We start from the raw sequence: 72,089 nt of genomic DNA, 5'->3' as shown, positions 1-72,089 counted from the left end.
GCATAGTTCTCGGATATAAATGAATGAGAGGCTCCTGTATCGAAAAGAACAGATGCCGGGTGGCAATTAACAAGGAGCATACCGAGAACGACGTTGGGATCCTCTTGAGCTTCTTCGGCAGAGATACAGTTGACATGGCCACGTGAAGCGGTGACCGGCTTGGCGTGGAATATTTTTCCTGTCGGCTTGCCACGGCCAACAGCTTTAGCAGACTGGTTGGGGTTGGTCTGGGGACACTCACGCATATAGTGACCAGATTCCCCGCACTTGAAACAAGTCACGGAACTGGTACGTGGAGGAGCATTGTTGGTTGGACCCCCATAGGGCTTGGCCGGTGCAGACTGTTGAACAGGGCGAGGCGCCTGGAAGGATGGCCTCGGTGTGAACCTGGGTGGCAGGGCGGTGTTGGGTACCCACACGCGGCGCTTCTGAGGACCAGCACCGGATGAGGAACCCATATCACGGCCGTGCTTGCGTGTTGCGTCATAGTCAGTCTGACCAGTTTCAGCACTGATGGCTTTGTTGACAAGTTTCTGAAAGGATGTGCACTCATGCAGACGGAGGTCGCGGCGAAGCTCAGGACTAAGCCCCTTACAGAACCTTGCTTGCTTCTTGGCATCAGTAGACACTTCCTCAGTGGCATATCGTGCGAGGTTACCAAACTCCCTGCTGTAAGCATCCACAGAGAGTCGGCCCTGAGTGAAACTGCAAAATTCCTCACGTTTACGGTCCATGAGACCCTCCGGAATGTGATGTTCACGGAAAGCCTCGCTGAATTCAGCCCAAGTAGTGACATGGCCCGCTGGGCGCATAGCTCCATAATTCTCCCACCATAGACTGGCGGGGCCTTCAAGATGATATGCAGCAAAGGTGACCTTGTCAGCCTCAGCTACTAGCGCAGAACGCAGCTTGTGAGAGATACTGCGAAGCCAGTCATCAACGTCGAGAGGCTCGGCGGAGTGGTGGAACGTGGGTGGATGTAATTTGATAAAATCACTGAGTGACACCACGTTAGTCCTCTGATGGTGTGCTGTGTTCTGTTCAATACGCTCCAACAAACGGTTGGTCTCCCGCTTGTTTCTTTCGGCTTCCATCATAACCTCGGCTAGGGAAGGAGGATGAGGCAGATTTGCATTCCTGCCTTCACTGCCTTCGGCCTGCTCTTGAGGAGTAGGGTTAGTGCGCGTGTTGACCATCCTAGGTAAACAAGACAATGATTTAGTCAGAATGATAAAATTTCGACATAGGATACAGAATGTAAGGAATAACTCAAAATGCAAGATGATCATCCGTATGACATGGTAGATACAGAAACTGCTTCTTTATTCCATCGTCATACACACCATACAGGGTTTAGTACAAGACCAAACAAAGTACTATTACGGTGAAAGAGGATTACATCTTATCGGAGGCATCCCAAGCTCCTATACATTATTTTTCTACACCTCCGGAAAGAGTACAAACTAGGTCATATCCCACGAGTCACGCGGGACGATAGACGACACAGCTAGTGCGAACTAGTGATACTACCACTAACTCAGACCGATCCGTAGTAGTCCTCGTAGAAGTCACCTCCATAGCCTGGAAGCTCAACATGATCATCCGGAAACAGACGATCTCGCGGAGCTTGTGGACCATAGGGGCTAGGATGAGGTCTTGGACCAACAGACGGTGGCCTGCGGGGACCACGAGGTGGGGTGATGCCTCCTACATCACGCCAACCCATCACGTCTGGCAGAGCAGATCTCACAGGATAGAGATCGCGCATATCTGAATATCCAGCTTGCACCGCCGGTGCAAACCGAGTCAAAGTGGCCCAGTGGTCAGCACGGGTATTGAAGAGCTCTAACCTCAAGGCCCGATTTTCACGGTCCTTATCCTCGAGCATCTCAGCAGTAGTGCGAGTCCGTGAATCCTCCTGGGTGGGGTCAGCATAGATAGCCTGGAGATACCCTTGTGCTCCCGGAAGTGATCCTGGCATATACCGGAAATCAGAGTCCCGAAATAGACCAGATCTGACTCGCATAATGGTCATCATAGAGTAGGCGGCGTCCTGCACAGCCATCTCAATAGTAACCCCGAGTCCATAGGAGCAGTGAAGGGGCTCGGTGGACCCAGGATAAGATGGAAATATCCTGACAGTGCAGAGATACTGGCTTTGATTAAAGTCTCGGAATTGCTCTTCGACCGTGTACTCAGGATACCAACGGTATCCAGCCTCAGTCATTACCCTGACCAACATGGCAGTATGGCCGGGTACATCTAGGCATCGAGTCAGGCGAACCACTTGATTGAGGTCGCGAGTGGCCATCTGAAGCACAATCATAATGCAAAGGCATTAGAATTTCTAGCAAAATTTCGGCAGCATAACAGCTGTAAATGCTCAAGAAGGATTTTGAGACATTTGACAAAGGATTTCATACACACTCAACATCATCATATCAAAGTTCTGAATCCATTCTAACAACATAATGTGGTAGTAGAACTGAACTAGGCTTGTATCCATCAAACTTATAAGGTACTACTGATTAGTAACACGTGATCCTGATAGAGAGAATAGATTCTAATTCCTTAACCCCCGGTGGAAGAATAGACTGACTCAGATCAGAATGTCATAAGATAAAGGAGTAAAAGAGCCTTACGTTCCAACCCATAAACAATTCCCCTACATATAACTAAAGAATTTCTAGACTCAACATCGACCAGTTTGGCTTGGAGAACCTACAGGCAGTCCAGCTCTGATGCCAACGCTGTCAGGACCCCGACTCGATGTCACATCGATCTAGCCGGTAACACCTCATATCATTTTGCGGCCTCACGCATGGTATCCCCACGGGTGTCGCCTTACCTTTGCCCGGGACCGTTTGCGCATTTTGGCTCACGTATATGATAGTGTCGCTAGCATCCACATGATAAAGAGCCCGGGCTGACATGACTAGTCGTAAACCCAAAGTGGCACAGACTTACAGGGACAGGCATCCATGACCCAGCTTCGAACGTGTCGGTCATCAGCAAGTGGGTCCGGGCTGTAGCACTGGGCTAGCAGGACTCCGGTAAACCGGGCTGTAGCGGGCTAACAGGACTCCGGTACTCAAAGCGTGACATTTCCCCGAAGGGACAGACACAGGAACGAAGAAGGACACATGCCGGCCAGCCTAAGTGTTCCAGAGCAGTAGCAAGCTACCATGGCTCAGCGGTAACACTAGGAGACATTTCCCGGTAAGAGAGGCTACTAAAGATAAACAACTAGATAGTCAGATCCCACACATACCAAGCATTTCAATCATACACACAATATGCTCGATATGTGCAAATACAACGAAGCATCACAACATGACTCTACGACACAAGTACTTTATTTAAGGCTCAGGGAGCCATACATAACATACACAAAGGTACGGGTCTCACGACCCAACATACAAGTCATACAGTCATACAAACCAGCAGCGGAAGTAACTTGTCTGAGTACAGACAACTAGTAAAATAAAAGAGGCTTGGAAAGCCTAGCTATACTACAAGGTCCTTCACAAGCTCAGGGTCACCACCTGGGTCTTTAGCCTACTCGTTGATGTCAACGTCTACATAGAACCCATCAGAAGGGGTTGCAGCGTCTTCTGTAAAAATGTAGATTATAGCAACATGAGTACAAAGGTACTCAGCAAGACTTACATCAGATCCTACATACATGCATATTATCAAGAAGGGTTGGTGGAGTTATTGCAGCAAGCCAGCTTTGACTCTTGGCTAGACTATCCTACGATACTTCAACTTGAAATGGTTTTGCGCACACGAGTCCACTACTCACCACTTCAATACACTACCGAGGATCCACCTCCGTCTTCCTACGGAAGAGCCATCCTCGGCACTCACACTTATCTTGAGGCTTTTAGCAGTTTCCATTTACTTGTCTATGAACTGTATAGGCAACCAAGTAGTCCTTTACCGCGGACGCGGCTATTCGAATAGATTATGATAACCCTGCAGGGGTGTACTTCTTCATACATGTTTCCACTACTTAGCGTCTGCACACGACATGTGCTCGGCAGACTTCAAGCGAAAGCCGGCGTGGGTGTAGACCACGACCTACCTAAACACTTAAGCCTCTAGTCCAGGTTTATCGCCTATTCAGGTTCCATCCGCAGGGAGTCCGGCCGAGGTTTCCCATACGGCCCCGAACGATGTGAACAGGGTTCCCGAGATACCTAACGGGTATTCGGTACACCCGGCCACGTACCTACCGCATCACAGCCCACCCCTACGGTCAGCGCTGTCCACAGCCTCCAGTAGGCTACAAACACCAAAAACTACTTGCAACTCCTGGACAGAGAGCTAGGGTGAATAAGAAGTCGAGCGGGGTCATATTTCAGGGCCCAATGCATGGTAGTAGCTGTATCTTAAATCACACATACAGATCTCAGTGCTTAAGGTCGGCTTCAATGAAACAACCCACCATGTACTCCTACATGGCCTCTCATCGATACCTTTACCAAATCGTGTTCACCACACCACTCTCATTTCCGACATAATCATTTCACTCTAGCCATCACCCAGATGAACCAGACCTGACACAACTCTAAGCATAGCAGGCATAGCAAGGTAGGAACATCACATACATATGGCTCAATCAACTCCTACACATGCTAGTGGGTTTCATCTAGTTACTGTGGCAATGACAGGTCATGCAGAGGAAATGGGTTCAACTACCGTAGCACACAGCAGTTTGAAACGCGTTGTCTTAATGCAGTAAAAGAGAGCAGGAGCGAGAACATGGGATTGTATCGATATGATCAAATGGTTGGTTGCTTGCCTGATGGTTCGATGCACTGATACGGTTCTTCGTTAGGGTAATCACGGTACTCCTCGGAGGCAGAACCTGCCGCAAAGAACACCGATACACAACCATCACCAAACAATGTGCAACAATATGATGCATGCATGAAACATAGCAATATGAGTGTGTTGGGCTAATGCAACTAAGACCAGAGGGTTTGAACCAATTTGAATCAAAGATTCAAATTTCAAACTCAAAACATGGCCTTTTAAAGTGCTTTTCCTTGTTCTGCATTAAACATCAAGTTAACTTGCTTAGTCATGCATGAAAATAGTACAGATGGATAGATTGGATTTTTCTGATCATTTTTCATATATAATTTGTCTGATTTGGAGTTACAGAATAAAAGTTATGAATTTTTGAAGTTTAAATTATATTCTGGAATTTCCTATATTAGATTAATTCCAGAAAATCAATTATTGCGTCAGCCTGACGTCAGTGTGACGTCAGCAGGTCAACGGAACTGGTCCAGGTCAAACCTGACAGTGGGTCCCACGTGTCAGGGTGATTAATTTAATTAAAGTTAATTAAAACTAAACCTGTTTAATTAACAGGGCTGGGCCCCACCTGTCATTGACTCAGGGGAGTCAACCAGGGCCCACCCGTGGTCAAACCCGGGTCGGCTGCACCGGCGTTTAGCCGCCGGCGAGCCCAACGCGGCGGCGGAAGTGGTTTTGGTCGTTCCGGCCACCAAATGGGTCGCCGAGACCACCGGAGTGGAGCTGGGGACGAGCCGCGGCTCTTGGTGGAGTCCGTTGGGGTCGGGGTGGCCGGAGTCGACGGCGGCGAGCTCGGCTGCGGCCGCCGGGGTTCGGTCGTGCGTGGAAACGGGGTTGGAGCTCGAAGGCGAGCTAAGCGAGGCGCTAGGGATGCTCTACGGGGCCTTACGAACTTGTTGGACTCGCCGGGGTGACCAAATGGTCACCGGAGCTGCGTCGACGGCGAGCTCGGCGACGGCGGAGGTTCGGCCGTGGTGGGAACGAGGTTACGGCGCGGGAACGAGGGGAAAAAGAGGGGGAAACGGTGGCGGAGCTCACCGCGGTTGCAGTGGGCGTCGAAGCGGGCTCGGGGACGCGCTGGAGACGGCGAATCGACGGCGATGATCTCCGGTGGCCGAGGAGGGGAACGGCGACGTAGGCGGCGATGCAGGGCTTCCGGAGGGCCGTGGAGCGGTGGGGAGGAAGAGGGGGTCGAGGCGGAGCTCCTGAGCTAGTCGGGGGAGCGAGGGGTGGCCGGTGACGGCTGCTATGGCGAACGGCGGCGACGGTGGTGTTCGGCCGTGAGAGAGAGAGAGGGAGCAGCACGGGGGAGAGGGGGGATAAGGCCAGGGGATCGGGGCGGCACCGAGAAGAAGCGTCGCGGCGTCGCGCTGGCGGGGGAGGCAGGCAGACGAGCTGGTGGCGTGGCGCTCCGGCCGTGCGCGCGCGCCGGCCACACGCCTGGCCGACTGGCGCCAGGAGGACGACGGCGGTGGTGGGCTGGGCTGGCTTGCTGGGCCGGCCAGCTGGCTGGGCCGCACAGGGAGGAGCCCAGGTAAGCTCCTCCTGTTATTTATTTTTCTGTTTTCTAATTTCTGACATTTGTTTTGATTTAAATAATATATTAAATCATTTATTTAACTTATGCCAATTTTTGCAGGAGCTAGATATATTATTCCAGAGCTCCTTTATAATTGGCATAATATTTGGACATATATTAATATATATAATTAATATATTTCCAATGCAAATATTTATGCTTTAATTCCAAATGCCCAAAGTAAATACCTATGAGCTCTTAAAAATATTGGTTTGATTTTTATCTCTGTCCAATATTTTCAGAGAGCAACATGAGCATTTTCTTGGACCCTTTTGGAGAAATTTTTATTTGGGTCATTTTCAAAATGATTCTGAGGGTTTCACAGATCCCCATTTCAAGTTTCTGATGAAAGAGTAAACATGATGCAACACTCTAATGCATGACTAGCTAGGGTGTGACATTTGTGTTTAATTAGTGTTTGAGCCAAGTAGAACCGTTGGGAAGACTTGGGGAAAGTCTTGTTAATCTTGCTGTAAAAAACAGAAACTTTAGCGCTCACAAGAACTTCTGCCATTTTTATTTGGAAAGTGATATTTAGTTAATTATTTTTTCAGATGATTAATAGGTAAATTACTCACGTACATAAATTTATTTTAGAATTTTTGGGGTTCCATATCTTGCGTTAGCTACAGATTACTACAGACTGTTCTGTTTTTGACAGATTCTGTTTTTCATGTGTTGTTTGCTTATTTTGATGAATCTATGGCTAGTAAAATAGTTTATAAACCATAGAGAAGTTGTAATACAGTAGGTTTAACACCAATATAAATAAAGAATGAGTTCATTACAGTACCTTTAAGTGGTGTTTTGTTTTCTTTCGCTAACGGAGCTCACGAGATTTTCTACTTTAAGTTTTGTGTTGTGAAGTTTTCAAGTTTTGGGTAAAGATTTGATGGATTATGGAACAAAGAGTGGCAAGAGACTAAGCTTGGGGATGCCCATGGCACCCCAAGATAATCTAAGGACACCCAAAAGCCAAAGCTTGGGGATGCCCCGGAAGGCATCCCTTCTTTCGTCTACTTCTATCGGTAACTTTACTTGGAGCTATATTTTTATTTACCACATGATATGTGTTTTGCTTGGAGAGTCTTGTATTATTTGAGTCTTTATTTGTTAGATTTCCACAATCATCCTTGCTGCACACACCTTTATGAAAGAGACACACATGCTTCAGAAATTATTAGAATACTCTATGTGCTTCACTTATATCTTTTGAGTTATATAGTTTTTGCTCTAGTGCTTCACTTATATCTTTTAGAGCATGGTGGTAGATTTGTTTTATAGAAACCATTGTTCTCTCATGCTTCACTTAGATTATTTAAGAGTCCTGCAAAACAGCATGGTAATTTGCTTTAATTATTTGAGGCATTCAAGATTACTAAATAAAATTTTCTTATGAGTGTGTTGAATACTATGAGAAGTTTGAAACTTGATAATTGTTTTGAGATACGGAGATGGTGATATTAGAGTCATGCTAGTTGAGTAGTTGTGAATTTGAGAAATGCTTGTGTTGAAGTTTGTGATTCCCGTAGCATGCACGTATGGTGAACCGTTATGTTAAGAAGTCGGAGCATGATGTATTTATTGATTGTCCTCCTTATGAGTGGCGGTCGGGGACGAGCGATGGTATTTCCTACCAATCTATCCCCCTAGGAGAATGCGTGTAGTACTTTGCTTTGATAACTAAGAGATTTTTGCAATAAGTATGTGAGTTCTTTATGACTAATGTTGAGTCCATGGATTATACGCACTCTCACCCTTCCACCATTGCTAGCCTCTCTAATACCGTGCACCTTTCGCCGGTATCATACACCCACCATATACCTTCCTCAAAACAGCCACCATACCTACCTATCATGGCATTTCCATAGCCATTCCGAGATATATTGCCATGCAACTTTCCACCGTTCCATTTATCATGACACGCTCCATCATTGTCATATTGCTTTGCATGATCATGTAGTTGACATTTTAGTTGTGGCAAAGCCACCGTTCATAATTCTTTCATATAAGTCACTCGTGCGTCATTGCTATCCCGGTACACCGCCGGAGGCATTCATATAGAGTCATAGTTTGTTCCAGTATCGAGTTGTAATCATTGAGTTGTAAATAAATAGAAGTTTGATGATCATCATTTATAGAGTATTGTCCCAAATAAAAAAAGGCCAAAGAAAAAAGGCCCAAAAAAGGGGCAATACTACTATCCTTTTTCCACACTTGTGCTTCAAAGTAGCACCATGATCTTCATGATAGAGAGTCTCCTATGTTATCACTTTCATATACTAGTGGGAATTTTTCATTATAGAACTTGGCTTGTATATTCCAACGATGGGCTTCCTCAAAATGCCCTAGGTCTTCCTGAGAAAGCAAGTTGGATGCACACCCACTTAGTTTCTTTTTGTTGAGCTTTCATATACTTATAGCTCTAGTGCATCTGTTGCATCGCAATCCCTACTCACTCACATTGATATCCATTGATGGGCATCTCCATAGCCCGTTGATACGCCTAGTTGATGTGAGAATATCTTCCCCCTTTTTTGTCTTCTCCACAACCACCATTCTATTCCACCTATAGTGCTATGTCCATGGCTCACGCTCATGTATTGCGTGAAGATTGAAAAAGTTTGAGAACATTAAAAGTATGAAACAATTGCTTGGCTTGTCATCGGGGTTGTGCATGATTTGAATACTTTGTGTGGTGAAGATGGAGCATAACCAGACTATATGATTTTGTAGGGATAACTTTCTTTGGCCATGTTATTTTGAAGAGACATAATTGCTTAGTTAGTATCCTTGAAGTATTATTATTTCTATGTCAATATTAAACTTTTGTCTTGAATCTTTCGGATCTGAATATTCTACCACAATTAAGAGAATTACATTGAAATTATGCCAAGTAGCATTCCACATCAAAAATTCTGTTTTTATCATTATCCACTCGAGGATGAGCAGGAATTAAGCTTGGGGATGCTTGATACGTCTCCAACGTATCTATAATTTTTTATTGTTCCATGCTATATTATATTCTGTTTTGGACATTATTGGGCTTTATTATACACTTTTATATTATTTTTGGGACTAACCAATTAACTGGAGGCCCAGCCCAGAATTGTTGTTTTTTTGCCTATTTTAGGGTTTCGCGGAAAAAGAATATCAAACGGAGTCCAAACGGAATGAAACCTTCGGGAACGTGATTTTCGGAACGAACATGATCCAGAGGACTTGGACCCTACATCAAGACATCAACCAGGAGGCCATAAGGTACGGGCGTGCCTACCCCCCTGGGCGCGCCCTCCACCCTCGTGGGCCCCCTGTTGCTCCACCGACGTACTCCTTCCTCCTATATATACCTACGTACCCCCAAACTACCACATACGGAGCCAAAACCCTAATTCCACCATCGTAACTTTCTGTATCCACGAGATCCCATCTTGGGGCCTGTTCCGGAGCTCCGCCGGAGGGGGAATCGATCACGGAGGGCTTCTACATCAACACCATAGCCCTTTCGATGAAGTGTGAGCAGTTTACCTCAGACCTACGGGTCCATAGTTATTAGCTAGATGGCTTCTTCTCTATTTTTGGATCTCAATATAAAGTTCTCCCCCTCTCTTGTGGAGATCTATTCGATGTAATCTTCTTTTGCGGTGTGTTTGTTGAGACCTATGAATTGTGGGTTTATGATCAAGTATATCTATGAAAAATATTTGAATCTTCTCTGAATTCTTTTATGTATGATTGGTTATCTTTGCAAGTCTCTTAGAATTATCAGTTTGGTTTGGCCTACTAGATTGATCTTTCTTGCAATGGGAGAGGCGCTTAGCTTTGGGTTCAATCTTGCGGTGTCCTTTCCCAGTGACAGTAGGGCAACAAGGCACGTATTGTATTGTTGCCATCGAGGATAACAAGATGGGGTTTATTTCATATTGCATGAGTTTATCCCTCTACATCGTGTCATTTTGCTTAAAGCGTTACTCTGTTCTCTTGAACTTAATACTCTAGATGCATGCTGGATAGCGGTCGATGTGTGGAGTAATAGTAGTAGATGCAGGCAGGAGTCGGTCTACTTGTCTTGGACGTGATGCCTATATACATGATCATACCTATATATTCTCATAACTATGCTCAATTCTGTCAATTGCTCAATAGTAATTTGTTTACCCACCGTGAATACTTATGCTCTCGAGAGAAGCCACTAGTGAAACCTATGGCCCCCGGGTCTATCTTCCATCATATTAATCTTCCAATACTTAGTTATTTTTTATTGCCTTTTATTTTACTTTGCATCTTTATCATAAAAATACCAAAAATATTATCTTATCATATCTATCAGATCTCACTCTCGTAAGTGACCGTGTAGGGATTGACAACCCCTTATCGTGTTGGTTGAGAGGATTTATTTGTTTGTGTAGGTGCGAGGGACTCGTGCGTGACCTCCTACTGGATTGATACCTTGGTTCTCAAAAAACTGAGGGAAATACTTACGCTACTTTGCTGCACCACCCTTTCCTCTTCAAGGGAAAACCAACGCAAGTGCTCAAGAGGTAGCACACAACGACGATAACGAAAACGGTGCCACGACGACGTTCTGGTTCCGGTAACTCGATTGAGATGCCGGTGAAAAAGAACCAAGTGTGCGGAACATGCAAGAGTGACAGGGAGTGATCCTGGTAACCAGGTTCCCACGGGTCAACGGCATGGCAAACGAGGAGGAACGTGCAAGGACATCTCAGACACGATGCAAACACGAGCATATCATACAACACACATGCATACGGTCCACGGGCGGTCGTCTCGGTGGTTATACCTTCAAAGCGTGCAAGCGGGACGGTTCGGGTTCGTAGAGGGAAGTAGTGGTACACGGGTCTTCGGCGATGGAAGTCGTACACGTTTCAAAGAGGAAGTAGAGGTTCTCGCGATCTCGACGACGGTAGTGGTATATGTCATCGGTAGTCAAACTTGGCGATCCGGAGAGGGTACTTGCCGGATCCACAACATTGTAACCGTTCATGGCAGAGAGCTTGATGTTCACGGGTCTTCCAAAAACGGTGTGGTTCTTGGCAAAGTGCACGTCGACGGTAGTCAAACTTGACATTTTTGGTTCATGGGTCTTCGCCTTCGGTAGTCGTTCTAGGCACCGGATGTCGAGGTACTTGGCGTTCTTGGGATTCCGAAGACGGCGGTAGAGGTACTTGGCGAAAAATCCTGGAGACGGATGCGTCCGTGTACGGTTCCTTGCTACCTCTTGAGCACTGCGTTGGTTTTCCCTTGAAGAGGAAAGGGTGATGCATCAAAGTAGCGTAAGTATTTCCCTCAGTATTTTAGAACCAAGGTATCAATCCAGTAGGAGATCACGCTCGAGTCCCACGCACCTACACAAACAAATAAGAACCTCGCAACCAACGCGATAAAGGGGTTGCCAATCCCTTCACGGTCACTTACGAGAGTGACATCTGATAGATATGATAAGATAATATTTTTGGTATTTTTACCATAAAGATAAATAAAGATGCAAAGTAAAATAAACGAAAATAGAAATAACTGTAAGTGCATCTAGTGCCAACCCTAGTTGGTTTTGGAGTATTGACGACAAACCTAGTTGAGGGACTAATGTGTTTGTGAGAATTGCAGGAAAACACAGGTAGAAGTCCCTCATTGATTCGGTTTTACTACCAGAGATGACCCCTAAAAATGTATGAAGACATTGAAGACAAAGGTGGTATATGAAGATATTCACATTGAAGACTATGACAAAAGAAGACACGTTATGAAGCCTATGGAGCTCGAAGACTTAGATCTTTTGTGGTTCCTTTTCTTTTATGTTGAGTCATAGGAACCACCGTACTATTAAGTGGGGTCCAGGAGAACCAGTCAGAATGACTGAAGTGATGCCTAAATCAAAAACCTATGTCTTGAGCAAAGACAATGAGAGCGAATCTTGTCCAGAGTCGGACAAGTCAGCTTTGCTTGTAGCCCAAGTAAAGTTGCCATGAGAGTTCGAAATCTGAACGTTGAGACACGTGTCAGTTCCTTAGTGACCCAGGGTCATTTCGGACAAATCAGGTCGGGTTGCCAAGTGGCTATAAATAGCCCACCCCCACAACCATAAACGGTTGGCTGCTCAGATTTCAGTGCACGGCTTTTGTCGTTTGAGAGCAACCCACCTCGAAGCCTTTGAGAGAAAATTCCTAGTGAGGAGAAAAGCCCTAACCACCCAGAGCCAGAGCAAATTGGGCATCACTTAGGTCTTCTTGTCTGTGTGATCTGAAGACTTATTACACTTGAGGACTGTGAATCCTCCAGACGGTTAGGCGTCGCGTTCAGAGCATCCAAGAGACATTGTGGATTGCCAGTGAACGAAGTTTGTGAAGGTTTGGGAGTCTACCTTGAAGACTTACCAGAGTGATTGGGCGAGGACTAAGTGACCTTAGCTCAAGGAGAATACGGTGAGGACTTGGTGTCCTGAACTGTGTGTTCAGGACTGGGTGTCCGGGACTGTGTGTCCTAAGGTTTAAATACCTAGCCGCTCCAACCAGACGTACAGTTGTCACAGCAACTGGAACTGGTCCAACATATCATTGTCTTCAACGAGTCACTGGTTTCATCTTCACTTCCTTTTCTTACTGTTACACATTGTGAAGCCATTGCATGCTTGCTTTATCTTTTGTCTTCACAACGTGAATGTATGATCTGTTTGGCTTCATAACTTCTTCCTACCTGATCCTTATTACACTGCAGTTGTTTGTCATTGTGCTTTCACTCTATTGAACACATGACCATGGCTGGCCTAGTGTAATCTAACTTCCGCTGCATAGTAATAGGCATAATCTTCGTTGTTTGTCTTCATAACTCCCACGTTTTGAAGACTTTCATAAAAATCGCCTATTCACCCCCCCTCTAGTCGATATAACGCACTTTCAATTGGTATCAGAGCAAGGTGCTCCCTTGTTCTGTGTGATTCGGTTTAACCACCTGGAGTTTTAGCTATGTCGACTGCAGGGATAATCAAAGTCTCCGCTGCGTGCCCCGTCTTCGATGGAACTGAATATCCCTACTGGAAGAATAAGATGCGCATGCATCTTGAAGCCATTGACGTCGACCTATGGTATGTCGTCGAGAACAGCGTTCCCAAGGCTGGAGAACGTGTCACTGCTGCTGATGTCAAGAAGTTCACTCAACTGGACTCTACTGCCAAAAATATCATCTGTGGTCATCTGACAAAAGGACAGTATGGCCGTGTGAGTGCTTTGAAGACATCCAAGCTGGTCTGGGACTGGCTCTCCAAGGTCAATGAAGGCGTCTCAACCCAGAGAGATCAAAGAATCAGTGTTCTTCGCAACCTCTTCAACCGCTTCAAGCGAAATGACAATGAGAATGTCCAGCACACATTTGACCGGCTCACTGACATCACAAATGAGCTTCAAGCCCTCGGCGCCACTGAGATCACCAAACATGAAATCGTCAAGACGCTGCTGAGATCACTTGATAGTTCGTTTGACATCCTAGCCCTGATGATTCAAGAACGTCCTGATTTCAAGACACTCGATCCGTCTGACATACTTGAGAGGCTCAACACACATGAGTTTCAGCTTTCTGAGAAAAGAGATATCTACGGTCCAAACTATGGGCGAACTCGTGCCTTGAAGGCAAAAGCTGTTTCCTCATCTGAAGAAGAATCTGACAGCAGTTCTGATGATCCTGAAGACATTGGAAGAGAACTTGCAATGCTAGTGAAGAAGTTCCAAAAATTCACCAAGAAGAAAGGCTTCAGAAAATCTTCACGATCAAGCTCAAGGAATGATGAAGCTTCTGCTCATGACTACAAGAAGAAAACATGTCACAAGTGCAAGAAAACTGGACACTTCATCTCTGAGTGTCCACAGTGGGACAATGAGAACAGAAGGAAGAAGAAGAGCAAGGAATATGATTCTGACGACAAGAAGAAGAAGAAATACTCAAAGTCTTCTTCCAAGTCTTCCTCAAAGTCTTCATCACACAAGAAGAGCTCATCTGGCAAGGCACGTGCGTTTGTTGGCAAGGAAATGGATTCAGAGGAGGAGTCCGCTTCTGAGGAGGCAGAGGTGGAGTCTGAGGAGGAGTCTGATTCTGGCATTGCGAGTCTGGCTACAGCATACGTCGCCAAGTCCATCTTCAACACTGAAGACAATGACTTCATCACCGACACCGATGCAAATGACAAGAACGACTCCACTCCTACCTACTGCTTCATGGCACGCGGTGCCAAGGTAAACACACGCACTACTCGCTATCAAACATCTAGTGACGATGACTCTGACTGTGATTCAAAACCCAGCTACAAAACACTTGCTAAAATTGCAACTGAACAACAGAAAGCTATGGAACATATTCAAAAACTGTTAGACAGAAGCGATGATCTGTTGGGTGCTGAAATGACTCGATCTGAATCCTTAATTGAAGACATAAAAAATCTTCACGTTAAGTATCAGGAACTTGAAGATCGTCTTGATACTCTCTCAACAACTCATGAAAAGCTTTCCTATGATTATCTTCAAAGGAAGCAAGAACTTGAGAAATTGAGAGCGGCTCATGAAGATCTTCAAAAGGAAAACGAGTCACTTCGCGCCGAACAGATCAGTTCCGCTCAGGAAGGATTTGAACCACCATGTCTTAAATGCATTGAGCGTGATAATGCTACTTCTGTTGCTGAATGTTCCACTGCTACTGCTGTTGCAATATCTTCAACTGTTGATGTGGTAACTAACCCCTCTGCTGAGGATACCACTGCTATTGCTGATGAGAATGCTAGGTTGAAGACATTGCTTGAAACAGGGATGTACAAAAGTCTTAAAGGACATCAGACATTATGTGATGTCCTCAAGAAGCAGATTCTGAACCGAAACCCTAGGAAAGAGGGTGTTGGGTTCGTAAGGAAAATAAATGCAGATGGCTCTTACTGGAAACCTGAGCAGTACCCCAAAACCACATGGGTTGCTGCAAAGGAACTTTCAGCAGATCCATCCAATTTATCTGGCTTCACTTGTGCTAACCCCATTATCATTGATGAATCCTTTGATGCAAACTATAAACTGTTTAAGAATCAGAATGGTGAAGTGTTTGCCAGGTACATTGGTACTAACTGCAGGAATGGACCGCCTATGAAGAAGATCTGGGTTCCGAAAAAGTGTCTGGAAAATCTTCCTGTGAATGTCTTCATGACACCTCACTTGAAGAAGACAAACCTCAGACCAAAGGCTTCATACGGTCCAAAGGCTTCATACAAACAGAGGACTCACCTGAGTCACACTAACGCAAATGTTTTGCAGGGAAACCATACTCAGGCATATGAATATGAGAGCGGTTCATCGAACCGTCATGTTCATATGACCAAAAATTATTCTGCTTATTCCTATGAGTATTATTGTCCACCTGCTAGACTGTTTGCTAAGGCTTCAAAGCCAAAATTCTCAGATGCTGCACTTAGACTTATTGCTTCTAAGCCACCCTTGAAGATGTGGGTGGTTAAGAAAGCTTAACTCTCTTTTGCAGGGAAAGGTCTCCAGCAGAAAAACAAAATCTTCTGACGCTATTGCTGGGGACCTTAAAAATCTTGTAGGGCGCAAGATAAAATGCCCGAATGGCATCATTATGTACTTCGTTCCTGAATCGCATGCTACTCTCCCTATTAGTCCTAATCTGGATCTAAGTTTTCATAACCCACTGGTTCGTCAAATGTTTTTGCTTCACAATTCTCTTCGTGAAGCCTATCCCCCTAACTGCACTGTAGGGTACGACACCAGCGACTTCAAAGTCTTCAGAATGGATTATTGACAGTGGGTGTACAAATCACATGACTGGCAAAAGAAGCCTTCTTATGGACTCAACCTTACGTCCATCCGACAAGAGCCACATCACATTTGCTGACACTGGTAAAAGTAAGGTATTGGGTCTAGGTAGAGTTGCAATCTCAAAGGATCAACACATGGATAAAGTCATGCTTGTTGAATCCCTTGGCTTCAACTTAATGTCTGTCTCAATGCTTTGCGATTTGAACATGATCGTAATGTTTGGAAAATATCGTTGCCTGGTACTAATGGAATCTGACAAGTCTCTAGTGTTTGAAGGGTATCGGAAAGATGATTTGTACGTGGTAGATTTCTCAGCAGGGCCACAACTTGCAGTATGTCTTCTTGCAAAAGCTTCAGAATGCTGGCTTTGGCATCGGAGGCTTGGGCATGCTGGCATGAGGAACCTCCACACCCTTGCGAAGAAGAAGCATGTCATAGGCATCGAGGGCGTCAAGTTCAAGAAAGATCACTTATGCGGTGCCTGTGAAGCAGGGAAGATGACAAGGGCAAAACATCCTTCGAAGACAATCATGACTACTACATCAACCCTTCGAACTGCTCCACATGGATCTTTTCGGTCCCACTCACTACTCAACTTTTACTACTACTGCTTGCCTCTATGGCTTCGTCATTGTTGATGATTACTCTAGATATACTTGGGTGCACATAATCCTTTACAAGACTGAAGTGCAGGATGTCTTCAGACGCTTCGCCAATCGTAGCTATGAACAATTTTGGCGCCAAGATAAAGCACATCAGAAGTGACAATGGCACTGAATTCAAGAACACTGGCCTTGATACATATCTTGATACCTTGGGCATCACACATGAATTCTCAGCTCCGTACACGCCACAGCAGAATGGCGTCGTCGAACGCAAGAACAGAACACTCATTGAGATGGCCAGAACGATGCTAGATGAATACAAGACTCCAAGAAAATTCTGGACTGAAGCCATTGATACTGCATGCCATACAATCAATCGTGTTTATCTTCACAAGCTTCTGAACAAGACATCTTATGAACTCCTAACTGGCAAGAAGCCAAATGTCAGTTACTTCAGAGTATTTGGCGCAAGGTGCTGGATCAAGGACCCACATCACACCTCAAAATTTGCACCAAAAGCACATGAGGGCTTTATGCTTGGATATGGAAAGGATTCGCACTCCTACAGAGTCTTCAATCTCTTTCATTACAAAGTGGTTGAAACAGTGGATGTGCGGTTCGATGAGACAAATGGTTCACAAAGAGAGCAACTGCCAAATGTGCTAGATGAAGTTCCAGCTAGTGAATCAATCAAGCTTATGGGAACTGGAGAGATTATACCTTCTGAAGCTCATCCTGAAGAAGAACTTATCATCTCAGCACCTGATCAACATGAAGACAATGCTCAGCCTGAAGACATTCCTCCCAACAACAACGCAGATCAGCAAGAGCAAAGTCTTCGCCCTGTACATCCTCGTGTTGCCAATGAAGTGCAGATTGACAGAATAATTGACAGCATCAATGCACCTGGTCCACTCACTCGTTCAAGGGCAACTCAGCTAGCAAATTTCTGTGGGCACTTCGCATTCGTCTCAATATCAGAACCCAAGAAAGTTGAAGAAGCCTTCATGGAACCTGAATGGATTCAAGCTATGCAAGAAGAGCTTCAACAGTTTGAGCTGAATAATGTATGGGAACTGGTTAAGCGTCCTGATCCACGGAAGCACAACATAATAGGCACCAAATGGATATACCGCAACAAGCAAGATGAGCATGGTCAAGTTGTCAGAAACAAAGCTCGTCTCGTTGCTCAAGGATATACTCAAGTGGAGGGCATTGACTTCGATGAAACATTTGCTCCTGTGGCTAGGCTTGAAGCCATACGCATACTGCTGGCCTATGCAAATCATCATAACATACTTCTATATCAAATGGATGTGAAAAGTGCCTTTCTCAATGGCAAGATTGAAGAAGAAGTGTATGTTGCACAACCGCCTGGCTTTGAAAATCCAAAACATCCTGACATGGTATACAAGCTCAACAAGGCACTGTATGGCCTCAAACAAGCCCCTAGGGCCTGGTATGACACACTCAAATACTTCCTGAAGAGCAAAGGCTTCATACCTGGTTCCCTGGATCCCACTCTTTTCACGAAGACATATGATGGTGAACTGTTTGTGTGCCAAATATATGTGGATGACATTATCTTCGGCTGCACCAATCAGAAGTACAGTGAAGAGTTTGGATATATGATGCAAGAGCAATATCAGATGTCCATGATGGGGGAGCTGAAGTTCTTCCTTGGTCTTCAAATACGACAACAACGCAATGGCATCTTCATATCTCAAGAGAAGTATCTCAAAGATTGCCTGAAGAAGTTCGGTATGCAAGACTGCAAAGGCTTCACAACACCAATGCCAGCCAAACATCATCTAGGTCCTGACGACAATGGTAAAGAGTTCGATCAAAAGGTATACCGCTCCATGATTGGTTCTTTGCTTTATTTATGTGCATCTAGGCCAGATATTATGCTTAGTGTTTGCATGTGTGCTCGATTTCAAGCGGCACCAAAGGAGTCGCATCACTTAGCTGTGAAGCGAATTCTTCGATATTTGGCTCACACCCCAACTCTAGGATTATGGTATCCAAAGGGCTCAGAGTTTGATTTGGTTGGATTTTCGGATGCTGATTATGCTGGTGACAAAGTTGATCGCAAGTCTACATCAGGCACATGTCACTTTCTGGGACGATCACTTGTATGTTGGTCTTCAAAGAAGCAGAACTGTGTATCTCTCTCCACTGCTGAATCTGAATACATTGCTGCTGGATCTTGCTGCGCTCAGCTTCTGTGGATGAAGCAAACACTCAAGGACTATGGCATTCATCTGAAGCAAGTGCCACTTTACTGCGACAACGAAAGCGCCATCAAGATTGCCAACAACCCAGTTCAGCACTCGAAGACAAAGCACATTGAAATTCGTCATCACTTTCTCAGAGATCATGTTGTGAAGGAAGACATTGATATCATACACGTCAACACTGAAGAGCAATTGGCAGATATCTTCACCAAGCCCTTGGATGAGAAGAGATTTTGCAAGTTACGGTGTGAGCTAAATATCCTGGAATCCTCAAATGTCCTGTGATCAGGCACACATCCTAACACTTATGCATATTGATGACTTAGATGTGCAACACACAAAGTAAAGTATATCTTCAATCAATGAAGACATACATTCTAAGTGTGAATACATTAATGTGGAATTTGACTTCGGAGCGCCACGATAATTGTGCGCCGTGTCTGGGTCTAATACTTCCTATACGGTGGGTAACGCCACCACCAAACGTTCTATTTTGAAGTGTTTCACTCATGGCGTTACCTTGCAATATCTTCACATTTGGTTTGGCTTCGAACTCAACATGTCTTCATGATTATCTTCACTATGTTGATTATATAGATATATACATACTAGTGTTCTGTCCTCTACAGCATTCACTTATAGCTATGTCTTCTTGGTTGAATCTTTTGAACTAAGTGAATGTGATCGGACCCTAATCTCTCTATGCTTTCTATATCAAATTCTATCTCTCCAAGTCATATGCATTCTATTGAAACTGTCGAATGTCTTCACTGCGTCCTTGTCAGCTGAAGATATAGAGACAACCATAAAGTCCGTTTTAATGCTCATTCCTCCACATAAAATCCGGAGAAGCAGGAACGACCGCCCGACAATCCAGGCGTGCGTGGGACGTGGAACAAACCCCAAACTTCCGCAAACTGGCCACGCGTTCCTCAGATGCGAATCGCCAGGGGCACCTGTGTAATAGCACAGTGCCGCCCCTGTGCCTATAAATTCACACTTACCGCGGTCATTATCTCCTTCTTCCACCCTCGCACGAACCCTAGCGCCACCGCTAGCTCTCGACGACGCCGGCGACGAAGCGCTTCGCTGCCGCAACCTCTCCGACGCCGTCCTCACGCCGACCGCGGACATCGTCCTCTCCGCCGTCGCCGTAGGTGTCTTCCATCGCCAAGTTAGGGCACGGAGGACTGAACTGCTCGGCATCCACTCCACTTCCGTCTAGCAGTTCCAAGTGTGGTAAATAAAACTTCTTTTTACATCCTCTTTTGATCTCATGGTTCTGTCACTTTCTACCATAAGAAGTTTCTCTTCACACAAGTTAGATCTCTCATCTGCATCTCATAACATGCCTAGTATATTCACTTGTGCTTCATGAAGTAGTTAGATTCCTCACTTGTACTGATCTGTGGGTTCGTACAAATCTGGAACCAACTTCTTATCTATGAGTGAATGTCTTCGCACGATGAGGTCAATGTCTTCTAAACTGATTAATCTTCAAAACCTTCTGAGAATGCATATGACCTCTTCCCCTTCCCTCGCACCTTAATGCTGTCACAGGTACATGTCCGTGGGAGAATCCTTCGGTTCTCATAGTTTGCATTCATTTGCAGAATTCCTACAGCATCACATAAACTCTCCTGAAGCCAGTTCCTGTTGGTCCAGAAAAAGAAAGCCTTTGAAGCCTTTGAAAGTTTTGAAGCCTTTCAAGTTAAAGTTTATGGCTTCAGAAGCAGCAGCAAGGAAGGGGGGCAGACAGAGACGTGAGGGAACTTCCAAAGATCTGCCTGAAGACTTGGCAGAAATGTACAAAACAGATCCAGAAGAGAGCTATGGGCAGCACAAGACCCGAATCCAATGGATTCGACGCTATTGGGCAGAACAGTGGTTCAAATACCGCTTCGTCACTCAGGAGTATGCAGAGAAATATGCCATCAAGAGGCCATGGGGGGATATCCGTTTCAAGAACCTCTTACCCAGAACCAAAGATGAAGCCATTGCGCAAGGCTTCTACCCATGCATGGTCCGAGGACCACAGCCTGATGATGTGCATCCGTCGTCACTCCTCTGGTGTCGTGACGACAATCTCTTCAAGCGCAACTTTCAATTTGCCCAAAAGTCAGCGAAGCTAAACAAGAAGAAATTCGGGTTAGACTTCAAACCTGGTCCCTCCTCACCAAGGGCAGATGGCACACGCGACGTCGAACCCAATATCATTGGTCCTTTTGCCAATCTTGAGGGCCTGATCACTCACATCTTAGTACAAGGGGCTGCCGTGAATGACCCTCCAGCTGACTCTGAGTCTGATGAAGCTCCTGCTGTGCCGAAGCCAAAGCAGACGAAGAAACCAAAAGCTTCAAAGCCGTCCCCTGCCTCAAAAATCTCAAGGGCAAAGCCATTGAAAACTGCACCTCCTAAAGTCAGTGTGCAGTCTGAAGACGTATCCCGCGTCTCCAAGCCCCAGAAGGAAAAGGAGCCCCAGCAACACACAGGCAAAGAGCTCACCGCTACTGCCATTCTGCGCAGCGAAGCCATTGATCTATCAAGCGATGAAGATCTGGGAGATGACGCTCTAGAGCAGCTTATCAAAAGCAAAGAAGAAGCTGAAATCTTCAACAATCTGCCTCTCTTTGATGTCGCCATCATCCACAGCTTCATCGATGAATGGTTTGACTCACCAGACATAAGCTTCAATGATCTGCAGCTGCCAGTTGGCCTCAGTGTCGCCTTCCAAGGCGCAATTGCTTCAGAACTAGCCATTGCTTAGCGCATTGTTGAGCTGAAGCAGAAAATTGATCACGAAAAGGCTCAGTTCAAGAAGCACATGGCCAGCCTCAGCGTGCAGGAAGTGAGGAGCTTCAAAATCATGCTGCATGAGCTCAAAGAAAACTTTCTGAAGAAGCGGGCTGAAGCTCAGGGCTCGCGTGAAAGGATGAAGTCTTTGGCAGAAAAATGTGTTCAAGCCTACAACGAGGCTGAAAAGCGCAAGGCACTTGGGCGTCCTGGCATCGACCCCAAGATGGCCGCGAAGAAGAAGAAGAAGTCTGTTGTGAATGAACCAGAGGCACCTCGGCAAGAAGCGGTTCAAATTGTCTTCCCCACTGCAATGACTGGCTCAAAGCCAAAGAGCCGGTCAACAGCTTTAGAGCTAAAGAAGACAAGAACTGCAGAGGCTGAAGCCAGAAAAAGGAAGAGCTCTGAAGCCTCTCCTACTGCCCCCAGCAAAAAGAAGCGCAAGACCAAGAAATCTAGGGCTGCTCCCACAAAGCCCTTGATGGTTGAACCCCTTTCTGTCATTCACCCCAATGCAGAAAGACGACTGACAGTTCATGAGCCTGCTCCCACAGAGGCTCCTGAAGCTGAAGATATTCCAGCAGCCGACCCCATAGCTGCTGAAGACATTGATCGTCAAGACAATGCACAAGATGATGCAGCCCTTCCTCAGCCTGAAACAAGCGAACTCATCAGTATTGGTCGTCCTCTGATGCCAATGGCACATGATGAGTCATGGGCGGATCGCCCTCGGGAGGAAGAAGACTTTGAGGTCCAGCCCACTCCGACCCCACAAGCGTCGTCTGCGTTCCGTAGGCTTCGCAAAGGTCCACGGCCTCAAGTCCATACTGCAGAAATTCCGGCTGCATCAGCCGAAGACAATGAAGAAGCACCACCAGAACCCACTTCCCCGCTCCATCAAGATGCAGTTCTCCATGAGAACGTGCCTGAGGTTGTCCCTCCCACTACACAAGCGGAGGAAGAAAATGTTGCGGCTCCCACCACAAACACTGAAGCCAATGTGGAGCCCGCCCCACCAAATGCTTCAGCGGACAGCGAAGCTACCGAGCCAGACACTTCTGTTCCTGAGTCTGCTGCAGGTCCTCAATTCGATTATTATATTGAGCACGGGCCTCATGTTCAGAAGCTAGTCCCAAGGCTGCCAAGGTTCCCAGGTCCTGCATCAGCACCTGGTTCCTTTAACATCAACAGCTTCAAGGCAGACAATATATTTTTCAATAGCTCCAAGAACCCCTATTCAAAGGAAAGGATTGTATCAGACAGGTTCTGGAGCTATTCTCAGCGCAGCTATTATTCATGCATCTTATACAACCAAGGCCGCATCTTTCCGCACAAGTGCCTTGAGGTTGAAGCCATTGCTGGTCTGCCATGTCTTGAGGAAGCCTTGGATTGCTTCAGGCAAGTGGGTCTGCTGCCGTTTGTGACTGATGAAGAGCACTGGAATGAAGAGCTTCTACTTCAGTTCTATGCCACTCTGCATATCAAAGGATACAACAGAGATCCGAAGACTTGGGTACTGGAGTGGATGACCGGAAATGTCCATCATGAAGCCAATGCATTTGATATCATTGAGCTCACCGGCCTGCCCACTCCTGGCGAATACTACGAGTAAGGCTGTCAACTACATTTTGAAGCCATTGAAAGCTTATTCCAGAGGCCTGAACCCAATATGAGTCAGATGCTCTCAATGATGAAGCCATTGCCTCAGGATGCACCCTATCCAACTGAGTTCTTCGTTGAAGACCTAGAGTACCTGCCCAGGACCATATATCACATCATCCAGCGGACTCTCTGGCCCATTAAGGGACACTCACCACATGCCAAGATCGAGGGTGCAATGAAGACTATGATATTCTGTATCCTTCATGGCAAATGGTTCAATGCACATGATATCTTCATACGCCAACTTGCAGTGTCAGGCTCAGAATTATTTGGTTTGAAGTTCTATGCTCCTTGGGTGATGAGGCTGATCAAACTGCACTCTGCGATCTCGTATCAGCCCTCTGCCCGAAACCATCGGATCTTCTTGCCAGATGTGAATACCTCTACTGAAGCAATATACCCTGAGCCTGCCAAGCAACCAATAAGTCTTCAGAATGCAGAACACCAGAGCTTCACGCAGAATGTTGAAGGTGTTGAAGCCATATCCAGGGTATATCCGTTGGCTGGCACTACACGTGCACCAGCATCTACTGAAGCCACAGACAGCACAGATGCTCCAAGACCCAAGAAGCGTGCTCATGTCCTCACTGACCGAGAGCTTCTTGCGGCCCTTCACCAAAAGCAAGATAGGCATCACGACTGGCTAAAGCGTCAGATGAAGAGCCTCTTGGTGGATGTCAATCGTCTTCGAAACCTAGCCACCAAGAATGTGTTTGTCACTCATGAGACGTGCCGTCGTACATGGAAAGGGCTCTCAATGATATGCACTGAAGCTGAACTTGAAGAGGATGGCTTCACAGAGCACTTCAAATTTGACACCACACCTCCGAGAAGGGTTGTGATGCGCAACACACCGTCACTTGAAGACTCTGAGTTTTCTTCATCTGCTGCCACAGTTACTGCAAGGATCATTGATGAAGACGACGATGCTACATCACCACCATCTGCTTCAGCACATCCAAGTTCTGCACCGCCAAACAACTCCATCGACCCTGTTGCGCCTGGGAACGCGTAGAAAACTCTATGTCTTCAAACCTTTTTGGTCATTACTGACAAAAGGGGGAGAAGCATATGATGTTTATAGTCTTCAAGCGGGTCAATATGGGCGGGTGCTTTATGTTTTGTTTTGCTTCGTGTTTACAACTCTTGTTTTTTTTGCTTCATTTGGTTCTTTGAGTTGTAAACACTAAAACTCGATGGTCGTCTGCTACTTATTTGCCACTCTGTTTGCAAAGATAAATTCCGCATGTGCGACGATAAATTCCGCACTTATCTCATTCTGCAGACGTCCATTTTCCATTATGCATGTCATTATCTTCATATACTTTCACATGCATAGTGGATTGTCATCATAAGCTGAAGTGGATACAACCTGCCATGTGCATTTGCATTCCAAAAGCAAATTAACTTATATGCACATCTTCAGGGGGAGCCCTTGCAACTTATGAAGACAATTCCTTATCCTTTACAATTTCACAGACTATATTCCCCGTTGAAAACTTCAACTAGTTTGTCATCAATCACCAAAAAGGGGGAGATTGTAAGTGCATCTAGTGCCATCCCTAGTTGGTTTTGGAGTATTGACGACAAACCTAGTTGAGGGACTAATGTGTTTGTGAGAATTGTAGGATAACACAAGTAGAAGTCCCTCATTGATTCGGTTTCACTACCAGAGATGACCCCTAAAAATGTATGAAGACATTGAAGCCAAAGGTGGTATATGAAGATATTCACATTGAAGACTATGACAAAAAAAGACACGTTATGAAGCCTATGGAGCTCGAAGACTTAGATCTTCCGTAGTTCTTTTTCTTTTTGTGTTGAGTCATAGGAACCACCATACTATTAAGTGGGGTCCAGGAGAACCAGTTAATGTCTTCTTGGTTGAATCTTTTGAACTAAGTGAATGTGATCAGACCCCCAATCTCTCTATGCTTTCTATCTCAAACTCTATCTCTCCAAGTCATATGCATTCTATTGAAACTGTCAAATGTCTTCACTGCGTCCTTGTCAGCAGAAGATATAGAGACAACCATAAAGTCCATTTTCAATGCTCATTCCTCCACATAAAATCCGGAGAAGCAGGAATGACTGCCCGACAATCCAGGCGTGCGTGGGAAGTGGAACAAACCCCAAACTTCCGCAAACTGGCCACGCGTTCCTCAGATGCGAATCGCCAGGGGCACCTGTGTAATAGCACAGTGCCGCCCCTGAGCCTATAAATTCACACTTACCTCGGTCATTATCTCCTTCTTCCACCCTCGCACGAACCCTAGCGCCACCGCTAGCTCTCGACGACGTCGGCGACGAAGCGCTTCGCTGCCGCAACCTCTCCGACACCGTCTTCACGCCGACCGCGGACATCGTCCTCTCCGCCGTCGCCGTAGGTGTCTTCCGTCGCCAAGTTAGGGCACGGAGGATTGAACTGCTCGGCATCATCTCCCACTCCGTCTAGCAGTTCCAAGTGTGGTAAATAAAACTTCTTTTTATAGCCCCGGTTGATCTCATGGTTCTGTCACTTTCTACCATAAGAAGTTTCTCTTCACACAAGTTGGATCTCTCTATCTGCATCTCATAACATGCCTAGTATATTCACTTGTGCTTCATGAAGTAGTTAGATTCCTCACTTGTACTGATCTGTGGGTTCGTACAAATCTGGAACCAACTTCTTATCTATGAGTGAATGTCTTCGCACGATGAGGTCAATGTCTTCTAAAACTGATTAATCTTCAAAACCTTCTGAGAATGCATATGACCTCTTCCCCTTCCCTCGTACCTTAATGCTGTCACAGGTACATGTCCGTGGGAGAATCCTTCGGTTCTCATAGTCTGCATTCATTTGCAGAATTCCTACAGCATCACATAAATTCTCCTGAAGCCAGTTCCTGTTGGTCCAGCAAAGAAAGCCTTTGAAGCCTTTGAAAGTTTTGAAGCCTTTCAAGTTAAAGTTTATGGCTTCAGAAGCAGCAGCAAGGAAGGGGGGCAGACAGAGACGTGGAGGAACTTCCAAAGATCTGCCTGAAGACCTGGCAGAAACGTATAAAACAGATCCCGAAGAGAATTATGGGCAGCGCAAGTCCCGAATCCAATGGATTCGACGCTATTGGGCTGAACAATGGTTCAAATACCGCTTCACAACCCAAGAGTATGCTGAGAAAAGTGCCATCAAAAGTCCGTGGGGAGACATCTTATACAAGAACCTTGTACCCAGGACTAGAGATGAAGCTATTGCCCAAAGCTTCTATCCATGCATGGTTCGTGGGCCATAGCCTGATGATGCACATCCGTCGTCACTACTCTGGTGTCGTGACGACAATCTGTTCAAGCACAACTTCCAGTTTCCCAACAATCAGCGAAGCTCAACAAGAAGAAATTTGGGTTAGACTTCAACCCTGGTCCCTCAGCACCAAGGGCAGATGGCACACGCGACGCAGAACCCAATATCATCGGTTCGTATGCCAACCTTGAGGACCTCATCACCCGCATCTTAGTCCAAGGGACTGCCGTGAATGACCCCCCAGCTGACTCTGAGTCTGATGAAGCTCCTGCTGTACCGAAGCCAAAGCAGTCGAAGAAGCCAAAAGCTTCAAAGCCAGCCCCTTCATCAAAAATCTCAAGGGCGAAGCCATTGGCAACTGCACCTCCTGAAGACAGTGTGCAGTCTGAAGACGTATCCCACGTCTCCAAGCCCCAGAAGGCCAAGGTGCCTCAGCCACACACCGGTAAAGAGCTCATAGTTGCTGTCATTCTGCGCAGCGAAGCCATTGATCTATCAAGTGATGAAGATCTTGGAGATGACGCTCTCGAGCAGCTCATCAAGAGCAAAGAGGAAGCTGAAATCTTCAACAATTTGCCTCTCTTTGATGTCGCCATCATCCACAACTTCATCGACGAATGGTTTGCCACACCAGACATCAGCTTCGAAGATCTGCAGCTGCCCGTTGGCCTCAGCGTCGCCTTCCAAGGCGCTATTGCTTCAGAACTTGCCATTGCCCAACGCATTGTTGAACTGAAGCAGAAAATTGATCGTGAAAAGGCTCAGTTCAAGAAGAATATGGCCAAGCTCAGCATATAAGAAGTGAAGAGCTTCAAGACCATGATGCATGAGCTCAAAGAAAATTTTCTGAAGAAGCGTGCAGAAGCTCAGGGCTCACGTGAGCAGATGAAGTCTCTGGCTGAAAGATGTGTACAAGCCTACAATGAGGCTGAGAAGCGCAAGGCACTTGGGCGTCCTGGCATCGACCCCAAGATGGCCGCGAAGAAGAAGAAAAAGCCTGCTATGGCTGAACCAGAGGCACCTAGGCAAGAAGCAGTTCCAATTGTCTTCGCAACTGCAACGACTGGCTCGAAGCCAAAGAGCCGGTCAACAGCTTCAGAGCTTAAGAAGACAAGAACTGCTGAGGCTGAAGCAAGGAAAAGGAAAAGCTCTGAAGCCTCTCCTACTGCCCCCAGCAAGAAGAAGCGAAAGATCAAGAAATCTCGGGCTGCTCCCACAGAGCCCTTGATAGTTGAACCTATCTCTACGGTTCACCCCAACGCAGAACGGCAACGGACAGTTCATGAGTCTGCTTCCACAGAGGCTCCTGAAGCTGAAGACATACCAGCAGCCGACCCCATTGCTGCTGAAGACATTGGTCATCAGGACAATGTACAAGATGAAGCAGCCCTTCCTCAGAATGAACAAAGCGAACTAATCAGCATTGGTCGTCCTCTGACACCAATTGCACAAGATGCGTCATGGGCGGATCGCCCCCAAGAGGAAGAAGACTTTGAGGCCCAGCCCGCTCCAACACCACAGGCGTCGTCTGCGTTTCACAGGCTTCGCAAAGGTCCAAGGCCTCAAGTCTGTGCTGAAGACATTCCGGCTGCATCTGCCGAAGAAAATGAAGAAGTACCACAAGATCCTACTCCCCCGCTACACTCTGAAGCAGTTCTCCAGGAGAACGTGCCTAAGTCTGACCCTCCAGCTAGTCGAGTGGAGGCTGAAAATGTTGAGGCTGCCACAACAAACACTGAAGCCAATGTGGAGCCCTCCCCACCAAAAGCTTCAGCAGCCAGTGAAGCTACTGATCAAGACACTTCTGTTCCTGAGTCTGCTGCAGGTCCTCAATTTGATTACCATGTTGAGCACAAGCCTCATGTCCAGAAGCCAGTCCCGAGGCTGCCAAGGTTCCCAGGTCCCGCATCAGTACCTGGCTCCTTTGACATCAATAGCTTCAAGGCAGACAATAGGTTCTTCAACAGCTCCAAGAACCCATATTCAAGGGAAAGGATTTCATCAGATAGGTTCTGGAGCTATCCTCAGCGCAACTACTATTCATGCATCCTATACAACCAAGGTCGCATCTTCCCGCACAAGCGCCTTGATGTTGAAGCCATTGCTGGTCTGCCCTGTCTAGAGGAAGCTTTGGATTGCTTTAAGCAAGTGGGTCTGCTGCAGTTTGTCACTAATGAAGAGCACTGGAATGAAGAGCTTCTGCTTCGGTTCTATGCCACCCTCCACATTAAAGGATACAACAGAGATCTGAAGACTTGGGTCCTAGAGTGGATGACCGGCAATGTCCATCATGAAGCCAATGCATTTGATATCATTGAGCTCACCAGCCTGCCCACTCCTGGCGAATTCTTCGAGGAAGGCTGTCAACTACATGCTGAAGCTATTGAGAGCATCTTCCAGAGGCCTGAACCAAATATGAGTCAGATGCTCTCAATGATGAAGCCATTGCCCCACGATGCTCCTTATCTAACAGAGTTCTTCGTTGAAGACTTTGAGTTCCTGCCCAGGACCATATATCACATCATCCGGCGGACTCTCTGGCCCATTAAGGGACACTCTCCACATGCCAAGATTGAGGGTGCAATGAAGACTCTCATATTCTATATCCTTCATGGCAAATGCTTCAACGCACAGGATTTCTTCATACGCCAACTTGCAGCGTCAGGCTCAGATTTATTTGGTTTGAAGTTCTATGCTCCTTGGGTGATGAGGCTGATCAAACTGCACTCTGCAATCTCGTATCAGCCCTCAGCCCGAAACCATCGGATCTTCTTGCCAGATGTGGATACCTCTACTGAAGCTATATATCCTGAGCCTGCCAAGCAACTGTTGAGTCTTCAGAATGCAGAACACCAGAGCTTCACTCAGAACGATGAAGGTGTTGAAGCCATCTCCGGGGTGTATCCTTTGGCTGGCACTACACGTGTGCCACACCCTGCTTCAACTGAAGCCACTGATAGTGCAACTGCTTCAAGACCCAAGAAGCGCGCTCGTGTTCTCAATAACCGAGAGCTTCTTGTGGCCCTTCATCAAAAACAAGATAGGCATCATGACTGGCTAAAGCGTCAGATGAAAAGCCTCTTGGTGGATGTTAATCGTCTTCGAAATCTTGCCACCAAGAATGCTTTCGTCACTCATGAAACCTGTCGTCGTACATGGAAAGGGCTATCAATGATATGTACTGAAGCTGAACTTGAAGAGGATGGCTTCACTGAGCGATTCAAGTTTGACACCACACCTCCTAGAAGGGCTGTGATGCGAAACACACCATCACTTGAAGACTCTGAGTTTTCTTCATCTGCTGCCACAGTCACTGCCAGAATCATTGATGAAGAAGACGATGCTACCTCACCGCCACCTGCTTAAGCACCTCCAAGCTCTTCTGCACCGCCAAACACCTCCAACGACCCTGCTGCTCCTAGGAACGAGTAGACACTCTATGTCTTCAAACCTTTTTGATCCTTGCTGACAAAAGGGGGAGAAGCATATGGGTTGATAGTCTTCAAGCGGGTCCATATGGGCGGGTGCTTTATGTTTTGCTATATTTTGTTTCGTGCTTACAACTCTTGTTTTTGCTTCATTTGGTTCTTTGAGTTGTAACACTAAAACTCGATGGTCGTCTGCTACTTGTTTGCCACCCTGTTTTCCGAAGATAAATTCCGCACTTATCTCATTCTGCAGACGTCCATTTTTCATTATGCATGTCATTATCTTCATATACTTTCACATGCATAGTGGATTGTCATCATAAGCTGAAGTGGATACAACCTGCCATGTGCATTTGCATTCCAAAAGCAAATTAACTTATATGCACATCTTGACGGGGAGCCCTTGCAACTTATGAAGACAATTCCTTATCCTTTACAATTTCACAGACTATATTCCCCGTTGAAAACTTCAACTAGCTTGTCATCAATCACCAAAAAGGGGGAGATTGTAAGTGCATCTAGTGCCACCCCTAGTTGGTTTTGGAGTATTGACGACAAACCTAGTTGAGGGACTAATGTGTTTGTGAGAATTGTAGGATAACACAAGTAGAAGTCCCTCATTGATTCGGTTTCACTACCAGAGATGACCCCTAAAAATGTATGAAGACATTGAAGCCAAAGGTGGTATATGAAGATATTCACATTGAAGACTATGACAAAAAAAGACACGTTATGAAGCCTATGGAGCTCGAAGACTTAGATCTTCCGTAGTTCTTTTTCTTTTTGTGTTGAGTCATAGGAACCACCATACTATTAAGTGGGGGCCAGGAGAACCAGTCAGAATGACTGAAGTGATGCCTAAACTAAAAACCTATGTCTTCGAGTGAAGACAATGAGAGCGAATCTTGTCCAGAGCCGGACAAGTCAGCTTTGCTTGTAGCCCAAGTAAAGTTGCCATGAGAGTTTGAAATCTGACCGTTGAGACACGTGTCAGTTCCTTAGTGACCCAGGGTCATTTCGACAAATCAGGTCGGGTTGCCAAGTGACTATAAATAGCCCACCCCCTACAACCATAAACGGTTGGCTGCTCAGATTTTAGTGCACGACTTTTGTCGTTTGAGAGCAACCCACCTCGAAGCCTTTGAGAGAAAATTCCTAGCAAGGAGAAAAGCCCTAACCACCCAGAGCCAGAGAACATTGGGCATCACTTAAGTCTTCTTGTCTGTGTGATCTGAAGACTTATTACACTTGAGGACTGTGAATCCTCCAGACGGTTAGGCGTCGCGTTCAGAGCATCCAAGAGACATTGTGGATTGCCAGTGAACGAAGTCTGTGAAGGTTTGGGAGTCTACCTTGAAGACTTACCAGAGTGATTGGGCGAGGACTAAGTGACCTTAGCTCAAGGAGAATACGGTGAGGACTTGGTGTCCTGAGCTGCGTGTTCAGGACTGGGTGTCCGGGACTGGGTGTCCTAAGGTTTAAATACCTAGCCGCTCCAACCAGACGTACAGTTGACACAGTAACTAGAACTGGTCCAACACATCATTGTCTTCAACGAGTCACTGGTTTCATTTTCACTTCCTTTTACTTACTGTTACTCATTGTGAAGCCATTGCATGCTTGCTATATCTTTTGTCTTCACAACGTAATTGTATGATTTGTTTGGCTTCATAACCTCTTCCTACCTGATCCTTATTACACTGCAGCTACTTGTCATTGTGCTTTCACTCTGTTGAATACTTGATCATGGCTTGCGTAGTGTAATCTAACTTCCGCTGCATAGTGATAGGCATATCTCTACTGTTTGTCTTCATAACTTCCACGTTCTGAAGACTTTCATAAAAATCGCCTATTCACCCCCCCTCTAGTCGATATAACGCACTTTCAAATATGATGGAAGATAGACCCGTGGGCCATATGTTTCACTAGTGGCTTCTCTCAAGAGCATAAGTATTACGGTGGGTAAACGAATTACTGTCGAGCAATTGATAGAATTGAGCATAGTTACGAGAATACCTAGGTATGATCATGTGTATAGGCATCATGTCCGCAACAAGTATACCGAAACGATTCTGCATCTACTACTATTACTCCACACATCGACCGCTATCCAGCATGCATCTAGAGTATTAAGTTCATAAGAACAGAGTAATGCTTTAAGGAAGACGACATGATGTAGAGGGATAAACTCATGCAATATGATATAAACCCCATCATTTTATCCTTGATGGCAACAATACAATACGTGGTGTTTCCCTTTCTGTCACTGGGATCGAGCACCGCAAGATTAAGCCCAAAGCTAAGCACTTCTCCCATTGCAAGAAAGATCAATCTAGTAGGCCAAACCAAACTGATAATTCGAAGAGACTTGCAAAGATAAACCAATCATACATAAAAGAATTCAGAGGAGATTCAAATATTGTTCATAGATAAACTTGATCATAAACCCACAATTCATCGGATCTTGACAAACACACCGCAAAAGAAGATTACATTGAATAGATCTCCAAGAAGATCGAGGAGAACTTTGTATTGAGATCCAAAGAGAGAGAGGAAGCCATCTAGCTAATAACTATGGACCCGTAGGTCTTAAGTAAACTACTCACACATCACCGGAGAGGCCATGGAGTTGATGTAGAGGCCCTCCGTGATCAATGCCCCCCTCCGGCGGAGCTCCGAAAAAGGCCCCGGGATGGGATCTCTCGGGTACAGAAGGTTGTGGCGGTGGAATTAGGTTTTCGTGGTGCTCCTAGATGTTGGGGGGGTACGTGGATATATATAGGAGGAGGAAGTATGTCGGTGGAGCAATGAGTGGCCCACGAGGGTGGAGGGCGCGCCTAGGGGGGTAGGCGCGCCCCCTGCCTCGTGGCTTCCTCGGTTGTTTCTTGACACCCACTCCAAGTCTCGTGGATCATATTTGTTGAGAAAATCACGTTCCCGAAGGTTTCATTCTGTTTGGACTCCGTTTGATATTCCTTTTCGACGAAACCCTAAAATAGGCAAAAAAACAACAATTTGGGCTGGGCCTCCGGTTAGTAGGTTAGTCCCAAAAATGATATAAAAGTGTAAAATAAAGCCCATTGACATCCAAATTAGATAATATAATAGCATGGAGCAATCAAAAATTATAGATGCGTTGGAGACATATCATTCCTGACGATGTTCTTGCTGGTCCAAAAGAAGCAAGACAGAAGGCCGGTGGTGCAGCTATCCGGTGAGGCTGTGGTGGATTCGGGCAGAGCAAGAGGCAGTGCGAGAGCAGCGGTCTTGGTGGTGCGGTGTGGTGCAAAGGCAATGAGGAGGCCAACGAGGTGGTTGTCCACGGCTGCGACGGGCAGGGCTCGAGCTTGGGCTTGAGGCAGAGGGCAACCACGAACCACAGAGTTGCGACAACAGAGGTCGAAGGGAAGGTTGACATCGTGGGAACGAAGGCGTGGTACAGGAGGTCGGGCCGAGGAAGGAGAGGTTGGCGTGGTCGCGCGCGGCGGCAGGCTTGCCGGCGTCGGGGATGAGGTGCAGGAGAGGAGAGGGCCTGCGAGCGGGAGGAGGTGGCTAAGGCGAAGGAGCTCGAGCATAGAGGCGGCGCTCGCCGGAGGCGGGGAGGTAGCAGCGAGGCGGCGACAGAGCAAGGGAGGGAGGCGCGCGGAGGAGGCGAGAGGAACCGGGCGGAGGCGACCCGATCCGGTGGACGGGAGCTCCTGTGGGGGTGCCATGGCGGGGAGGCGAAGGTGCTTGCAGCGAGGAGGTTCGACGCTCGAACTGCACGCTCTCTCTCTTTCTCTCTGGCGGCGGCACGAGGAAGAGAGGGATCGGGACGAGGGAGAGATCAAGAGGAGTGGGTTCGGTCAGCGCTAGGGTTAGAGCAGAGGGACTGGGCTGGCTGCTGCTGAGCCTGAGTGGCCTGCGGCTACAGGAGGCCCAAGAGGCAAGGCTGGGCTCTCCCTCTCTTAACCTCTCTTCTAATATCATAAAAATAAAGAGAAAGAAAAGGGAAGAAAAGAAAAGGTTAGAGAAAGAGTTTGTGCAAGGGGATTATTTTCCCGGACTCACAAAAATGAGCTCGATCCAGAAAAATAAAAGTGGCATGATTGAAAGATCTGAATTCAAATCCGTTTGAATTTAATTCAAATCCATTTGAATTTAATTCAAATGGTTTGAGTAAGATCAAGGTTTTGAATATGCCAAAAATGTTGGGAATTTTGGTGGAGCTCGGGAAGGTGGCGAAAGGATTTGTGGGAAAAATTTGAGGTCAAGAATATTGAGATAGAAAAGGCATGGAATTAAATTGCACGTGTGTTATGGATGATCCCAAACTAATGGAATATTTTTAATAGCTCCATAAATATTAGGAGGATATGTTATATAGAGAAATCACCATGTGAGTTCCCTCAATTTAAATATATCAAAGATCTATGCATTCTATTTAGTGAAGTTGGAAAACTTAATGGCATGATGACATGATGCAATGCACATGATGCAAAGATGAATGCAACAAACAAATAAATAACAGAGCTGACATGCAAAACATAGAAGACATCTGGAGCGCCAGTCTCGAGGCGTCACACTGACCAACCACCACGTGGCCGGGACAGAATGGCAACTCAAGCCGAACACCATCCCGCACCACCTCGCCGTAAAAAGTAGAGAAACAATAGTTCGGGGATACACATATAACCTACAACATGACCTGGAAAATAAAGCAGGTCAGACCAGATCAATCTATGGATCGCGGGGGCGTGCCCCGGCACGAGAAGACGACTATCAAGCCTGGCGCGACAAGCATAACCACGCCCAGGCCAAAAACTGCATACGGACTTCATCCGAACTGCGTCGTGACATGGCCTGGTACAGAGGCGCCGCACACCCCCTATGCTTCACCGATGAGGTAATGGAGCACCAGTTCCCAGAAGGGTTTAAACCCGTCAACATTGAATCATAATACGGCACAACAGATCCCGCAGTATGGATTGAAGATTTTCTTCTCCACATTCACATGGCTCGCGGGGACGATCTACACGCCATCAAATCCCTTCCCCTAAAACTTAAGGGGCCAGCTTGACACTGGTTAAATAGCCTCCTAGAAAACTCTATTGGAAGCTGGGAAGACTTGGAGGATGCCTTTAGAGACAACTTCCAAGGCACTTATACTCGGCCTCCGGATGCCGATGACCTCAGTCATATAGTCCAGCAGCCCGGAGAGTCGGCTAGGAAATTCTAGACCAGGTTCCTAATTAAAAAGAACCATATTGTTGATTGTTCAGACGCCGAAGCCCTAGCGGCCTTTAAGCACAACATCCGCGATGAATGGCGCGCCCGACACCTCGGCCAAGAAAAGCCGAAGTCCATGGCAGCCCTTACAACACTAATGACCCACTTTTACGCGGGCGAAGATAGCTGGCTAGCCCGTAGCAGCAATAGCACCAGCGACCTTGGCACTTCTGAAGCTAGAAACGGCAATAGAAGGCCCTGACACAACATGCATAAGCGTCGAAGCAACAATGATAATGTAGAGGATACGGCGGTCAATGACGGATTCAGTGGCTCCAAATCCGGTCAACGGAAGAAGCCATTCAAACGAAACAAAGACGGTTCATCAAGCCTAGACCGAATACTTGATCGACCTTGCCAGATCCACGACACTCCTGACAAGCCTGCCAACCACACCAACAGAAGTTGTTGGGTCTTCAAACAGGCCAGCAAGTTAAATGTCGAACATAAGGAGAAAAGGGTCGCCCATCGAGGATGACGACAGGGAACCTCGCGCACCGAGCACAGGGGGACAAAAGAAATCCCCCCCCCCCCGAGATCAAAATGGTGAATATGATATATGCTACTCATATCCCCAAGCGGGAACGCAAGCGCGCATTAAGGGATGTCTACGCGATCGAGCCAGTCACCCCAAAATTCAACTCATGGTCAGCCTGTCCGATCACTTTTGATTGCAGAGACCACCGACCAGTATCTGTCACGGAAGCTCGGCCGCGCTAGTCCTCGACCCAATTATTGATGGATTCCACCTCACGCGAGTCCTCATGGACGGCGACAGCAGCCTTAACATGCTCTATCAGGACACAGTCCGCAAGATGGGTATTGATCCGTCAAGAATCAAGCCCACTAAAACCACCTTTAAGGGAGTAATACCTGGTGTAGAGGCCTGTTGCACGGGCTCAATCACATTGGAGGTTGTCTACAGTTTGCCGGACAACTTCCAAAGCGAAGACTTGATCTTCGACATCGTCCCTTTCCGCAGTGGCTACCATGCGCTGCTTGGATGAACCGCGTTCGCTCATTTCAACGCGGTCCCACACTATACCTATCTCAAACTCAAGATGCCTGGACCCCGCGGTGTTATAACAGTCAATGGAAACATGGAACACTCCCTCCGCACCGAGGAGCACATTGCGGCCCTGGCAGCGGAAGTACGGAGCGGCCTTATCATACCAAATAATACATCGGCAGTCAAGCCCACAGACACTACAATTTAAACCCATTGTTCCCTTTGGACATTCTCCCTCTACCACTACAAGAGCGCATCAATATGGCCGCAAGCGCACGTGTGAACCATTTCAAGAAGGTGCATGAAGATACAAGGCACACCATCGAGCGCCAAGTATAATGACTTGCGACCAAGCTCAACATCAACAAGCACCCTATGGTGTTCAACATTGGAGATCTTGTGTGGCTACACCTTCGCAAGGACTACTTCCCCGATGAACGCAAGTCCAAACTTCGACCATGAGCGGATGGACCCTTCAAGGTGCTTGAACGCTACAACAACAACGCCTACAGGATCAACATTCCACGCGACAAGTACTCCGTGAGCGACATCTTCAACGTCAAAGATCTCTCGCCCTACCATGGTGATGAGGATTTCGATCCAAGGTCGGATCTTCCCCAAGGGAGGGGAGATGATGCGAAGCATCCTACGGTTATCCCCATGGACCTACCATCGTCTCACAAAGTGCCAAGAGGACCTATGACTCGAGCTAGAGCTAAAGCTCTCGAGACCGAGGTGACTTCTCTCCTTAGTGATATTACATATGATCCTCTCGAGACATGGCTACTACCTAAGTCCGATATGTTGTCCATGATTAGGTACCAAGAGGACCCTCCCGAAGATGCATGTGAAGACGGACAAGCCGCCAAGTCCACGGATGAAGAGGAATGCCGAAAGGAAAAGAAGGCAGCTCCAGGGCCCGGACATCCGGTCACTAGAGACATCAACTACAACAACATTCCAGCCGCCGAGCATCTACAGGCCCCGGACATCTGGCCCCAGCCCGAACATCCGGCCCGACCCAGAAATCCGGCCCCAACGCCTGGATATCCGGACAAGCTGCAAACAGAGGACAGAAGAGAAGCCCCGTCAGCCCAGACATCCGCCCCCAGCCCCGGACATCCGGCTCCTCCCGAAGGCCCGGACATCCGGCCCGACGCCCGGATGTCCGGCCCCGTTTGTCTGCGCATAGTAAAGGGCCAATGCCCATTTACCCTTTCCCCTAGACTATATATACTCTCCTCCTAGCTACGTTTTAGGGTTAGCGTTGTGATAGCTCATTTGAGAGATAGAGCCTCGCTCATCCATATCGGATCTACTCCTCGAGAGAGACCGCAGCCCCTCTTCGGAGAAGATCCACTTGGATTCAAGACCTCCTCACGGAGAAGACCATCAAGACCTCCTCACGGAGAAGACCGGTTACCATTTGTATCGCCCTTTGTTGATCGTGGATCTTGTATCTCCTCTCGTGTTTTGAGGATGTAGCACATGTGTGACTTAATCTTGTTGGTTTGAGTGTTTCTCTTTGTGCCCCTTTGTGATTTCCCCTCGTGTTTCCCCTCGTGTTCTTCGTGTTCATCGCGGGATCCGCTCCTTTCGTGAAAGATCAGCCCCTAGGGTTTCCACCCTACATCAATAGCTGTCTGTTGTGTATCTAGAACTAGTGTGCTCATACCCAAGTACTCAAGTTTCCTTCTTTGGTGATGCAGGTGGTGAAGGGGCACACTTGCTCTCCTTGATGAGATCCAAAAGGATCTCCTTCAGGTCTTCGAATCTTGTGAAGCAAGCATTGTATCATGATAACATTAATTTAACTTCACGCATAATATCCTTGTTTTCTAGTCCCCATGGATTTGTATTTCCTGCATCACTTTCACTTGGATTGGAGATGTACCAATTGGAGGGTTGCAAGCGAGACGTATTATCAACTCCATAATTGTGAACCAAATTATGAAAAGGGTTCCTTTGTAACCAAGGCGAGGGCTTCTTTGAGTAGAGTCCTCTAATGCCTTGAAACCTGAGTGAATTATCGCCATCTTCAAGGTCCTGGATGAGATGGGGGCAATGGAGATGCTGGCCAGAGTCTCTTAGTTAGACTCCGGTGCTTGAGCTTTTACGGGGTTCCCCGATTCTTCCTCCAACGCAACGTCCTCCATCAACTCCCTCTCAATATCCTCCTTCAACTTTTGAGCATCATCTTCAACGTCGTTGGAGAAGGAAGAAGGCACGATGAACTTGACCTCGAAACCCTTGCAGAAAATAGCTCGAAATGAAAACAAGAGGAAAACATGTGATACGGAGGTCAGATCGTCCTCGGGATTTTATAGGAACTTTTACTTTGCAGGACAAGCATACGAGAAGAAAACGAAGAGTCGAGGGAGAGGGGGGGGGGCTAGCCCCCCACATGGACATACAGCACGACAGGGGGGGGGTTCCATGTGGGCCTCTCGGGCACCGCCTCATATGTATCTTTTTCCCAAAAAATCATTAAATATTCCAAAACTAACAAAAACATTTTATGGAATTTTCGGAGTCGGTTTACTTACCGTATCATATACCTATTCCTTTTTCAGAATTTCGGAATCTTCCGAAAGGTTTTTTCTATGTACTCTTCCGGTGTAATTACTTGAATAACATCGGAATCAATGTTAATGGGATTACCTGCAATATAATGTTTAAGTCGTTGCCCATTAACTATCTTGGATTTATTTCCTTCAACATTATTTATCTTTTTCTAGCCATCAATGTTATTTATCTTGATAGCTCCGTAATGGAAAACTTTTTCAATGCCATATGGGCCTTCCCATTTAGAAATTGCGAGAAATTTGAAAATTAGTGAACCATTCAATTTTGTGAACATTATATAAATATGTGATGTTTTTGAATTAGTGGACATTTCAATTTTTTCTGCTTTTTTTTTTCAAACTTGTGAACATTTTTTCTATCTGCGAACTATTTTTTGAATTAGTGAACTTTTTCCAAATATGCCAACATTTTTAAATCCACAATTTTGTTTGAAATGGCAATCAGTTTTCATATTCGCGATTTGTTTGAATTAACAATTTTTAATACATGAACTTTTTGAATCCACGGATACTTTTTCTACTCTGCATGAACGTTTTTTCAAATTCATGAACACCTTTCAAATATACAGACAATTTTGAATCTGTGAACATATTTTCAATCTACAATCTTTTCTATTTTGCGTGAATTTTTAAATTCATAAATATTTTTAAGTTCACAAACATTTTTTGAATTCATGTTTTTAGTTTGCCTTTTCCCGAATCTACGGATATGTTTAGAATTCGCAAACATTTTTATGATTTTTTCGTTTTTAATAAAACCGGTAAAGCCATGAGAGAAAACCAGGAAAAAGAAAAGGTAAACCGGTGAAAGAAGGTTAAAAAACAAGAATGTTCCCAAATTAGGAAAGGACCAAAAGAGTGAAAACCAAAGTGAAAAAACCAGAGTTTTTTATTTTAGCAAGCGGTGCGAGGCTTGTGTGCTCGCTCGTGTGCTCGCGGTCCTCTACCTCGTGGCTGCCTGTAGCGATACATAGCGCTGCCCGTCAGAAATCCAAAACCATTCTCGCGGTCGCGCGCTCCGTAATCAGCGCGCGGTTCCGGCTTTTCCGTTCCCGCCCGTATCTTTTCGCCAGGAACGGCGATCCGCGCCGAAACGCATCCCGCCCGTCCACAAAAAACAGCGCCGAACGCATCGCACGGTTCCACGTCACCGATCCGGGGCACCCACCCTTCCACCAATCAGCGCGCACCTCCCCTCTGTATAAACCCAGCAGCACCGCCCCTCACTACCTCTCATCTCGCTCTAAATTCCCCACCTTCTTCCAGCACTCACGAGTCACAGCCCACCAGCGAAGCCCCCAACCCCGATCAGCCTCAGCAGCGATGGCCCCCAAGGCGGAGAAGAAGCCGGCGGCGAAGAAGCCCGCGGAGGAGGAGCCGACGACGGAGAAGGCCGAGAAGGCCCCGGCGGCGAAGAAGCCCAAGGCCGAGAAGCGGCTGCCGGCGGGCAAGACCGCCTCCAAGGAGGGCGGCGAGAAGAGGGGCCGCAAGAAGGGCAAGAAGAGCGTCGAGACCTACAAGATATACATCTTCAAGGTTCTCAAGCAGGTCCACCCCGACATCGGCATCTCCTCCAAGGCCATGTCCATCATGAACTCCTTCATCAACGACATCTTCGAGAAGCTCGCCGGCGAGGCCGCCAAGCTCGCCCGCTACAACAAGAAGCCCACCATCGCCTCCCGGGAGATCCAGACCTCCGTCCGCCTCGTCCTCCCCGGCGAGCTCGCCAAGCACGCCGTCTCCGAGGGCACCAAGGCCGTCACCAAGTTCACCTCCTCTTAGATCGCTAGTTTCTGGCAGTGCTTGTAGTTACCTGGTGTTGACTCGTTTGTCTGAATCTAGAAGTGTTGGTGATGAATGAAATTTGTTGGATGCTCTTGGGAAGCTCTAATCTGGAATAGAAATGTGCACTTCCTGCTATGTGACTTGTTTCGTAACCTGAATTAATGATATATTTACATCTGGATTATAGTTGTACTCCTGTTTAAGTATCTTTACCACTTGATGCGTGTTTGATAGGTTGAGTCAGTTCATCCTCGTTGTTTTGCATGACATATTTCAGTACTGCTTTGCTTGCTTTCTGATTAAGGAAATTACGGTAAGTTCATGGCGCAACATATAATTTACTGTACAAATCATCTTCAGGTGCCATGGCATTTTAAGAGCAATACAGCCAACAACATCAATTGTGCAGCTTTTAAGGGGTTTGAAATGCATGTAGTTTAAATTCACTGTCCACCACTAGGGATTGTAGCCACTAAGTTTCGGTGCATCAGCAGTTTAGCTCCCATAACCAGTATCCAGATTTAGGGGCATATCACCTCAATATCAAAGTACTTAATTCTTTCAGAATATACCTTCCAAAAAGATCCAAAAACAAACAAACAAGCCATGGAGCTTCTAGGTAAGCAAATCTGCAGGCAGCCACAACATCCTGATAGTTTTGAGCAGAGTGTTTCATCCTTGTCCTGTACATGTCATTTTTCTTCACCACAGGTATATATCTTTCCTGAAACGTGAAATCCTTACAGAATTAAATACCACTGATGTAAGTTGTACTTAATTCACTACCTTAAAGATTTTATAGGTAAATGACACACATGCCGATCAACTATAGTAGGGCAAGTACATATATCAAGTAAATATACCAATAACAAGAACCCCCCTATAAAAGTCAAAAGCTTCAGTTACTGAAATAAAAATAAAATATATGTTTATTTTCTACAGATTTCAGGTATCAAATAAGATAGGTAGCAATTTATACCAGTTTAAACATCCAAGCAACAACTCTTCTCCTATGGCCTTTATGTTTCCTAGCAATACTTCAATGCTAGCTAACTCAGCTTGACAATGCACAACTAATCAACATCAACATGAATAATCCAGTTATTTTTCTGGAGAATCCAAAAGTTGAGATCGGTGCATCAGGGAGGATATGATGCCTACTCGTCGACAAGGTACAAAAGAAAAATCCAGCACCTGTTACACCAAAGTATTACCAAGATTTCTAACTAATATCAGAAGCTACCACTTACCAGATTGAGCTATAAGTTTTGACGGTCAATCTAAGGGAAGTAAACTTTACAATCTCGTTCATGGGCAGTCATATTCCGAAATCCTATAATTGAAAATAAATTCTGGTGATAGGTTGCACTCTGAAGGCTGCAATTCATTTGAAAACAGCAACTTGAACATTTGTTCGTTATCTGTGTCGGTTGAACAATAAACTGATACAACACGAGTGATTCATCGGTCATCTAAATGCTACTGTAAAACATTAGGGAAAACAAATTAAATGTGAGATGTACTGTCCTGGAAACAGCCTCTTACAGAAATGTAGGGAAAGGCTGCGTACAATAGACCCAAAGTGGTCGGACCCTTCCCCAGACCCTGCGCAAGCGGAAGCTACATGCACTGGGGCTGCCCTTTTTTTATGTACTGTTAATAACACCAGTTTGTTACATCTTAGCATCACTGTCCAATGGTCATAGTATCATACAGTCCACGAGTCTCTAAATCATCATTAGTTAACAGAGTATTCCGATAGCTAGTTTTATGATAGTATATTTATGCAAACCCAACAAAGAATGTAAGAATTTTAAAAGATTCAGCAAAAACTAAACTATTTGTAAAAAAACATACTAGGATGAAAAGGAGCTGAACTAGTACATTTAAAAGAAAAAATCACATCACATACTAGGATGCTAATACCCTGTATTGCCATCCAGATACTGAGCGTGATCACCATTCCTCAACCAACCAGCACCTTAACACGGCCCGTGGAGCAGCAAAGGTACTAAAGAAGTACAATTACCACATGCCAATAAACGCACACAGATTGGACTCGGAGACAGACGTCATCAAAGGTTTGCATTTCTTTTTACGAGTAAGTTTATGGCACAACAGACAATTCAACTATATAAATTATCGTCTTCAGCTTCCACGACAGGGTTGCCAAAAATTGATATCAGTGCATTGTACAGAAGTACAGACTTAAGATTCAGCTAATGCAACTAATTTGTCAACATGCCAGAGAGGCTGAGGCAATCATGTATAACAGAAGGTTTATTAGCAATGCTATTATATAGTGAAGACGAATTGAAATAGTACATTTAAATGAATTAAAATAGTATCCCATATAATGATGCTTAATACCCTTGATGAAGTCTGTAGAGAAGAATTGTACCACATGCCAATGGATATTATCATTGGCACACAGACTGGAATCGGAGACAATAGGAAGTGTTTTTCCTTTTTATTTTAGGGGTAGGAAACAATCTTCAGTATATATATCACAATATGCACATAAAAATAATTACATGGTCTTCCCGTGTCTTACAGATGCCAGCATAGTAATATGATAAGTACAAGGAAATAATGGTAAAAATTTAACTGTACAAATCATCTTCTTCAGCTGCCGAGGCAGTGGATGCAAAAGGATCGGTCGCAGGGGTAGCGCTTCCCGCTGGCTGGTCAGGGAACCGGAACTCACTGCCGAAACCACGGGACTGCTGCAGTGTCTGAGCAAAGGCCTGATATTTGCGAATATCAGCATCACTCACACTCCGGCGTGCATACCTCATGCTCTCCTCGAAGTGAGCAGCCTTGATCTCAGCGATCTCATCCACCACATCTTCCTCCATGGCTTCAGGGTTTTCCTTCCGCCTCCTCTCCTTTTCCATGTCCTTTTCAATGTTCTCTCTGATGGCATATTTGCATGCACGCTGGCAGATTTCCGTGATGTCTGCACCACTGAACCCTTGCGTGTATTTGGCGAGCTCATTCAGGTCAACATCTTTGGCCACAGGAGACTTCCTGAGGCAGGCTCTGAAGATCTGGAGCCTGGATTCAACATCAGGCAGAGGAATGTAGATAAGCTGATCAAGACGCCCAGGCCTAAGCAAGGCAGGGTCTATAATGTCTGGCCTGTTGGTAGCACCGATGATGAACACAGTTTTCTTGGCGTTCATTCCATCCATCTCGGTAAGAAGTTGATTCAGCACTCTATCAGCGGCACCTCCCGCATCGCCTACACTGTTTCCTCTCTGGGTGGCAATCGAGTCAAGCTCATCAAAGAAGAGCACACATGGTGCTGACCCCCTAGCCTTATCAAAAATCTCACGCACATTGGCCTCACTCTCACCAAACCACATTGTAAGCAGCTCCGGTCCTTTGATACTAATAAAGTTAGCCTGGCACTCGTTAGCAATTGCCTTGGCCAACAAGGTCTTACCACAGCCTGGAGGGCCATAGAACAGAACACCCTTGGAAGGAGACATGCCAAACTTCTCGAATTTCTCCGGATGCTCCACCGGATATTGGACGGTCTCCTGCAGCTCTCTTTTGACACCCTCCAGACCACCAATATCTTCCCAAGAGACATTTGGAACTTCGACCACAGTTTCACGAAGAGCAGATGGGTTGCTTGTCCCCAGTGCAATCTTGAAATGGTCGTTTGTGACAGCCATAGAATTCAGTATCTTTGCATCAATGGTATCGTCCTCGAGGTCTATAACATCCATCTTCTCACGAATGCACTGGAGAGCGGCCTCGGTACAAAGGGCAGCGAGATCAGCACCGACATAGCCATGCGTGTCTCTAGAAACATGCTCCAGTTCAACATCTTCAGCTAGTTTCATGTTTTTAGTGTGAATCCGGAGAACCTCAAGCCGTCCAACTTCATCAGGGACTCCAATGTCGATCTCTCTGTCAAACCTTCCAAATCTTCTGAGAGCCGGATCAATGCTATTTGGGCGGTTGGTAGCACCCATAACAATAACATGTGCACGAGCTTTAAGCCCATCCATAAGAGTGAGCAGCTGCGAAACAATACGCCTTTCGACTTCTCCATTGGTCTTTTCTCTCTTTGGGGCTATGGAATCAATCTCATCGATGAAGATGATGGCCGGCGCATTCTTCTCAGCCTCTTCAAATGCCTTTCTGAGATTGCTCTCACTTTCTCCAGCCAACTTTGACATAATCTCTGGGCCATTAATCAGGAAAAAGAAGGCACCTGTTTCATTAGCCACAGCCCTGGCAATGAGGGTTTTGCCGGTCCCAGGTGGCCCATACAGCAAGATGCCCTTGGGAGGCTTCACGCCGATGGACTTGAACAGCTGAGGATGGCGCAGCGGGAGCTCAACCAGTTCTCTGATTTGGGCCATCGGCTTGCGAGCTCCACCAACATCGTCGTAGCCAACGTCGTCCAGCTTCTCCTCATCCTCCCTCTTGATAGGCTCACCATCACAGAATATCTCCGTGTCAGGTGCAACGACGCAATACTCTGCAGGGTCAGTCTCTATGACCTTGAATTCCACACTTGTCATGCCACCTCTCACAAGGAAAAGGTCTCCTTTTCTAAGAGGGCGATAGGCTTCAAGGAAGTATGGTTTCAAGAAGGCATCAAACAGGTTTCCAGTGATCCCTTCGACCGTGTCATCAACGGGAAGGATGTGCACACGATTTCCATATTTGACGTCTGGGCACTGATGAACAGAAACTACATCACCTAACCGCACCCTCAAGTTCTTCCTGACGACCTTGTTCATCCTGATCTTGGTCTTGTCACATGTGTCATCCGGAAGCATAATGCAGACCGTGTCTTTTCGCTTCTTGCCCTTGATCAGGACGGTGTCTCCACGGAAGAGCTGCAGCATATCCACCGTGTCCGGGTGCAGAGCGACGATGGAGTTGTCGTCATTGGATTTGGCGGCCTCGTCGACCACCAGCCGGTTCGGCGACTTCTTCCTCTCGAGAATCGCCGTCGAGTAGTCCTTCTTCCCGCTCGGATCGGAGCTCGCCATGGGAACGCGGATTCGAGATGCTCGATTCGATTCGCTGCTGAATCTCGTGGTCTCGTGGTGCGATGTGAGGTGGAAGTCGAGGGGATTGGCTTACCTTTATACTACTCCAGTTTCCTTCTTGGGCGCTCGAGCTGAAAGGGAAGAGGAGTCGGGCTCCTGGCCGAGTCGGTCTTCTTCAGCCATGGGAAAAATCAATTGAACTGAGTCTACGAGAGTGCAGTCCAGGTAGGAGACGGTCAGGACAGAAGTCCCGAAACGCTACCTAGGGTTTCGAGTGACGAGGCGGCGCACGGGCGATCTTGAAGGCTCCCCGGGGCGCGAGGTAGGGTTTCTGAACGCCGGCTCTCTCGGTGCTCCGATGCCCTCTCTCTCGGTAGGTCTGTTCGGGGTGACTAAGGGGGGACTTTGGGGCGTGTTTGGTTGCCTGGGTAACTCTAGCCTGCATCCCATGGAGGATTCTGGGTGAGTGTGGCCTGGTTGAGCTCATGCAAAGATGAGCTGAGATGTGTGTTTGGTAGGCTGCATGATATGGGTGCACGAGAGATGCTACATACAACAGATGTTTGGTAGCTGCATTTGAGCTAAATTCTATGTGAACTTTTCTCTTCTAATTTTAATCATTCCAATTGGACCAATTAGATCGTCCCATGGACAAAAACAACAACCAAAACAAGCCTGAACTAAAATCTGAACCAAAACAACAACCAAAACAAGCCTGAACTAAAATCTGAACCAAAGCTCAACTTTCAATTTTATTTAACATTGGATCGCCTAGTATCTGTGGCTTCTAATCAGGTCGCGCACAAATCATGCGCCAGATATTGCGTGTACAGCACTGTCGTTTCATGTAGCACAAAAATTCCAAGTCAATCAAAGCCTGAACTGAAACCTGAACCTACCAAAGCTCAAACAGCGGAGAAACGCGGCGCCAGATGGGTAGTTCTCGCAGCGCCAGATGCTCATTTCCTCCCTATTTTCTCTCGATCGATGGCGGGTGGCACAACAAGCTTATCCACAGGGCCTGGCGTGGGTGTGGAGGATGGCCGCCGACGAAGATTAGGCCGGGGCGGGGCGAGATCCGGCGAGCTCGTCGCAGGGCAAGGTGCGCGCGGGTATGGAGGAGTTCGGCGGCGTTGAGGCGGCTGCGGAAACCGACGTTGTCGAGGCCTTTAGGCGAGCGCCCGGCGTGGGCGCCGACGAGCGCCGGCGACTGGGATTGGACCGGTGGCGGGCGAGGGAGCTCCGAACTATGCATGCGGGGGCTCAGACGGCGGTGGCCACGACGGTGGGTTAGTTTTTTCGACTCGATGCGTGAGAGAAAGAGAGGAAAGAGAACGAGAGGTTGCAGTCGAGGCATGGGTGCAGGCGCGGGCCTGGTTCCCGAATACGTCCGATTCCTGCGTTCCCCTCAGCCTGGCTGAGAGGGCTCATTTTGCACGGATCGGGCCTGGCTGAGGAGGCGCCACAGGTAACCAATGACGCTGAAATTTGCATCGCGGGTGCGAGCCAGGTGCGAGGCAGTCATCCAAACACGCCCTTGATGTCCCTGCCCACCCTTGGCGGGCCCGGTGAGAAGGAGATCGGATTTGGTGAGTCGGGCGAACATGGCGGAATCAAGTGCCACGGGAAACAGGAGGAACATGGGGAGGGAGAGGGAGACGGTAGAACAGATGATGGACATGCTCAATCTGACGGAGACAGAGAAGGCAAAGCTAGTGATCGACGAGGAGGACGATACGGCAGATGGGGATCTGTTTGCGTTGATCAGTAAGGTGCTGTACAGGAAAGTCCTACATGTTAACACCATTGGGGATGCCCTTAGACCAGCTTGGGGAAACCCTAAGGGGCTGAGTTTTAGACCATCAGGAGATAATGTGTTTGTAGCAAACTTTGAGAACAAAAGGGATTGTGATCGGATCCTAGATGAGGGTCCATGGATAGTTGGAAAGCACTGTGTTGTATTGGAGAGGTTCAACATCAGATCACGTCCGTCGGAGCTTAAGTTTGAAAAACTCAAGATTTGGGTGCGGGTGATCAATCTACCTTTCAACATGCTATGCCCACCGTGGCCAGAACGCATTGCTAGTATGGTTGGCAATGTGGTGGCTCTGGATGCTGACGCGAAGGGATTTGCCTTTGGAGACTGTTTAAGGTTCAGAGTTTGGATCAGAGTTGATGAACCACTGATGCGGTGGGTTCAATTGGAAAAGGCGAGATCAAAGGAAACTGAATTTTTCGACATCCAGTATGAAGGTTTACCGTATTTTTGCTTCTTCTGCGGGTTGTTGGGGCATGCTGAACTGATGTGTCCCACGCCAGCGGGGAGAGATGAGTTTGGACGACCGCCATACCGTGAGGCTCTTAGATATACTTTCAACCATAACAGAAGCTGGGGCAACGCTCTTGCATACAAAACTGAAGGGCCGAGAGAGGGTGGCAAGCACAAGGAAGATGATATGCGGGTGAGGAGGTTGAGCCAGGAATCGAGGTGACCTCGCCAGAAAAACCAGCAGCGGGTACAGTGAAACAAACTGTGTACCAGTTTAATGCAAGAGGCCGAGGTGGAAATGACCGGGGTGGTCGGCGCACTGGCCGTGGGAATAATATTGTCTACTGTCGCGTAGTAATGGACAATACCACGAATATGAATGTGCCCAAGGAGAATGTTCTTCTTCTGCAAGACCAGGACACCTTAAACAGGAAGAGGCAGAGCGAGGAGCAAGAATCATCGGGGTTGAGGGATGACAGTAGGGACTCAAAGAAAAAGAAAGCAGTAGAGGATGCTGCTCACACACCGGCGGAGGATGCGAACCAGCCCCGCGGGTCACAATGAATTGCCTATCGTGGAACTGTCGCGGGCTTGGGAACCCGGAGACAGTTCGAGAGCTTCACAACCTAGTGAAGCAAGAAGTGCCCGCCTTGGTCTTCTTGTGTGAGACGAAGATCGAGGGAAGGAGAGTCAGTGATTTGACGTCACGGTTAGGTTTTGAGGGCTGCTATCCAGTTAGCAGCAATGGACTAAGTGGTGGCCTGGCTTTGTTCTGGTCAAAAGAAGTGGATGTGACCCTAAACAATTTCTCTGACCAACACATAGATGTAATGGTGAGGAATGTGATGGGTGATCGAAAGTTGTGGTGGTTTACTGGTTTCTATGCAAAAGCAAGACGAAGTGAGCGCGCCGAGAGTTGGGAACTATTGCGTTGGCTCAACACTCAGAGTGACGCCCCATGGCTCTGCGGGGGTGATTTTAATGAAATTGTGGATAACTCAGAGTTTTTTGGTGTACATGATCGCCCGGAGTGGCAAATGGATGGTTTTCGAGAGTGTCTTGATGCATGTGATTTCCACGACCTGGGTTCCAGGGTGTTCCTTTCACTTGGGACAATATGCAGCAAGGCGACTCAAATGTTAAAGTTCGCTTGGATAGATACATGGCAAACCCAGCGATAATGGGCTTATACCCAGTTTCATTCGCCCGCCATATTTTATCTCCAAAGTCTGATCATTGTATGCTTGCAATTAAGTTGAAGAGCTTAGTGCGAGAAGCGGGAGTACGACGTCACCGCTTCATGTATGAAGAAGCATGGCAAAGGGAGGAAACATACGATGCCGCTGTTATGCATGGGTGGCGAACGGGCGCAGGAGTCGAAGGGCTGCAAGGCATAAATGATGCTCTAATGAACATGCAAGTTCAACTCACGGACTGGAAATCAAAAAAGTTTGGGGATGTGAAGAAGAAGATAAAGAAGGTTCGGAAGGAGTATGAAAAGGAGAGAGCGAACTCTCTGTTTAGAGGCCCAACATGCAAAGAGATAAACCTTTCTCGACAACTGTCTGAGTTACTTCACAAAGAGGAGCTGATGGCTCGTCAGAGGTCTAGAGCTGACTGGCTCAAGGCAGGAGATCGTAACACTGGTTTCTTTCAGGCGCGTGCTGCTGCACGCAAGAGTAGAAACATGATATGTAGTCTACAGGCTGCAGATGGCTTAGTCTGTGAGACAAAGGAAGATATACATGCAGAGGTACAATAGTTTTATACAAGCCTGTACACAGCTCAGGAACATACCAATATTGATGCAGTTCTTCACCATGTACCACATAAAATAACAAAGTTTATGAACGAGCGATTGACGAGACCGTTCGTCGAAGAGGAGGTGAAGGCAGCTCTATTTGCTATGGGACCTACTAAGGCGCCTGGTTGTGATGGATTCCACGTGGGTTTCTACCAGCGACACTGGGAGTTGATTGGACCGGATGTCACTGCGGCAGTTCTGGGTTTTCTGAATGGTGGCCTTATGTCTGACTCGGTGAACAACACAGTAATTGTCCTTATACCAAAGGTGAAAAATCCGCAAAACATCACTCAGTATAGGCCAATTTCCCTCTGTAATGTGTTGTATAAACTTTGCTCCAAAGTGTTGGCTAATCGTTTACGGGAGATTCTTGATGAGATAATTTCAGAAGAGCAGAGTGCTTTTGTTCCCGGACGACTTATTACCGACAACGTCCTTGTATCTTACGAGTGCATTCATGCTATGAGAAAGAAGACAGGTAAACAAGGATGGTGTGCAGTCAAGATTGATATGATCAAAGCATATGACTGAGTTGAGTGGGCGTATTTGCAAGGAATAATGCAACAACTTGGTTTTGATGAGGCCTGGATATCATTAGTGATGCGGTGTGTTAACACTGTCAGCTTCCAAGTAAAAGTTGATGGCGAGCTTTTGCCTGCGTTCAACCCTTCAAGAGGGTTACGTTAAGGTTGCCTAGTATCCCCCTATCTATTCTTGCTATGCGGAGAAGGATTATCTTGTATGATGCAGAATTATGATGGAGGGTGGATCGATAGGGGAATACGTGTAAACTTCTCTGCTCCATGGATTTCCCACCTATTGTTTCCTGACGATTGCTTGATTTTTATAAAAGCAGATGGTCGGAGTGCCATGAGACTGAATGAGATCTTAGAACAGTGTAGTGTGGGCTCGGGCCAGAGTGCAAACAAGATGAAAAGCTCGGTATATTTTAGCCCCAATTGTGGTGCCTCCATGAGAAGAGGTGTCAAAGCTGCTCTAAATATACAAAGAGAAGCTATGTCTGAAAAGTACCTTGGCCTCCCCACAGCGGCAGGAAGAATTACAGAGCAACAATTTGAACACATAAATGAACGCTCCCGGGCGAAGGTGCAAGGTTGGTGTGAAAGGAAGATGCCATGTGCGGCAAAGGAAGTCCTCTTGAAATCGGTGGTCCAAGCTTTACCAGCCTACTCTATGAGTTGTTTCAAACTCACAAAAGGCTTATGCAAGAAACCGGCGACAAATATGTCACGCTATTGGTGGGCTGGATCACTTGACCAAAGAGGAATGCATTGGCAGTCTTGGGATAAGATGTGTATTGCCAAGTCGAAAGGAGGTCTCGGTTTTAGGGATCTTGAGATGTTCAATGATGCGATGTTAGCTAAACAAGCCTGGCGGCTCCTTGAGAACCCAAATAGCTTGTGTGCTAGAGTGCTCAAGGGAAGATATTACCCCAATGAAGATTTCCTCACGGCTGGATGTCCGAAAGGTGCATCGAAAACATGGCAGGCAATAATCAAAGGTAGAGAGATGCTCAAGCAGGGGCTCATTCGGCGTGTAGGAGATGGAACAACGACCGAGGTTTGACATGACCAGTGGATAGAAGGAAAAACATCAATGAAGCCAATGGGCGCCCGTGCTGCAAACTCGGTATAGTTGGTCTCAGACTTAATTGACCCTGTGTCAAACAGGTGGGACTCGGAACTCATCCGAGAAGTGTTTTACCCCCTGATGCGGACGCAATCCTACGTATGCCTAGGCCTCGAAGAGCAGGGGCTGACATATGGGCATGGGCGTGGGAGAAATCTGGAATCTTTTCTATGCGCTCGGCGTACAGAGAAAGGATGGACACGAAATTAAGGGACACAATAATAGCTTCGACCTCTAATGGAGATGAGGAGACATGGAGATCATTGTGGAAGATTAATGTTCTCCCAAAGATTAGAGTTTTCTGGTGGCGTGTGGTCAAGGGATTTCTGCCGTGTTATGGCAAATTGCAGCGGCGACATGTCAGGACCTTATCACACTGCCCTATGTGCGGGCATGATCATGAATCCTTATTCCACAGCCCGCTAGAGTGCGATCATGCAAAGGTTTTCTGGGAGGCGGCAACTTGTTACTTTGACATACAGCAGTCCAAACTGAATCCGAGGACATGGTCGCGAGATATGCTTGACCATCAGCTTATAAAATGCGATGATGCTGCGATGATGATCACTTTGATGTGGGCAATTTGGCACTCATGAAACAAGTATACACATGGGGAAAAGGAGTACCAACCGCTCCAGTCAATGATCATCATAGAGGAGATTGTACGTGCTCTAGAGCTGCCACCAAATGGGCAAGTTCATAGTGAGATTGTGCAAAAATGGCATGCACCGGAGGACGGCTGGATCAAGATTAATACAGATGGGGCAACTAATCCAGGAAGGAATACAGGAGGGGCAGGTATTATTGCTCGAAACAACCAAGGGGTTTGTTTGAGAGCAGACTGTATCCGTTATGACGGAGTAACTGATCCCCTGTCCATTGAGATCTTGGCTTCCGTGATGCGATGGGTATGCCCTAGATATGGGACTTGAACAAGTGGTACTTGAGACTGACTGTCAACAGATTCAGCACCTTTGGGAATCACCACAGAAGTCCACTGGTTATCACATTCCATGTGAGATGAAGGATATGAGTAATCTTCTCCAGGGATTCAAGCTACGGTTTTCTAGTCGCTGTACTAATAAAGCGACTCACCGTTTAGCTAGGAAAGCTTTAGTTATTCATAGTTTTGTTAAAACTTTTGATGTAATCCCTGGCTGGCTGGCTGAGATCGTTCAGTCAGACATGCTTGCGCCTGTTGAATAAATAGCCGAAGGGTGTTGAGCTTCAAAAAAAGGTAGGAGACGGTCGAGGAGGCGAAAAGGGAGGAGTTCGTTCGCACACAACAAGCTGCACAAATGTTTTTTTCTCTTATTAAGATTGTTGTGAGCTTTTTGCAAATATGCAAATCACAATGTTTTTTTGAGGTAGCAAATCACAATGGTTGTGTGCGCGACGGTGCGCACTTCAGCATTTTCTTGTTTACAAGCTCCGGACTAGTTAGTTCATACATACTCCATAACAAACTGTAGAACATTTTTTTAGCTAAATACACAAAAAAACGTCTTATATTTCATTACATAAAAAAATGTAGGATGTTAGTCTAGTTAGTTCATACTCTCTACATAACAAAATGTAGGATGTTTTTTCTGCCAACTACATGAATACCAATGACGGTGTTGACCGCTCCCTCCCAGATGAAACTGGGGCCCATCTCCTCGGACGACGAGGAGCATAAGCCCTTCCCCGGTGAGGCTACTGAGGGAGTACTGGATTAAGAGCATCTCTAGTAGACCCCTGATACGTCTCCGTCGTATCTATAATTTTTGATTGTTCCATGCCAATATTCTACAACTTTCATATACTTTTGGCAACTTTTTATACTATTTTTGGGACTAACATATTGATCCAGTGCCCAGTGCCAGTTCCTGTTTGTTGCATGTTTTTTGTTTCGCAGAAAACCCATACCAAACGGAGTCCAAACGGAATAAAAACTGACGAAGATTTATTTTGGAATATTTATGAATTTTGGGAAGTGGAATCATCGCGAGACGGTGCCCGAGGAGGGCACGAGGTAGGGGGGCGCGCCCCAGGGTGTCAAGCGCGCCCCTGACCCTCGTGGCCACCCCGTAAGGCGGTTGGAGCCCTTCTTTCTCCGCAAGAAAGCCAATATTCGGATAGAGATCGTGTTAAAATTTCAGCCCAATCGGAGTTACGGATCTCCGGGAATATAAGAAACGGTGAAAGGGAAGAATCTGAGAACGCAGAAACAGAGAGAGACAGAGAGACAGATCCAATCTCGGAGGGGCTCTCGCTCCTCCCATGCCATGGAGGCCAAGGACCAGAGGGGAAACCCTTCTCCCATCTAGGGAGGAGGTCAAGGAAGAAGAAGACGAAGGGCCCCCCTCTCCCCTTCTCTTCCGGTGGCGCCGGAACGCTGCCGTGGCCATCATCATCATCACCGCCATCTACTCCAACACCTCCACCATCTTCACCAACATCTCCATCACCTTCCCCCCTCTATCTACAGCGGTCCACTCTCCCGCAACCCGCTGTACCCTCTACTTGAAGATGGTGCTTTATGCTTCATATTATTATCCAATGATGTGTTGCCATCCTATGATGTCTGAGTAGATTTTTGTTGTCCTATCGGTGGTTGATGAATTGCTATGATTGATTTAATTTGCTTGCGGTTATGTTGCCGTCCTTTGGTGCCCATCATATGATTGCGCGCGTGGATCACACCCTAGGGTTAGTTGTATGTTGATAGGACTATGTATTGGAGGGCAAGAGTGACAGAAGCTTCAACCTAGCATAGAAATTGATGCATATGGGATTGAAGGGGGACCAATTTATCTTAATGCTATGGTTGGGTTTTACCTTAATGAACGTTAGTAGTTGCAAATGCTTGCTAATAGTTCCAATCACAAGTGCATAGAATTCCAAGTCAGGGATGACATGCTAGCAGTGGCCTCTCCCACATAATACTTGCTATCGGTCTAGTAAAGTAGTCAATTGCTTAGGGGCAATTCCACAACTCCTAGCACCACTTTTTCACACTCGCTATATTTACTTTATTGTTTCTTTATCTAAACAGCCCCCACTTTTTATTTACGTACTCTTTATTATCTTGCAAACCTATCCAACAACACCTACAAAGTACTTCTAGTTTCATACCTGTTCTAGGTAAAGCGAACGTCAAGCATGCGTAGAGTTGTATCGGTGGTCGATAGAACTTGAGGGAATATTTGTTCTACCTTTAGCTCCTCGTTGGGTTCGACACTCTTACTTATCGAAAACTGTTGCGATCCCCTATACTTATGGGTTATCAACCCCTTAAAACTGCAACCCGTATAAGTGTTTTACGGGTTGAGAAAAACGTGTTTTCAGGGCCAATTTTTGCTGCGGTGAAACAGACCCTGTATAATCAACCCGTAAAAGAGAATACTCTCTGAATATATCGAACAGGTCCACAACTGATCTTTTTCTTTTTCTGGTCGTCCTCTTCCTCAAGCCAATTTGAAATCGCGGACAGGGGGGCAAAGAAGATGCAAGGTGGACGCCGACGGACGGGCATGCGAGGAAGACGCAGGGCGGCCACGGCGCGCGGGCGGAGGCCAGAGCGGCCGCGGCGGCGCGGGCGCAGGCCAGGGCGATCGTGGTTGCGCGGGCGGCGGCCGGACTCCTCCATTCGCCATAGCGAGCTAGCTAGACGTGCATCCATTCATCCAGAGCTAGCTAGCTAGCTACATTCGACTCGATTCGATTCAGCTAGCTAGCAAGCTAGCTCCTCCGTCGGGAGAGCCGTGGGCGGCTGGGGTGAACGACGGGCCGGTGCAATGGACAACCGGGAGGATGACGGGCCTGCACAATGGACGACCGGGTGGACGATGGGCCTGCGCAGCGGCCTGGGCGGACGGCCGGCGAGTGCGATGGCCGGGGCGGGCGAGAGGCGGACAGGGATGGGCGGGCGGCGACCAGGGATGGACGGCGGGGAGCGAGCCATGAAGTTTCCGCTGGCAGTTGGACTCCCGCCAACGTATACAGGTCGTCCTCAGGTCGTCTCCGAAATCCTTATTTTCACGGGTTTGGCCGGGATTTTTTCCGTGGCCCTTAAATTTTTTTACGGGTTGGGGTGGTTTACAGGTTCTATTCTGGTCATTTTTTCGCCTAAAACTGTAAACTGGCGGTTATTTTACAGTTTCATGCGTTTTGTGGGGTCTGCTAGAGTTGCTCTAAGGGGTCCTTGGGCCGCTGGCCTACTGTATATGGGCCGGACTGATGGGCCACTATGAGGCCGAGCTAGAGTGCGGATCCGTGGCTAGATAGGAAGTCTTCGGAGTCGTGGTGTGCCCTGCAAGTCAAGATTAGGCCGGATCTTTCCTTCCTTGTAACCGATCACTTGTAACCCTAACCTTACTGGTGTCTATATAAACTAGGGGGTTTTAGTCTTTAGAGATAGGGCAACATCCATTACCCCATCAACTTAGGGTTTAGCTCGCCTGATCTCGAGGTAGATCTACTCTGTAACCACATCATACATTAAATAAAATCAAGCAGGATGTAGGGTTTTACCTCTTCGAGAGGGCCCGAACCTTGGTAAACACCGTGTTCATCGTCCCTTGTTCCCCATCGATCCTAAATCCACAGCACGGAACCCTCTACCCAAGATCTGCTGATTTTGACACCGACATTGGTGCTTTCATTGAGAGTTCTGCTGTTGGATCGCCGAAGGATCAATGGCTCGCCTGATCATCGGAGAGGGTGTTAGCTCCGAGGACCTCTTTGTCCCCCGCCAACTCTTCGTGTTTGGCAGCATCGTGCTGCATGCCAACGCAACTAGTCATCTGGACCAAATCAACAACTTCTCCCTTGAGCACCGGATTTGATCCGACAATTTGGAGTACGTTGCGGACGCCCGAGGCAATCTGGCCTTTGCCAGATTCGCGGCCTCTCCCCGCACCCCCATGGGCCTCGATGTGCCTGCTCTGGAGCTTTTCCTCGATCCAATCTACGGATCGACCCCATTTCTTCAGCCGACCTTGAGCTCCGACGACTCCACCTTCAACGGAGGCCAGGAGTCCCCTTCGACCACGCCCGCAATGCCTGCCGAAGACCCATATTCTGGCCTCAATGCGGAAGCAATGTTCGAACACCGAGAGTCACTCTCGGCCGAACCTTCGTATCACGACATGCCTCCGGCTTTGGGCCCCTGCGACAGGTCGACGTTCAGTAGCCAGGAATTATCCTTGGCTGAACCCCCTAGACAACTCGACTTCGAGCCCCAATATGGGAACAGTGTCGGAAGACTAGGTTTTGTCCTCGGTCTCTTATGACTGTTCGGTCCCGGGCCCTGAGTTTAACTCGGCCCTTGAAAACAAAGATCCAGTCAGGGCACAAATTATTCCTTGCCCCGCCACGTCGGAGATCGGCCCTAAACTGCCACCACCTACTAGCCCGGCGACCCTCGCCCTATTAAACGAGGTGTTGGACCAAATCTAGATGATGGCTATTTGGGATGACGCGGCCTTGACTTGCGTTTAGCATCCCTTTGAGGCAAATTTCTGGGAATTTTACGTCCCACCCACCACCCACTTAGTGGCCATTGTCGAAGACTTAACCGACATGTTGGATTACACCTCGGAAAATGCCAAGTACATGGACGAGGATAGCGGAGCCACGACTAACACTTACGCTGCTCCCCTCGTCAGTGGCCACTGGATGGCCAAGTCCACCTATGACGTCTACATGGTGGACACTCCGAAAGAAGACGATAACACCCCCGGGAAGGATAACGACAGACCCAACAATGAGCCATCAAAGTGCCGCAGACAACGTCGCCGCTCCAAGGCACGTCGAAGCCATGCAAGCAACACGGACACCGGAAAAAATGCCACTCCGAACAATGCAGACAACCTTGATGACCCTGGCGCCAATGAACAACCACAAGTCAATCATGAGGAGCATGAGGATCCGCGCGATCCTGAATACTGTGATGATTCCGAAGACAACAATTACCTCCCCTTTTTGAAAGAGGAGGTGAGTTTGGGTGATGAAGATTTCATCGTCCCTGAAGACCCGTTGGATCAAGAGTGGTTCAAGCGACAACTCATTGCCACTGCGCACAGCCTGAAGAAACAATGGCAGAAAATAAAGGCCTAACATGATACGCTTATTAAGAGATGGACTAAAGTCCTAGACGCCGAGGAGTACGACCACAAGCAATAGACGAAAAGCTACCCGAAGCGAAAGCTACTGCCGCAATTCCATGACGAGTCCATAGAGCCAGCACCTCCAAGGTACACTCAGGCAGATCAACCAGACCCCCCCCCTCGAGGACGGGATCGGACAGTTGGCAAAGCCGAATAACCTCCCACCCACCCTCGCCATCAAGGCAAGGAACCATTATGACTAGGGTATGAGTACAACCTCCACTGTAACCTGGATGCTCGGGGTAGGCCTAACAAGGTCCATCTATGGGCCCAAAGGAGATCCTCCTGCTAGACAGGACGATAGAGCCCGGGAACTGCAATGAGCCCAGATGACAGATGATCTCCAGTGTGACGTAGCCCAAATCAGGGGTGCCGGTCACCCCCTTTGCTTCATGGATAGAGTGATGCAACACCAATTCCCAGAAGGTTTCAAACCTATGAACATTGAGCCCTATGATGGGACAACAAATCCTACAGTATGGATCGAAGATTTTCCATTACACACCTCCACGCCATCAAGTACCTGCCATTAAAGCTTAAGGGCCCGGCTAGACACTGGCTGAACAGTCTTCTCGAAGACTCCATAGTGTGTTGGGAGGAGCTCGAGGAGGCCTTCCGAGCCAACTTTCAGGGCACTTATATCCGGCACCTGGACGCCGATGACCTGAGCCACGTAATCCAACAACCCGACAATTCTGGAACCGGTTTTTGACCAAGAAGAACCAGATCATTGACTATCCGGATGCCGAAGCCATAGCCGCCTTTAAACATAGTATTCAGGATGAATGACTAGCATGCCAGCTCGCCCAAGACAAGCCGAGAATGATGTCCGCGCTTACCTCCCTGATGACCCGCTTCTACGCCGGAGAGGACAGTTGGTTGGCTCGTAGAATGTAATGCCCATGATGCGGCTATATCTCCCACGTGTCGAAGCATGACTTAGAGGCATAACCGCATTGTAAGCAATGTCGCAAGTGAGGTAATCTTCACACAACCCATGTAAATACATAAGGGAAAGAGATACATAGTTGGCTTACAATCACCACTTCACACAATACATGAATAAAGCATTACATCAACCAGATATAATCAAGGTCCGACTACGGAACCAAAATAAAAGAAGACTACCCCAAATGCTATAGATCCCCGATCGTCCCAACTGGGCTCCACTACTGATCAACTGAAAAACAGAACAACAAAATGAACACGATCTTCATCGAGCTCCTCCTTGAGCTCGGTTGCGTCACTTGCATGGTTTCATCGGTACGTGCAAACTGGTTTTGGAAGTAATCTGTGAGTCACGGGGACTCAGCAACCTCACACCCTCGCGATCAAGACTATTTAAGCTTATAGGTAGGGAAAAGGTATGAGGTGGAGCTGCAGCAAGCACTAGCATATATGGTGGCTAACATACGCAAATGAGAGCGAGAAGAGAAGGCAAGGCACGGTCGAGAAAATATGATCAAGAAGTGATCCTAGAACAACCTACGTCCAAGCATAACTCCAACACCGTGTTCACTTCCCGGAGTCCGCCGAGAAGAGACCGTCACGGCTACACACGTGGTTGATGCATTTTAATTAAGTTAAGTGTCAAGTTTTCTACAACCGGACATTAACAAACTCCCATCTGCCCATAACCGCGGGCACGGCTTTCGAAAGTTCAAATCCCTGCAAGGGTGTCCCAACTTAGCCCATCACAAGCTCTCACGGTCAAAGAAGGATATTCCTTCTCCCAAGACAATCCGATCAGACTCGGAATCCCGGTTACAAGACATCTCGACAATGGTAAAACAAGACCAGCAAAGCCACCCGATGTGCCGACAAATCCCGATAGGAGCCGCACGTACCTCGTTCTCAGGGAAACACCGGATGAGACTAGCTACGAGTAAAACCAGCCCTCAAGTTTCCCCGAGGTGGCCCCGCAGGTAGCTCAGTTCGGACCAACACTTAGAGGAGCACTGGCCCGGGGGGGGGGGGGGTTAAATAAAGATGACCCTTGAGTCTATAGAACCCAAGGGAAGGTGATAGGTTGTTATTGCAAATGGTAAAACCAAGGTTGGGCCTTGCTGGAGGAGTTTTATTCAAGGCGAACTGTCAAGGGGTTCCCATAATACCCAACCGTGTAAGGAACGCAAAATCAAGGAACATAACACCGGTATGACGGAAACTAGGGCAGCAAGAGTGGAACAAAACACTAGGCATAAGGCCGAGCCTTCCACCCTTTACCAAGTATATAGGTGCAATAATTAAATAAGAGGTATTGTGATATCCCAACAAAATATCCATGTTCCAACATGGAACAAACTCCAATCTTCACCTGCAACTAGAAACACTATAAGAGGGGCTGAGCAAAGCTGTAACATAGCCAAACAATGGTTTGCTAGGACAAGGTGGGTTAGAGGCTTGACATGGCAATATGGGAGGCATGATATAGCAAGTGGTAGGTATCGTAGCATAGGCATAGCAATAGAGCGAGCAACTAGCAAGCAAAGATAGAAGTGATTTCGAGGGTATGGTCATCTTGCCTGAGATCCCACAAGGAAGAAGAACGAGTCCATGAAGAAGACAAACGGACGTAGTCGAACGGATCCTCACCAATGCGACGTTATCGGAACTAACCCGAAGAAACAACACCGGAAAGAAGCAAACAACATGGTAAACAACCACCACATGAACATGCCATGATGCACAATCAAGTATGATGCATGTCTGGTTTAATGAGGCATGACATGGCAAAGTGCACAAACAATCCTACAAATTAAGTGGAGCTCAATATGCAAACGAGTTGCATATTGACGGGACACCACATTCAAGTTATTTAGTTCGATCTAATTTATGTACCCAACAATATTAAATGTTGTTAAACATGGCAAGAGGGTGAAGCAAATGAAAACTACCTATCTAGGCAAGTCTTAATGAGGCCGGAACAACAAACAACAAGTCCGGAAAATCCTCATGTGCATAATTTAAGGTTTGGTACTGTTCTGCCCTAAAGCATATTTTAGAGTTGTTAAACATGCAAAGCAATGCCACCATGTTAAACTAGGCATTTTCCCACCCCATTTACATATAAAGTTTAATTAAAACGGAGCTACGGTTATTTAGTTATGAATTAAATCATTTTAGCAAGTTATTTAAGCAAGTTTAAACAAACAACATTTTAAACATAGATGAAAATGGCATATTATTAATCTACACATAATTTTAAACAAGTTTCATATATAAATTAATTTAATCCGGTGCAGGGATGATGAGTTATAAAATGCATGAAGCTAGGGGGGTAATCTATAAATATGCAGTTTTTCTGGAAATAGCAAAATTCGTTCATAGCAGCAAAAATATACATCAGGCCGAATCTGCACTTGGGCCAACAGAGAGGCGCTGGGGAGCAGCTCACCCATGGGCTGAGGCCCGACTGGAAGCAGAGGAGGCCTGGCGCTGGCTGCGGGCCACGCAGGCAGATCGGGGCGAGGCAGGGTGTAGTCAACACGCTCGGGAGCGCTGACCCCATCGATGTAGGCGCGCGGCTGGAGACGAACAGGGCCGCCTAAAGGGAAGCAGGGCTGGAAGAAGGTCGGCTTGGTGTCCATGGCTGCAGGGGGACTCGGGAACGACGAGAATCGAGCATGGAGGAGGCCAGGAGGCGCGGGGACGGCGGATCCATGCAGTGAGGCGGTAACCCGGCGAGATCCAAGGCGAGACAGGGGTCGGTGGCCATGGTGTTTTCCTGTACAGAGAGAGTCGAGAGGGAGTTGAGGACGCATAGAAGAAAAGAAGTAAGGAAGTAGGAGAAGGACGGCGCACGAGGGACGAGCCTGGAGGTTGCCGACAGGGCGGGCTCACTGGCACGACGCGAGGAGGCTCGGGAGGCCCTCTCCATGGGTGCTCGGGCGAAGGAGCTCTAGTGGTGAGGCGGATCTGCAAGAGGAGACAGATGAGCGGCGAGAGGGACTCGGGCTACAGGAGAGGTTCGGTGGGGCAGCGCGTGGAGGAGGGCACGGGCATGGCTGAAGCCCCGGTGGCAACTCCGGTGAGGTTGTTGCTGCTGTTGCTAGGACAGCAGGGGCACAAGGCCATGGGCGCTCGTGTTCGTGGAGGCAGGGAAGCTTGGAGCCTCGGGCAAGAGCTTCTGGATCAAGGGATCAACAATGTTGGATCGATGGATTGATTGGGTGGTTCAGTGGGAATCGAGGAGGGACAACGGATTTGGAGGCTGTAGGTGGCGAGCGAGGGTTGGGGAGGGATGGATCCCGATGGGGATTTGGTGGAGTGGCGGCGTGGCTGGGAGGATGGGACAGGTCACCTAAAATTTAGGGTTGCCCACTTATATACGTTATTGGATTAGGTTAGGGGGGTATTCGGTCCGTCCGATCGTAATTGGGCGGTCGAGAAAAATAGGCTAGGGAGTCCAAATAAGAAAACGGTAATGTTTTGTAGATGTTTTGGGATGATCCGGACACAACGGTAGCGAGAGTCCGAGTCGGGTCCGGGACAACTTTCGGACGCGCGTGTGAGGAGGTCCGATGCACTGCACAAAGAGGGGTAGGCATGGGCCTAGGTGGACTGTGGAGAGCAGGTTGGGCTGAGACATGAGGAGAGGAGTGCAGCCCGACAACTGTTTTCGGAGATCAAAAATGTCCGACGTTAGACCGGCTATAATGCCGCTATAGTTTAACGGTTGGGCTATTGAACGAACTCCGAATGCGATGAAACTTGACAGGCGGTCTATCTACACTAAAATAAGACCACACGCCACCTTTCAACCCATCCCGAGAACATTTTCCGGCCACTTATAAAATACTATTTCGGACATGCCGCAGGCGCGTGCAAGTGTGACTGGGCTCAGAACGGGCAACGGAAAGAATGGGGAGACCGGGACGGATGCAAGTTTTGAAAACATGATGATGCAATGCACAAGATGACATGACAAGATGCAACACGCAAGTGAATGACATGGCAATGACAGCGAATAACTGTGAGACACCTGGCGCAACGGTCTCGGGGCGTTACAACACTCCACCACTATGAGAGGATCTCGTCCCAAGATCTAGAATGGCACCGGAGAGAAATGGAAGAGGAAGATAAGCGGTAAAACTAAGTTGCTTCTTTGACAAACGAGTGAAACCAAAGAACCTTGAAAAGGTTAAGCCATTTCGAGAAAAGATCACAACAGAGATGAACGAAGTTGAAAGCACTCCGTTAGGACAGAGGAACAAGGGAGAACAAATTCGGACAACACTCCGGTTGAAAAGAGATGCAAGACTTGAAAAGGCGAAAAGAACTTGAGTAGAGGACACAACACTCCGGATAAATGGATAAGCACGAAAAGAACATGATCCTCACAATTCGAGATGATGAGAGAAAAGAGCAACATCACAATGCCTCAGGAAGAGAGAATAGAAGATGGATCATTGAAATAAAAGAATGGAGAAGAAAATACCAACTTCTGTCACAAAAGAGCTTGAGAAGGCATCCTTAGGAGAAGGGTCGAACGGAGTTGTTGGAAAACGAACAATGAAAGGATAAGCTTGATGTGGGCTTATAGAAGACATCTCAAAATTATGAGGTGAAATTCTGCCACTAACGAAAACAATGTATTTGGATTGATACGAACTAGGAGACGAGAAACTATTTCCCCGGGAGGATAAAAGAACTTGGGTCATTTGTAAGCACCATAATAGCAACAATCCGTAGGGAAGGCTTTAGGTGAAATATAACCCAAGATAATTCCATTGAATAGGTTGATTGGTTGAAAAGATGTCTTGAGGGAAGAGAAAATGATGGATTTAGATATGTCACTCTTGAAAACTTGTGAATCATGAAACATGAAGGGAAATTATCAACAATGACATAACACCATCTCAAAAGATGAGATATGAAAAAATTGCGCTTCGGAATGCAAGAAGAAGAAAGCTTGAACTCCTCAAAACAAGATATGTGTTGAACACCATGTTTATTTGGGAGTATAGCTTGGCGATCTTAACTTCGAAAGAGATCTTGAAGAAAAAATGAAGAATGAAAAGAATCCTTGATGAACCACCATGTAAAGCCTCCATGAAGAAATCCGGTAACAAAATGATGATAAAAAGAAAGAGAAGTTGAAAACACAAGGTGAAGCCTTGTAATGATTTAGATGGATCTTCGTGGTGATATCATTGCAAGAGCTTGAAACTCCGGGAAAGAAAAGATGACACAATTGAAAACCGAGAACTTTGATGAACCTCCAAAATATGGAATTGAATTTACTCGATGAAACAAGAATAAGAATTACATTATGCTTATCCTTCACCAATTTAAATTGATGACAAGAAACGGATTTTGCATACTACTTATTCTCGTAAAAAAGATTAAGATAGATATAGTGCCAACTTGGGAAGGTCTTCAACGATCCACCGGAAGGATTGAAAAGAACAAAAGAATTGATATGATAACCAAGGAAGAGAACTCTTGAACGAACCACCGTAAGAATTGAAAATGAACGAAGAAAAGATAAAGAAACACCAGGATGAATTAGCAAATGAACAAAGATACTTGTGGGAATATAATTATATGAGAACAAAGAGATCACAAGCTGATCAGAGAATATTTGAATGATGCATTGGTAAGATTTGGAGAACGAGAGCTGAAAGCTGGAATGAATAATCCCGAAATGATGGCCTTCGGAGAATCAAACTGAAAGACTCTTGAAATGCTCCGAATGGATGAAAAGAATTCTCACAATCAAAAACCAATTATGAGAGGACGACATCAAGCTAGAACCATGAATCTTGAAGAGAATGGAGCAAGATTTGGAGGAAAACTCTTCTTCGGTCTTCAAAATCTGAGAATTTCGACGAGAAACACCACCATGAATTATTTAGACACTCCGGAAGAATCAAAAGCGAAGAGGTTGAGCCAATGATGAAAAGACTTTGACCGATCTTGAAGAAACACATATGACTGATGATAATTCATTCTTACGTCTAACTTTGAGTAAATTTGAGGATAGCTCCGGGAAAATTAGAAGAGTCAGGTAAGATCCTGGGAAGAGACCTGTGGGTTAGGGCCCACTCAAAAGAAACACCGTATAACGATTTAAAAGAGAGAAAGCACAGGTTGAGTTAAATGTCTTGAATGAGATAACATCCTCGAAAAAGCTTGAACGAATGTAGAGTGGAAACACGAATCTTCTGATATACCTTCGGCACTTCGGAACAATTGAATAGCGAGAGGTGAATAAATAAGAGAGGTGCACCGACATGGGAAAACATTTGGAACAAGGAAAAGGATATGATCAACACCAAAAGCTTGAATTGAATCCTCCAGAGAAGAAAATGAGTGAAGAGTGACGAACTTGAAGCTCCATTAGAATCTTCATGAGAATCATCAGATTAGAACATTGACGGAAAAGAATGGAGAGACTTCCATCGATAAAATGGATACTTGATTAAGAAATCCGAGTCCTTGAAGAAACAGGGGTGGGTGGGTGGGAAAACAAAGGCAACTTGGAGACGGATGAAACAAACACTGTTGCGAAAACTTTGAGTTGATCTTGCGGATGAAGTGGTTGGAATAACTTGAAGATGAAAGCACCGGTTGAAAAGGATTGAAAAGACAATCTCGATAAATGAGAAGGATTAGTATTCACATAGGAGTATGAGAACACCGCTTAGGAAAAAGGTATGGAATCAACACTTGACTTCGAAGCAACTCGAATACCATAGCTCAAAAGCAAAGCAAAGGATTGACTTACAGAATAAGCCAGAGCAAACATATGATAGAGATTTCGTCCGAAGTTTTCGTGGTGGGGCCTACACGGGCTCGATCGTACAACACCATCATGTACAAGGCAGTGCACATGCCATACGAAGCATCCCCGAGTCAGCATAGCCAAGGACTCTTTAAGACACAACGAGACCACTGTAAAACCAACCGTGGATAGGCGGACCACTAGACGTCGAACCCCAATTTCATATCATACATCTGTCGGAAAGATATCCTAAGAGCTACTTGAATTCCCACTTATAAACTCCCGAAATTTTCCGGTTATGCAATCAGGTGTTGGGGATATAGGGGAAGCATAATATCTCACCCAAAACTAGACAAATCCTACATCCAGCTGTATCCATCCTTAAACACATAACCAAGAAACCTTCAGAAATCATTTACCTCAACCTTCGAAAAGCATCTGTTATACGAGTTATGGCAATACTCTCGAACTCCCGCCCCGGTACTGGGTGGCGTCGAGGTTATCTCACCAACAACTACATAAAAGAGATTTTCGATGTCGGCGAAACTCAGGTATTCCAGAACTGCAACGATAAAATTGTGACGACAACACCTCGGAGCTCAACTCCCCGGGACACTGCCACAACCCCTAAATGTCAGGAGGCACCAAGAACAATGTTCTCGTCACAAAACCATCGGAAGGATTCCAAGATACCCGCGTGATCCTAAATTTTTTTAGTGAAATCTGAGAAGAGAAGAGTCAGAACTCTACGTCAGGATGCCTTACCAGAGCGACGAAGGGACTGAGGAGTAAAAAGAATCCTACTATCCGATATATATAATCCTAAATGACTCAAAACATTTTTCTAGACTCAACCACGCCAGCGATTCGATCAAGCAGGGGGCTCCTAAGGTTGGGGAAGGCTCTGATACCAACTTGTAACGCCCACGATGCGGCTATATCTCCCACGTGTCGAAGCATGACTTAGAGGCATAACTGCATTGTAAGCAATGTCGCAAGTGAGGTAATCTTCACACAACCCATGTAAATACATAAGGGAAAGAGGTACATAGTTGGCTTACAATCGCCACTACACACAATACATGAATAAAGCATTACATCAACCAGATACAATCAAGGTCCGACTACGGAACCAAAATAAAAGAAGACTACCCCAAATGCTACAGATCCCCGATCGTCCCAACTAGGCTCCACTACTGATCAACTGAAAAATGGAACAACAAAACGAACACGATCTTCATCGAGCTCCTCCTTGAGCTCGGTTGCGTCACCTGCATGGTTTCATCGGTACCTGCAAACTGGTTTTGGAAGTAATTTGTGAGTCACGGGGACTCAGCAATCTCACACCCTCGCGATCAAGACTATTTAAGCTTATAGGTAGGGAAAAGGTATGAGGTGGGGCTGCAACAAGCTCTAGCATATATGGTGGCTAACATACGCAAATGAGAGTGAGAAGAGAAGGCAAGGCACGGTCGAGAAACTATGATCAAGAAGTAATCCTAGAACAACCTACGTCCAAGCATAACTCCAACACCGTGTTCACTTCCCGGACTCCGCCGAGAAGAGACCGTCACAGCTACACACGCGGTTGAGGCATTTTACTTAAGTTAAGTGTCAACTTTTCTACAACCGGACATTAACAAATTCCCATCTGCCCATAACCGCGGGCACGACTTTCGAAAGTTCAAATCCCTGCAGGGGTGTCCCAACTTAGCCCATCACAAGCTCTCACGGTCAATGAAGGATATTCCTTCTCCCAAGACAATCCGATCAGACTCGGAATCCCGATTACAAGACATCTCGACAATGGTAAAACAAGACCAGCAAAGCCACCCGATGTGCCGACAAATCCCGATAGGAGTCGCACGTACCTCGTTCTCAGGGCAACACCGGATGAGTCTAGCTATGAGTAAAACCAGCCCTCAAGTTTCCCCGAGGTGGCCCCGCAGGCAGCTCAGTTCGGACCAACACTCAGAGGAGCACTGGCCCAGGGGGGGGGGGGGTTAAATAAAGATGACCCTTGAGTCTGCAGAACCCAAGGGAAGGTGATAGGTTGTTAGTGCAAATGGTAAAACCAAGGTTGGGTCTTGCTGGAGGAGTTTTATTCAAGGCGAACTGTCAAGGGGGTTCCCATAATACCCAACCGTGTAAGGACACAAAATCAAGGAACATAACACTGGTATGACGGAAACTAGCGCGGCAAGAGTGGAACAAAACACCAGGCATAAGGCCGAGCCTTCCACCCTTTACCAAGTATATAGGTGCAATAATTAAATAAGAGGTATTGTGATATCCCAACAAAATATCCATGTTCCAACATGGAACAAACTCCAATCTTCACCTGCAAGTAGAAACGCTATAAGAGGGGCTGAGCAAAGCGGTAACATAGCCAAACAACGGTTTTCTAGGACAAGGTGGGTTAGAGGCTTGACATGGCAATATGGGAGGCATGATATAGCAAGTGGTAGGTATCATAGCATAGGCATAGCAATAGAGCGAGCAACTAGCAAGCAAAGATAGAAGTGATTTCGAGGGTATGGTCATCTTGCCTGAGATCCCGCAAGGAAGAAGAACGAGTCCATGAAGAAGACAAACGGACGTAGTTGAACGGATCCTCACCAACGCGACGTTATCGGAACTAACCCAAAGAAACAACACCAGAAAGAAGCAAACAACATGGTAAACAACCACCACATGAACATGGCATGATGCACAATCAAGTATGATGCATGTCTGGTTTAATGAGGCATGACATGGCAAAGTGCACAAACAATCCTACAATTTAAGTGGAGCTCAATATGCAAACGAGTTGCATATTGACGGGACACCACATTCAAGTTATTTAGTTCGATCTTGTTTATGTACCCAGCAATATTAAATATTGTTAAACATGGCAAGAGGGTGAAGCAAATGAAAACTACCTATCTAGGCAAGTCTTAATGAGGCCGGAACAACAAACAACAAGTCCGGAAAATCCTCATGTGCATAATTTAAGGTTTGGTACTGTTCTGCCCTAAAGCATATTTTAGAGTTGTTAAACATGCAAAGCAATGCCACCATGTTAAACTAGGCATTTTCCCACCCCATTTACATATAAAGTTTAATTAAAACGGAGCTACGGTTATTTAGTTATGAATTAAATCATTTTAGCAAGTTATTTAAGCAAGTTTAAACAAACAACATTTTAAACATAGATGAAAATGGCATATTATTAATCTACACATAATTTTAAACAAGTTTCATATATAAATTAATTTAATCCGGTGCACAGATGATGAGTTATAAAATGCATGAAGCTAGGGGGGTAATCTGTAAATATGCAGTTTTTCTTGAAATAGCAAAATTCGTTCATAGCAGAAAAATATATACATTGGGCCGAATCTGCACTTGGGCCAATAGAGAGGCGCTGGGGAGCAACTCAACCATGGGCTGAGGCCCGACTGGAAGCAAAGGAGGCCTGGCGCTGGCTGCGGGACACGTAGGCAGATCGGGGCGAGGCAGGGCATAGTCAACGCGCTCGGGAGCGCTGACCCAATCGATGCAGGCTCGCAGCTGGAGATGAACGGGGCCGCCTAAAGGGAAGCAGGGCTCGAAGAAGGTCGGCTTGGCGTCCATGGCAGCAGGGGGACTCGGGAACGGCGAGAATCGAGCACGGAGGAGGCTAGGAGGCGCGGGGACGGCGGATCCATGCAGCGAGGCGGTAACCCGGCGAGATCCAAGGCGAGATAGGGGTCGGTGGCCATGGTGTTTTCCTGTACAGAGAGAGTCGAGAGGGAGTTGAGGACGCATAGAAGAAAAGAACAAAGGAAGTAGGAGAAGGACGGCGCACGAGGGACGGGCCTGGAGGTTGCCGGCAGGGCGGGCTCACTGGCACGGCGCGAGGAGGCTCGGGAGGCCCTCTCCATGGGTGCTCGGGCGAAGGAGCTCTGGTGGTGAGGCGGATCAACAAGAGGAGACAGATGCGCGGGGAGAGGGACTCAGGCTGCAGGAGAGGTCCGGTGGGGTAGCGCGTGGAGGAGGGCACGAGCATGGCTGAAGCCCCAGTGGCGACTCCGGCGAGGTTGTTGCTGCTGTTGCTAGGACAGCAGGGGCACAAGGCCATGGGCGCTCGTGTTCGTGGAGGCAGGGAAGCTTGGAGCCTCAAGCAAGAGCTCCTGGATCGAGGGATCAACAATGTTGGATCGATGGATTGATTGGGTGGTTCGGTGGGAATCGAGGAGGGACAGGGGATCTGGAGGCTGTAGGTGGTGAGCGATGGTTGGGGAGGGATGGATCCCGATGGGGATTTGGTGGAGTGGCGGCGTGGCTGGGAGGATGGGACAGGTCACCTAAAATTTAGGGTTGCCCACTTATATACGTTATTGGATTAGGTTAGGGGGGGTATTCGGTCCGTCCGATCATAATCGGGCGGTCGAGGAAAATAGGCTAGGGAGTCCAAAGAAGAAAATGGTGATGTTTTGTAGATGTTTGGGGATGATCCGGACACAACGGTAACGACAGTCTGAGTCGGGTCCGGGACAGCTTTCGGACGCGCGCGCGAGGAGGTCCGATGCAATGCACAAAGAGGGGTAGGCATGTGCCTAGGTGGACTGTGGAGAGCGGGTTGGGCTGAGATGAGAGGAGAGGAGTGCAGCCCGGCAACTGTTTCCGGAGACCGAAAATGTCCGACATTAGATCGGCTATAATGCCGCTATAGTTTAACAGTTGGGCTATCGAACGAACTCCGAATGCGATGAAACTTGACAGGCGGTCTATCTACACTAAAATAAGACCACACGCCAACTTTCAACCCATTCCGAGAACATTTTCCGGCCACTTATAAAATACTATTTCGGACATGCCGCAGGCGCGTGCAAGTGTGACTGGGCTGAGAACGGGCAACGGAAAGAACGGGGAGACCATGACGGATGCAAGATTTGAAAACATGATGATGCAATGCACAAGATGACATGACAAGATGCAACACGCAAGTGAATGACATGGCAACGACAACGAATAACTGGAAGACACCTGGCGCAACGGTCTCGGGGCGTTACATAGAAGCACCAACCCTGATACCCCCGACACCTTAGAAGTCTGGAACGAGAACGGGAAGCCACGAAGGAACAAGAACAAACACCGATGGTAGTGAATGCCGGATTCCGTAATCCAAAGTCTGGGTCACAGAAAAAGCCTTCTAAAGGCAACTAGGATGGCCCAACCAAGCTGGACGCAATCCTGGACAGGCCCTACTAGATTCATGGCACCGCCGGAAAACCCGCCAACCACTCCAATAGCAATTGTTGGGTGATAAAGCAGGCTGGCAAGCTTCAAGCCGAAGAGTCGGGCAAAAGCCCTCGAAGCAAGGGCGACGAGGAGCCCCGCAGGCTAAACAGTGGAGGCCAAAAACCCTTCCCTTCTGAGGTTAAAACGGTGAACATGATCTACGCCACCCATATACCAAGGAAGGAGAGGAAGCGCATGCTATGAGATGTATACGCCGTCGAGCCCGTAGCGCTGAAATTCAACACGTGGTCGGCTTGCCCGATCACCTTTACCACAGAGACCATCCTACCAGTATTCGTCATGGAGGATCTGCGGCCCTGGTACTGGACCCCATTATCGATGGGTACCACCTCACGAGAGTCCTAATGGACGGGGGCAGTAGCCTCAATCTGATTTATGCAGACACAATGAGGAAAATGGGGATCTATCCGTCAAGGATCAAACCTAGCAACACCTCCCTTAAGGGGGTTATTCCGGGCATAGAGGCGCGATGCTCAGGCACGGTAACTCTTGAAGTGGTATTTGGTTCACCGGATAACTTCCAAAGCAAAGACTTGATCTTCGCTATCACTCCATTCCACAGTGGCTATCATGCCCTCCTCGGCCGAACGGTGTTTGCCAAATTTAACACCGTCCCACATTACGCCTACCTCAAGCTGAAGATGCCTGGTCCCTCGGGCGTCATAACAATCAATGACAACACGAAGAGCGTTCACTCTGGACCGAGAAACACACTGCGGCCCTGGCGGTTGAAGACCAAGCCGTTGCCAATGGGCCGAAGTATCAGCCCACTGTAAAGGCCAGAGATACAACAAAATGGGCTCGAGCCCGATCCCTGTCATGGGAGCCCGCCTGTGTTCGCCGCAAATAGGGACGCGCTCCCCATGGCACGCCCACCTGCGTCACGCTCTATGTACGTCATCAACACAACTTTGCGCTCGAGATACCATGGGCGATCGTGGGGGATGATATCAAACACATATCTCCACATGTTCGGCTCAACCGAACTACGACATCAGCACGTCCTCGAACGACCACGGGTACGACTCCGGACTCACTCAGCGTCAAGCTATGTTCGGTAGGGCTACATCTCAAGGCCCCTATTAAAGGAATCCCTCGCCAACACGCGACGCGGACAGGCTTCGACAGCTCTCACACCGCGGCAGGCGCGGTTGGCAGCAAGGGCCTCCAATCACGCCGCGACCACGACACCGTACACCCGCCGGGAGCAAGCGAACTCGAGGGCCGTGCTCACGGTGGCCCGAGAGCTGCTGCAGTGCAGACTGCTGGAGGGCGGCCGTGACGTGCTGCTGGAGCGGG

The 72,089-nt window shown here is 47.1% G+C and overlaps 2 protein-coding genes across 2 annotated transcripts; one reads left to right on the top strand and one right to left on the bottom strand.

The window, feature by feature from the left end:
- The first annotated feature begins 40,332 nt into the window (after positions 1 to 40,332).
- On the top strand, positions 40,333 to 41,017 carry LOC123053117 (histone H2B.1-like). The gene has a single exon (XM_044476520.1). The coding sequence runs from the start codon at positions 40,421 to 40,423 to the stop codon at positions 40,877 to 40,879; it is 459 nt and encodes a 152-aa protein (XP_044332455.1). The 5' UTR covers positions 40,333 to 40,420; the 3' UTR covers positions 40,880 to 41,017.
- A 2,370-nt stretch (positions 41,018 to 43,387) lies between these two features.
- LOC123053108 (cell division control protein 48 homolog E) lies at positions 43,388 to 46,282 on the bottom strand. The gene has a single exon (XM_044476511.1). It carries the CDS (start codon positions 45,898 to 45,900, stop codon positions 43,486 to 43,488), a length of 2,415 nt encoding a protein of 804 aa, XP_044332446.1. The 5' UTR covers positions 45,901 to 46,282; the 3' UTR covers positions 43,388 to 43,485.
- Positions 46,283 to 72,089: the final 25,807 nt, after the last annotated feature.

The sequence above is a fragment of the Triticum aestivum genome, chromosome 1A (genome assembly GCF_018294505.1).
Source record: "Triticum aestivum cultivar Chinese Spring chromosome 1A, IWGSC CS RefSeq v2.1, whole genome shotgun sequence".
Taxonomy (NCBI): Eukaryota; Viridiplantae; Streptophyta; class Magnoliopsida; order Poales; family Poaceae; genus Triticum; species Triticum aestivum.
This window is presented reverse-complemented; position numbering and strand designations above follow the sequence as displayed.

Bases quoted from the DNA above. Each gene is read 5' to 3' on its own strand.
- LOC123053117 (XM_044476520.1), top strand. From the start codon at position 40,421: ATGGCCCCCAAGGCGGAGAAGAAGCCGGCGGCGAAGAAGCCCGCGGAG.
- LOC123053108 (XM_044476511.1), bottom strand. From the start codon at position 45,900: ATGGCGAGCTCCGATCCGAGCGGGAAGAAGGACTACTCGACGGCGATT.